Source organism: Melanotaenia boesemani, chromosome 8, assembly GCF_017639745.1.
Source record: "Melanotaenia boesemani isolate fMelBoe1 chromosome 8, fMelBoe1.pri, whole genome shotgun sequence".
NCBI lineage: Eukaryota > Metazoa > Chordata > Actinopteri > Atheriniformes > Melanotaeniidae > Melanotaenia > Melanotaenia boesemani.
Window position 1 is genome coordinate 36523986 of NC_055689.1, and position 68089 is coordinate 36592074.

At 43.4% G+C, this 68089-nt stretch overlaps 1 protein-coding gene and 1 long non-coding RNA gene across 2 annotated transcripts; one reads left to right on the forward strand and one right to left on the reverse strand.

Annotated features, from left to right (window-relative positions):
• Window positions 1–17105: 17105 nt before the first annotated feature.
• LOC121645202 lies at window positions 17106–18797 on the reverse strand. Its single transcript, XR_006011372.1, has 2 exons — window positions 18664–18797; window positions 17106–17330 (listed from the first exon to the last, which is right to left on the reverse strand). It is a non-coding gene; the product is annotated as an uncharacterized LOC121645202 (long non-coding RNA).
• A 4212-nt stretch (window positions 18798–23009) lies between these two features.
• On the forward strand, window positions 23010–58837 carry LOC121645120 (zinc finger protein 397-like). The gene is made up of 5 exons (XM_041993513.1): window positions 23010–23101; window positions 26776–27010; window positions 29458–29638; window positions 48318–48460; window positions 57292–58837. Exons 2-5 carry the CDS (start codon window positions 26839–26841, stop codon window positions 58254–58256), a joined length of 1461 nt encoding a protein of 486 aa, XP_041849447.1. The 5' UTR covers window positions 23010–23101; window positions 26776–26838; the 3' UTR covers window positions 58257–58837.
• Window positions 58838–68089: the final 9252 nt, after the last annotated feature.

The window sequence follows — 68089 nt, forward strand, 5'->3', positions numbered from 1 at the left end:
GCCATGGTCTTGGGCATGATCCTTTGGGTTTTAATGTTGAAAAACAGCAGAAACTTAAAGAATCAGTGAGCATGAATTTATTACCTGGTGAGAAACTGTGTTTCATTTTATTCAATAAATATGTGTGTAACTTATTAACACTGTCTCTGCAGACCTGTCAAACGAAACTGCCGGCAATGTGGACCAAGCTCTGACACCTGTCGTACAGGGACCAGACAGCTCATACAAGGGGGTCTGTCACTCCATACTCCCGGAGTACCCCCCACAGGAGTCCCTGGAGGACACAGTCGAACGCCTTATCCAAGTCCACAAACCACATGTAGACTGGTTAAGCAAACTCCCATGCCCCCTCCAAGACCCTGAAGAGGGTCTAGAGCTGGTCCACTGTTCCACAACCGGGACGAAAACCACACTGCTCCTCCTCAATCCAAGGTTTGACTATCCAACATACCCTCCTCTCCAGCACCCCTGAATAGACCTTATCAGGAAGGCTGAGGAGTGTGATCCCCCTGTAGTTGGAGCACACCTCCTCTTCAAAAAGGGGGACCACCACCCCAGTCTGCCAATCCAGGGGAACGCGATGCTGCATAGGCGTGTCAGCCAAGACAGCACTACAGCATCCAGAGCCTTAAGGAACTCTGGGCAAACCTCATCCACCCCCGGGGCCTTGAGATGGGGAGCTTTTTAACCACCTCAGAGACCTCAGCCCCAGAGATGGGAGAGCCAACACCAGGGTCCCCAGACTGATTCCTCATTGGAAGACGTGTTGGTGGGATTGATGAGGTCTTCGAAGTATTCCCTCTACCGCCTCACAATGTCCCAAGTCGAGGTCAGCAGCCCCCCCTCCCCACTGTACACAGTGTTGATGAAGCACCGCTTTCCCCTCCTGAGCTCCTGGACGGTGGACCAGAATCTTCTCGAAGCTGGAAGTCATTCTCCATGGCCTCTCCAAACTCCTCTCATGCCTGAGATTTTGCCTTAGCAACCGCCGAAACCGCATTCTCCTTAGCCTGCTGATACCCATTAGCTGCCTCTGGAGTCGTACATGACAAAAAGGCCCAACAGGACTCTGTCTTCAGCTTGACGGCATCCCTCACTGCTGGTGTCCACCAACGAGTTCAGGGATTACCACCACGACAGGCACTGATGACCTTACGGCCACAGCTCCGGCTGGCCGCCTCAACAATAGAAGCGCGGAACACGGCCTACCTCAGAATCAATGTCCCCCACCTCACCCGAGACATTGTTGAAGCTCTGTTGGAGATGGGAGTTGAAACTGTTTCTGACAGGGGATATTCCCAGCAGACCCTCACAACATGTTTCGATCTACCAGGCCTGGCCGGCATCCTCCCCCACCATCTGAGCCAACTCACCGCCCGTCTCTTCACCCGAGTGTCCAAGACATGCGGCTGCAAGTCCAGTGATATGACTACAAAGTCGATCATCGAACTGTGGCCTAGAGTTTCCTAGTGCCAAGTGCACATGTGGATACTTATGCCTGAAGGTGTTCATTATGGACAAGCACTGAAGTCCAATAACAAAACACCACCCGAATTCAGATCAATCACGCCCCTCCAGGTCTTACTGTCATTGCCCACGTGAGCATAGAAGTCCCCCAACAGAACGAGGGAGCCCCTGGAAGGAATGCTCTCCCCAACGTACAGGCGTCAAGTCAGGGGGCATCGGGAATGTTATCTGGTCAGCTGCCACTGCTACGCATCTTAGCAAACTTCAAATTGATCAGAACAGAGCTGCAAGATTTCGGGCCAATTTAGTTTATAAGAAACTATCAAGGTTAACTGTAAATATCAAATTAAAATATTTACTTATGAAGTTTATGCACAATGTGATTTGGAAAGGTACTCCACGTGCTTTTCAGGAGCAGATAAAATTTTTAGAGTCTTGCCACAGTCATAAAACCCAACAACTGAGCACTGGTCATTTGGTGGTTCCAAAACCACTAAGTAATGCTATGATTAAGACGGTACATTATAGGGCTTCACTGGCTTGGAATAAACTCCCTTTTAATGTTAGACACACCAAAAATAAATGATCTTTTTAAAAGTTACTTAAAAACAAATATTTTTTAATTAATTTGGTTATTGTTGCTTGAATTTTTATGTACTGTGATTTATCTGTCGATTAGTGTCATGTTGCTGGCTTCTGTTTTATTTTATAGTGTCATATTGATCTTTGTATTGGTTTATTGGTGGTTGGTTGATTTATATATACAGCGATTGAGCTGTTGATTAATGTGTGTTGTTATGCGGTTTCTGTTTTATTATTTTTGTATTGTATTGATCTAGGAATCTTTTTTATTGGTGTTGCTAGGACCCCAGAAGACTAGCAACCACTTTGTGGAAGCTAATGGGGATCCTAATAAATAAATAAATAAATGAACCATCATTAGGTTTGCAGATGACACCACAGTGGTGGGACTCATCTCGGAGGAGGGGGACGAGTCTGCTTACAGGGATGAGGTAGAACAGCTGACCGAGTGGTGTAGGGACAATAACCTGGTCCTTAACACCGCCAAGACAACGGAGCTGGTCATAGACTTCAGGAGGAAGAAAACAGACATCCAGCCATCACTCATCAGCAGGGACGATGTGGAGAGGGTCTCCACCTTCCCATTTCTGGGCGTTCAGATCGGGAGGACCTGACCTGGAGCGCTAACACCTCTGCAGTGGTTAAGAAGGCCCAGCAGAGACTTTACTACATGAGACTTCTTAGGAAGAACCAGCTGCCACAAAAGCTGCTTTTGTCTTTCTACCACTGCTCTGTAGAGTCTGTGCTGACTTACTGTCTGTGTGTTTGGTTTGCAGCTGCACAGCAGCACAGAGAAAATGGCTCCAGAAGGTCCTCACCACTGCCCAGAAAACCATGGCTGCCCTCTGCCTTCCTTGGATGAACTGTACACCTCTCGGTGCCTCAAGAAAGCGCGAGATATAATTTAGGACAAAATTCATCCAGGACATCATCTGTTTTTTAGCACTTCCAATTTCATTGTATTATATAAAATGACAATAAAGGTCTATTTATGTTACTTCAACTTTCCTAAAATAAGTTTCCACAAGTGTAGTGTTATTTTTCCTGTTTAACTTTCATGTTGTGGAATCCCTGTATGCTGGAATATTCCTGTATAGAGGTTATGTTTCACTGAATATTCATGTGTTCATAACTTTGTGCCCCGCCTACTTCATCATGTGGCTTCTAGTGGAGGAAAAAGTTCACTTCAACAGGAAGGGAAAAGTCAAAGTCAGCTTTAATTTTTAATTCTGCAGCATTTACAGGACAAATAGAGAAATTAAATTACGGTTTTCTCAAACCTGATGCATGAAATACAAGAATGTAAACCAATAAACAAACAAACAAACAAGTACTATCACTAAGTAAATAAACATGATAATAAATAGAAAAGGAAACTTACAGTCAGTGTTTATATGTTCATGGTTGATTAATAAAAACAGACTGAGTTAGCGTCTGGTCTGGTTAAACTGGTTAAACTGGTTAAACTGGTTAAAGTGGTTAAACTGGTTAAAGTGTGTTTGTTCCTGAGGGGGTAAAAAGTGATGATGGGGGGCGTCAGAGTCCAGGGTGTGTGGAAGGGGGGCCGAGCAGGGAGAGAGTTCAGCATCCTGACAGCCTGGTGGACCAAGCTGTCCATCAGTCAGCTGATCCTGGTCCTGGTCCTGGTCCTGAAGTTTCCATCCTGACGGCAGCAGGCTGAAGAAGCTGCTGCTCTCATGATGGTAGTCATGGAAACAGGAGGACGACTTCTTCAGGACAGGGATGATGGTGGTGGCTTTGAGGCACGTGGGGACGACAGCCTGGCTCAGTGACATGTTGAAGATGTCCATGAAGACATCCGTCATCCCCGACACAGTCCCTCAGCACACGACCAGGTCTGTTATCAGGACCAGAAGCTTTGCGAGCATCAATCCTGCTGAGTGTCCTCCTCACACTGTCCAGCATCAACACCTGTTTTCCAGGAGGGGGTGGAGACTTCTGTACAGGTGTGCTGTTGTGTGCCTCAAAGTGAGTGATGAAATGATTTAGATCATTTAGCAGAGAGGTGGAGTTGTCACAGGTCTGCAGGGGGGCTTGTAGTCCATGATGGTCTGTATCCCTCACCACAGGCTCTGTGTGTCTCTGCTGTCTCTGAAGTGATGAGCTTTCCTCCTGCAGTCCTGCTTCTTTACCTCTCTGATGCTGCATCACCGGTTGGTCCTCGCTGTCCTCAAACCCTCCTCATCTCCTGCTCTGAAGGCAGCGTTCCGAGCCTTCAGCAGCCTCTGGACCTCCCCTGTCAGCCTTGGCTTCTGATTGGCCCGAACAGTGATGGTCTTGAGTACTGTTACATCATCAGTACACTTGGTGATGTAGGCAGTGACGACGTTGGTGTACTCCTGGAGGTCTGTGTTGTTGTTGCAGGGGGCGTCCTGCTTAAACACACTCCGGTCTGTGGTGTTAAACAGTCCTTAAGTACCTCCAGTGACCCTTCCAGCCACACAGGTACCTCTCTGAGAACTGGTTTGGTGACTTTAACCAGTGGTCTGTATGCTGGCGTTAGCATGACAGTGATGTGGTCAGAGGCGCCGAGGTGTGGGAGGGGAAGGGCCTCGTAAGCTCCTCTCTGGGTGGTGTAAACCCAGAAGAAAACCAGCCGTCCAGCAGCGCCTCAGTGAGCTGTTCACAGCTGACACCTAAAGGAAGAGAAAACTCGTTTCCATCACAGCATTTCTGGCTGTGAATCTGGGGAAACACTGTATTGTTGTGGTATTTCAGAAATGCATGTAGATGTGTCAGATCAGATTATTACAGTAATCTGATTACTCCCAGATAGCTGATTTTGATTGTCAAGTAAATGGACTCAGTGTTTTATAAAAAAATAGTTATCTGATAAAGTCTCTAATATTCAATAACAAAAGGTGGTGTTACACAATTAGCTGTAAATTAATGGATATTGAATCAGATTTAATCCAAATTGAATAAAAACAGGTCGTTGTGAATGGAGTGGATTCAGGAAATTAGTGATGATACCAGCCCTGTTGGCTGGTAGTTTAGGTTTTCTCCGTTTTCTCTCTGCTTTCCTGCAGTTTCTTTTCAGCTTTCTAATTTCTCCACGGCGTTTTGGATTTTCCTCTGAAAGTTTTGTTTTCAGTGGAGCTGCTGAGTCAAAGCCGACTTTAGTCTGTGGTTAAAACGGTTAACGATAAAATGACATGATGCAGGTAAATCTGAGCAGGAGTTTGCTCTAAAAGATCGGACATTTAAAAGAGCCATGTTGAGCGATGCAGGAAAGTTGGGCTGGGAGATTGTTGATGTGGGTTTTGTACATTGAGCTGTATAAATGTGAAGGAGACGTGTGACAGTAGAAGTGTATGGATATGGAGAGGGAGGCTTATAATGTCTGCTGGTGATGTGCACTGGTATATGATGAGTCAGAGAGGAGGGGCTGACTGGGGAGATGTGTTCTGGCTGGACCATCAATCAGAGAGAGCTTTGCAGGAGTGGAGGGTGAGTTCAATGTTCAAGGTGAGGAGATGAGAACCTGTTTGATTTGGTGTGAGCCGTCGGCTTTGAAAAGATGGGGTCTGTTGTAGAAATAGGTGAAGTTGTCATGGTATGGAATATTGATGGCGTGACAGTAACCTTTGAACCAGATGTGAAGATGTCGGATGCGACTGATCTCAATGTCTCCAGAACGGGGTGAAGGTAGTGGACCGGAAATTATGCAGTGTTTATTTAACTGTTTGATGTTGTTGATGAGGATGATGAAATCCATCTTTAACGTCTCTGACTGTTGGAACTTGAGGTCATTTGTGTCTGCATGTATTACCATCATGGTGTCATGGTCCGCACCTCTCCTCCTTCCGCCTGACCATATTTGGAGAATGAAGCATCTCCGCCAACAGGACGGCGCAGCTGAATGGCATTGGGCTGATGACTCCTCTCGTATAAGTACCCCAGATGACTCTTCAGTCTTCGCTGGATTGTACTACTGCCTGTGGTAACCAGCCGTGAACTAAGTCTTGTCGCTATCGTATTGCTTATTGTTTACTCACCTGTATTCTCTCTCCCCAAGAACCCGACCCGGAAAACCACGGTCCACTCGAGGAATCCTGTCTGCCCGCTCCAGCCCGTCCTTCAGCCATCACATCTCCATAACCATTGTTTATCATAATAAATCATTCACTTGTTCTCTCGTCCTCGTTTCCTTGGATCCACAACACCAGCCGTGACACATGGAAGCTGAGGGGTGGTGATGAGAGAGTTGGTGGGCGGAGCTGCTAACACCTGAGTGGCAGGATGTGTGGCACCTGTTCACATGGACATGTGGGACAACTGAATCCCCCACGATGAGCACGTGAAAGCCAGCTCCAGCTGCCGACAGTCTCCAGGTAGAGGGACCTGCAGCACCAGAGGGCGAAGCGGTGGCCTCCATGATGGCAGCTGCAGCAGTGGATGCAGGAGGAGAGGGGGGAGCTCCAGCTTGAATGGAGGTGTATTCTTCACCATGACCACAACAAGTCTCGGCATGTCCCTTTACCAGGAGCTTTCAATGCCTCGCCAATGAGGAACGCTGGGATGACCGTCGGGACTCGACCACCCTGGTCAACGCCGAGCCTGCAGCCCAGGTAAACACAGAATCACAGCTGGGCATCCTCCCGTCAGACAACACCTGGAAATGGTTGGATAAAACCAGGCCAGAACCGTTGGAGACTTTCATGGGGCAGCAGACAACCTTCAGACCAAGATGGTGGATGTTGATCGTGGAGCTGGAAGAAGGCTGGGGCGAGGTAGCAGGATCCCAAGGTACGGTGTCCCGGAGAGCAGCTTTCAGTGATGCTATCGACTGCTATCGCCTGCTATCGCCACGTCCATCAGGAAGTTCAGCTGCTCATTCTTGGACCTCAGGTCCTGGGACAGCTTCCGGATGTGGTCTTTACGGTTGGTGATCTGTTTGTTTGTTAGTTCCAGGTCTGCCGAGGCAGCCGCTTCAGGCCTTCTCTGTTTTTAGGCTAAAACCTTTCTTTATTAAAACTACAGGATTAAAAACCAGGGTTAAAAATAGAGTGGACGTAGAGTTCAGCTCTAAAAAAGGCTTAAACAGGTAAAACCAATAAAACCAGTAAAACTGGTGAAACGTTTGGCAGAGCGTCCAGTACAGCATCTGTAGCACATGAATCATTAATTAGTCCGAATAAAACCGTCTCTATATTACAATGACAATTAAAATAACAAGGATAAAACTGGTAAAAAAGCAAGTAAAACCAGTTAAAAACCATAAGAAGTGTAAAATTCAGTCAGAGCGTTTTACCAGCATCATACACAAAGCATTACCCAGAAGTCCAACAAACCCAGTTTGATGCAGTAGAACTGGTTGCAGAGAAGGTTTGTGACAACACAATAGTTTCTAGTGACAAATGAAAACTTTCAGCCAAAGACATAATGAATAACTAAACGTGCGTCCTGTGGCAGCTTTCATTACCACGAGGTTCGCTGTGTTCGCTAACGAGGGCTCTTTGCAGCACACACACTGCAGATGGTCAGAGCTGTATCTGGGCTGATGATGGTCATTAATGCCCTTCAGAGAGCGATGGAAGATGGGGTAGAGGTGGTGGTGAGGGCTCTGAACGCCAGCAGACCCAGAGCACAGCAGCAACAGCCCATCCTACCAAACAGCATTCAGCAACCCCAAATGGACCAACAAAACCACATGCCCCACACCTCTGAAGAGCTTCTACACCTGGTCTGGTTGGAGGTTGTCATGAATCCAAGTTCTTAACAGTTTTGGCTCCAAACACATCTCAGAGTTTCTGGCATGTTCTGACTTCATCTGGAACAGTTTTACCTGCAACTTTGGGGACATGTTTGTGTATTTTATGCTCCAGAAATGTGGAAGAATATTGTATATTTTGGGTAAATGGTGACGTCTGTCTTACTCTACTCTCCTAACACTGCTGATTCACTCTGCATCATTGTCTATAAAACCTTATAGGTTTGAGATTTTATTTGTTTAAGTGGAAATATAAACTCTGCTTTTCAGCGCTCTGCAACCTCTGCTTGGTTTTCTTCATTTTATCTTCTCTATAACACATTTTAAAACATTTTCTATTCTTTCCAAAGCTCCATGAAGCACATTGTTGGTGAGTTTTTCTATTAGAATAATTAGTGTTTGCAGCTGGAACCACAGAGACTCTGATAAAACAGGAATGAGCAGAATCCATCTGATATGAAGCTGTGGTCTGAATACCACTTCCCTCCTCTTTGAAGAGTAGTCAGATATCTGTGTTCAGGTTTTTGTACAGCCTCTTCTACACTTTGTATCACTGTGTTTCTAGAGCACAGTAGTAGAGAGCTGTGTCTGCCAGGGTTAGCTCGCTGATGGTCAGGCTGGTTGTTGTAGACGATGTTTCTGAGGAATATCGCTGATCAGGAATGTATTCATCACCACTCGCTGATTTTGCTCCTTTCAGGAGTATAAACTGAGGAGCCTGAAGGTCAGAATGATGTTTGTACCAGTGAAGCCAAACATTGCTAAAACTTGTCTGATATCTACATGTGAGTGTGAGAGGTCGTCCTTCTCTTCCACTGACTTCATCTTGATCAGGAGAGATTGTGTCTGCAGCTTTTAGTCCTGGAAAAAGTAGAGAAAATGAAGCCATCAGACTAACATTGTCCATGAGGCTGAGAGGAGAAGACAGTGGAAAATGTCTCCTGTACAGTGTTACTCTGTGGACATTCACAACTAAATCAACTGTAGAACTCTGTCAGTTCAATTTACAAGGTGATCCAAAGATGATTTTCATTCTATCAGAGCAAAGAAAGCAGAAAAGTAGTGAAATGCAGTCTGTATATGTGGTTAATGCAGCAGCTTCAAGCAAACTTTAATCCCTGTTCTTAAACTCACCTAGAATGTGAGATAGAAGCAAAAAGAGGTAAAGCAACATGTCTTTGGAGTTCTTAAAGCCAGACACACAGCAGATGAACAATGTTCTTCCACTGCAGTAGAATGAGGAAGAAATAATGTCATTGGATGAGCTGAAGTTCAGTGGGCGGGGCCATGATGTTTTCAGTTCAGCTCAACCAATCAGATTGTTTCCTGCTTCCACAGCAGCTCTGTCTCTGTCTCTGATCTTTACTGCTTCATTTCTCTCTTGTCTTTGTCATCAGTCCAATGACTCAACAATCAGAGCTTTAACAGTGTGTGAGGCCCTCTAGTGGACGTTGTGGAGTATTGCGTTGTCTTTGCTCCAAAGGTTTTTGTACAGAGTTTTGCTGTTTCCTGTCACTGTGGGCCTCACAGCACAGTAGTACACAGCAGAGTCAGACACTGCAGCAGAGGAGATGGTCATATGTATTTCTTTATTCTCCACTTTAATCGTCAGTCCATCGACATTTCGATTTCCTTCTTTTCCCACAGCAGAGTGAGAGATCAGGAATTCTGGTGGTTTTCCTGGATATTGTCGATACCAGAAGAAATAATCACCAGTTACCAGTTTGGGATAACTGTAGGACAGAGTAACAGAGCTTCCTTCTAACCTGGACTCTTCATTCTTGACTGCAGTGAGTTCTTCACAGCTGACACCTAAAGGAAGAGAGAAGTCAAATAAGTGAAGAAGAAGCAGAAAATCCAGAAATGGATGTTTTAAAGAAGCAAACAAACCTGTTAGAATGACTAGAAACAGCAGAGTGAATCCAAATGTCTGCAAAGACAGCATGTTGAATAAAGGTGATGTTTGTGGTTTGTGTGTTGAACTGTGTTGAATGTGGAAGTTTGTGTCTCTTCTATAGTTCAGTAACAGCTCAGCTCCTCCCTGAATCTCTCCTTCTCCTCTTTCATCTGTAGTTTCTCTTCTCTCAGTTACTCTTCCTCCTGGTTAACAGTCTGGCTGCTTCATCTTCATCACTCTGATCTCAGGAGCTTAGATCTGTTATTTATGTAGAAGAAGAGTTTAAAGGAAGGATCTGTTGGAACCACCAGGTCTTCACATTTTTCATCTCCATCCTGTTGGAACCAGCTGGTGATAAATGGAAAAGTTATAATTACACAGTTTTCCCAAATTATAGGGGCAAAAAGCAAATATAAAAAGAGCTTTTAACGTAGTATGATTGGGATAAAATGTCATGGTTCATTTTCTGCCAGGCCTGAGGATAAATGAGGTTCATTCAGTCCACCTGGACTTCCCTGATTGCTCCTCACCCTCACCTGTGCTCAAGTCCACCTGTGTTTGACCATTGCCTGTTTATGGACTACGTTTCTGGATCTTGGCCTGGCGTTTTAACTGTGGAGTTGTTTTCAGTGGAATCTCCTTCTCCTGTGATCAGGCTCTCTCCCTGCAGGGTCCTCTGCTGACATCCTTTCTCAAACTCTTGGCCAATAAATCCATTCCTTTCTGTTCATAACTTTTATGGACAGAATTTGTAGGCACAGCCGAGGTGTTGAGGGGATCCTGTTTGGTGGCCTCAAGATCGGGTCTCTGCTCAATGCGGATGATGTGGTTCTGTTGGCTTCATCGGGCCTCGATCTTCAGCTCGCTGGAGCGATTCGCAGCCGGATAAACAGATTCGGTGACAAAGGGCAGCCATGGCAGAGTCCAACCCGCACTGGAAACAATTCTGATTTACTGCCAGCAATGCGGACCAAGCTCTGACATCGGTCGTAATCAATTCACATCAAACTTTATTCATAAAGGGTTTTTCTTGCCAAAGGCCACACAAAGTGTTTTACATGATGAAAAAAATGTATGCATATTAAATTAAAACACACTGTATGACATAGCAATTCAAAAACACACCCATCATTGTCTCTCTCACAGTCACACAGACGTCCACATACATGTACAAACAGAGCCGTCCCCCCTCCCTCCATTATACACAAACATAAACTCCCTCATTTCTGTTTCTTAGTACAAAATAATAAAAGTAATAAACATCTGGCTTGATGCTGCTGTGAAGAAACAATATCTTGGGGATCTGATCACACCAAGACCCAGCCCACCCATTTCCACAGAAGCCAGCACAGCAGCCACCCAGATCAGGACAGACCAGAGTCCACATCACAGCTTTAGGACTGCAGTGTAGGACCCCCAGCCACTGGGACAAGGGCGATCACCACGGCAACAACCCCCAGTCCAAGCAGGCGAAGCTCCTCCCCATGAGGAAAGGAATGGCTGTTATACATCTTGTGTTTACACAACCGAGGCAGACGCTTTTTCTTCTCCCTCCCTCTCCCACTCTGACCTGCTACTGTCCTGTCATCTCTCTGAGCCTCTCTCTGCATTTCCTTCCAAAACTTAAATCTTGAGATATGGATCTGATCAGCTGGTCCCTAAATGCAATCGACCAAATTTATTCGAACCGGAAAACAGGCGTAGGGGAGCCTGCTTGCCCTGGCGGAACGTTTTCGGCTGGATATGTGATGGATTCCTGGGGAGGGTGGAAAGTCATGTGTCTGTCGATTCTTTCTGTCGAGGACGCTGAGGACATCTATACATTCGGATTCATGATAACTGGGTTTCTGCTGTTTGGAGCGGGCGGTTTCCTGGCATATCGCAAAATTCGGACACTGTCGGCAGTCACTGGCAAGCTGCCGGATTTCTGTGCTGGTGTGTGCCGAGCTATGAACAATCAGGCTGTGGCGGTACAGGAGCTGAATCGTAAACTGGAGGCTATTCCAGTTCTGGATGGCAAACTGGTTGCGATTTCTGGGCTTGTACGTGAGGTGGTCACCAACTTGGAGAAGTTGTCAGCTCGGCTGGATGGAAATTGACCCAAAATTCGGATGATTGGAGTCGCCAGTGGGACCACTGTAGAGACTCAAGGCAGATGAAACAGCTCTGGCCTGAACCAAAACAAATGCTGTTATCAAATTTGGCTCCCTGTGCAGGCCTTGGATGGCTGGTTGAAAGCTCCCTGGAATGTTTTGTTGATGGACGCTCAGTCCCCCACCCTCCCCTCACCCTCTTCACGGGCGATGGACTTCAACCTGGATCAGCCCTCAAGGATGCCCCACTATCATCAGGTGGCAGAGACTGTGAGGGAGAACTGGGGCAAAGTTCATATGCTCACTTCTACGCACACACATACATGCACCACACTCAAGTACACCACTACAGATACATCCCCCGTGATTCACTGCCTGGGGCTGCTCCTTACCCCGCTCCTTCCACTCCCTGGCGGCGGGTCGACTGGACTGCGCTCGTGTCAGCTGCGTCCGGACTTGCTGTGATGGGAGACCCCCCCCCCGCCACGTGTTTCTGATGTTGTGATTGTCTGAGTTTTGTTCTTTATGTACTGAGGAGTGTTTTTTGTATCTCAATAATGGGCCCTTAGGCCCAGTGTGGAGATGCCTTTTTTTTATCCTCTCCAGCTACATCTTACTCCCCTAATGTTACCTTTCACCTATATCTAAGACAAGGAGCGCTGTAGAAACGGCTGCTCCGTCAGTCTGCCTGTTCCTGTTGTGTTATATGTTGTTTTGTCTAGTCTTGGATGGGTTGTACTGAAAACATGAATTTCCCTGCAAGGGATTAATAAAGTATTTCTGAAATAAAGTATTTCTGATTTCTGAAACAGTCTTTCATGATCTCACTTACGTGTGGATGCAAACTTTATTAATTACCGTGGTGCTCATTAACAAAGTATACATTTAATAGCAGTTGCTGCTTTGAGAAGGGTGCTGCTGGACAGATATTACACTAGGACATGATGTATGAGGGTGGGTGGGGGTGGGGCGGGACTACTAGACTACACCACTGATCAGAACCTTCAAATCTTAGACCATGGTCCTCAGCTGGAAAAGGGTGGAGTGTTTTCTCCGGGTTGGGAATTAGGTCCTGCCCCACGTGGAGGAGGTCACATGGGAGGCCCCAGGGAAGACCCAGGTCACGCTGGAATGGCTACATCTCTCAGTTGGCCTAGGAACGCCTCGGGATGCCCCCAGATGGCTTCCCTGCTTAGGCAGCTGTCCCCGCAACCAGACCCCGGATAAGCAGAAGAAAAAGGATGGATGGATGTTTATTCGTTCATTCCCTCCAAGGTGGTGCGGTTCTTCACTAAGAAGCTGTGGATTAAGCCTGATATTTAAGCCCTCTCGTGAAGAAGATGACAGCAGCAGCATCAGCAGCAGAACATCAGAGGGGTGTGGAGAAACCTAAAAACTATATCAGGCTTCAAAATGCTCCCCTCACAGCCTGAGGGGGACCTGAACTGGGTCAACGATCTGAATCTGCATTTCAGTAGGTTTGATCAAGCTCCCACTCCTCCCCCCACACAGCTGCACTCAAACACCTTGACACTGGGACTACCCCCCACAGTCCTTCACACTTCTGACTCATTCTGCCATCAAAGCCCTCCACATCTCCTTGGACAGAGCCCCCCTGCCCACCCCTCTCCTTTACAGCAACCCAGGAGAGAACAGAGCTGAGGAGGATCAAGGTGAAAAAGCTGCTGGACCAGACGGCATCAGCTCTGGGCTCCTTAAGTCCTGCGCACATGAACTGTGTACAGTTATGGAGCAGGTTTTCAACCTTAGCCTCAAGCTGAAGGTGGTACCACAGCTCTGGAAGACCTCCTGTGTGGTACCACAGCTCTGGAAGACCTCCTGTATGGTACCCCAGCTCTGGAAGACCTCCTGTGTGGTACCACAGCTCTGGAAGACCTTCTGTGTGGTACCATAGCTCTGGAAGACCTTCTGTGTGGTACCACAGCTCTGGAAGACCTCCTGTGTGGTACCAGTGCCAAAGACATCTCACTCCAATGAACTCAGCAGCTACAGGCCGGTAGCTATCACATCTCATCTGATGAAGACGCTGGAGAGTCTGATCCTGGAACACCTTCGGTCCACAGTAGGACCCTCCATGGAGCCCCTGCAGTTCGCCTACCGGCCTGGTATCAGAGTGGAAGACGTGGTTATCTTCCTGCTACACCGAGCTCTGGCTCACCTGGAGAAGCCTGGCAGCACTGTGAGAATCAGGTTTGTTATTTCTCCAGTAACTTCAACACCATCCAGCCGGAGCTCCTGGAAACCATCAGCTGGATGGTGAAAACCGAAGAAACGAAGACATAGAAAAGTAGAACATTTGATTTATTATAAAAGCAAACAAACATGCAAAAATATTCATGTGTTAAACTTTTTATTTAGATCAGTTCATGAGAAGCAACAACATGTTAAAATGTCTGGTAACAAACTTTCTTTCTTTCTTTCTTTCTTTCTTGTGTCATATATGTGGATGTTTATGTCATACTTGGCTCTGTAGTCTTTTGTAGGACTAACAGACTAAAAGCTTCATTTTATTCCTGTAGGAATTAGGTTTTTAAATGAATTGTTGAGATATGATGTGTTTGTTGATTTGTTTTGCCTTCAGGGGATAATAAAGATTCTTGTACCAAACTTGAACTTGAGGCCCTCTAGTGGACGTTGTGGAGTATTGCGTTGTCTTTGCTCCAAAGGTTTTTGTACAGAGTTTTGCTGTTTCCTGTCACTGTGGGCTGCAGAGCACAGTAGTACACAGCAGAGTGTGTCACTGCAGCAGAGGAGATCTCCAGATCTACATGTTTCTGTGTTTTGTTTATGTGAGCTGAGAAATCAGACCCAGGTGGATGAATAAATCCTTCCTCTGTGATGTAGAGCAGGAACTCTGGTCTGGATCTCTGCTGTTGTCGGTTGATGTTTCTTCCCTCAGCAACAACTTCTTCGCTGCTTTGCTGTTTTATGATGTTCATGGAGCCCATTGCTGCAAAATGAGGAGTTCATGTCAGTTATTCTGCAGGAGACTGAAACAAGAGACTCAACAGAAGTTCTTCACTTTCACATGTGATCAAACTGAGACTCATTTACAAAGTCAGAGCAAATCTGCTGAGTCAGAGGTTTTTCTCAGTGTTCCACCACTCACCTACGTAGTGAGAGAAAAGTAGAAGCAGGTAAAGTAACATGTTTTCACTTGTTGAAGTCAGACAGCAGATGAACAAAGTTCTTCCTCTGCAGCAGAATGAAACTAAGCAGCTTCTCTGCTGCACAGCCTTCTCCTCAACATCAAGCTGCTTTTACTGCTGCACACACAAGCCATCTCATTGGCTGAGCTCAGCAGTGGTGGGCGGAGCCAGACAACAACACATTTTAGTCTTTTCTGCATACTGTGAGTGTAGGGAAATGGGAGCAATGGGAGCAGGTTTCTTAATAGTTATGACCTCAAACAGCAGCTGTTGCTCCACTGGATGACCCGGCTGCTGTATTTTTCTCTGTTAACGTCTCCCATGTTTTCTCTTCTGGTTTTATGAGTGTGATGAAAACTATGTTGCACTCTGCTTTTATTGTCAGGAGTTAAATTAATTCAGTATTTTGTATCTGTAGGGACTTTTGGCTAAAACATCACAAGCTAGATGGACAACTGTAGTTGTTCTGTTTATAAATTATTATACCAGTTTTACTGATTTCACTCACTGCATGGAAATAAAAACACACAACACTGTTCGTACTAACTTCTTTCACAGCTGCTTCTCAAAGGCACTGAACCAGCTGAGCTGCTGATGTCCGGCTGTTCCTGTGTCGCTGGGCTTCCCTGTGCAATCACATCGCAGCCCTGCTGTTTCAGTCTGCCCACAACAGCCAGAGGGACTGACCGCTGTACCCCGACACAAAGCTGCACCCATTCTGAACAGCAGTGGCACAGAGCTCGTCCTCAGCTAAACAATCCAAGGCTTTTTACATAATGTTGTACGTCACACACACACACACACAAAGACATCATCTTTAACTTTAAAGAGCATCTTTCAGGTTGAATTTTCCACAATATGACGTTTTGAAAAAGTCCGAGAGACACTGTGGCATAAATAAAAGCTTCTTAAAATTTCATTTTTTGTAATTGCACTTAATTCAGCTCGTCTGCGATCCAGTGCTTTAAAAAACATAACTTTTCCTGTCACGTGATACGTGACGTCATGTAAGGTAAACGAGCCCATACGCCAGCGGCTATCAGCTCAGTTTATCGTAGGCATCGGCTGTGTTTTTTACTCCAGACTTCTAATAGTAAAACTAAAGATTTCTGGAACATCACCATGGTGAATACTTGTGTTTGTGCATCCTACACAAATTCAAGTCTCTCTGGACATCGTGTCCACAGTTTCCCTAACAAGAAGAGCCCCACCTTTCGCTCCTGGGTCAGGTTTGTCCAGGCTAGGCGCCAAGACTTCACTTTCAAGTCCGTTCATCCCAAAAACTCCGTCATTTGCAGCGCACACTTTGTGGAAACGGACTATATGCCTAGTGACCTAACTGCGTTTAAGATGGGGTACAAGACCATGAGGTCAGTGCGTTTAAGGTCTGATGCAGTTCCCACTGTTCATGCTACGGCTAGCATGCTAGCAGCAGCAGGTGCCCCATCACGTCTGCCTTCACCGGGGAAGCCGCGGGCCGCCCATCGGAAACGGGAGACGAGCAGAGTAAGTTTTTCTCTCTGTTTTTTAACCTGTTTATAACCTTTTCTTATAAAACGGAATTGTCCCCTTTTTACTACTTATTATTGAGGACAGTTTCAACATATTTAATCCCGTTTTTCTTGTTGGAGAAGATCGCCGATGCTAATGCTAGTGAAAGTCAATGGGAAACTGCTAGCCTGTCATTTAAATAACGATCTTATCTATTCTATAGGACACCCGAGGAAAAGCAGTTACAACACACGTCCGAGAACCTGTACCAGTCGTTGTACATTGTACAAGTCATAGAACATGGTTAACCTTGTTCTATGACTGGTACAATGTCCAGAGATATATTAGACATATTTATGATGGACAAAAGGGCATAAAAAGCACACAGCTTGTGTTAGACCTGTATATCTGCAGGGATATGGTGAGGGACTTTAAAAGCACCAAATTCACATTAATAAAAAGGAATTTTAATTATAGAGGGTTGCATCACTTTGGATATTTTCCTGTTTTTCTATCTCTATTCTCTCTTTGTAATTCCTGTATGACTGTGTAAATTAATTGAGCTTTATTTACTTCTAGCAACAAGTTTAAATAAGATGTTTTGCTTCTAATAATTAGAACTTATTAAATAAATCCAGGAAGATGATCATAACAGAAAGATGACATTGAGATGGAAGCAAAATATTTTATTTATTATTACAATTTACAGAATAGGAAGACATGTCTTGTATGTGTTACAGGTCATGCATGCAGAGAACCCAGGATGCTGTCCCACACAAGTAATGCCTTCGGGTTGTGGATGGAGGTCTTCGACGAGGCTCCAAATTGCAGGAATCTCCCTGCAGCATATGCTCTCCTCCGCACTGCTCATGGGCTGACAGTGTCCACATAAACACCTGTAATTAGATAACATGCTGTTAAAGAATTTCTGTTGTTAAATGTAGATACAGTGTTTTAAATATATGTTCAACCATGTAAAGATTTTTATTTTTTTTACTTTTACATACAGGCTTTAAAAATTAAATGTTTATATTTCATCCGTAGTCATAGCTGCTTATAACATGCTGAAACATTTCATGTAATACATAAAGCTGAGATGCCCTTTTTTCTGTTGTCACTGGCCTTGCTGAATATAGGGGGAAGAGGGATTACCAATTGTGGGTGAGAGTTGTGGGCTCTGTTGTTTGGGGGATAAAGTGTTAAGACTGCAGTGCACATGGCATCATATGTGGAATGACCATTATTCAGAAGGGTTTACAATCCAGTTTTAAAAATAGTTTTTCTGTTTTAACAATATCTTTAAACCTCAGAATCAGGCTTTATTTATCATTGGGAAAAAAGTGCAAAATTATACACATCCTGAAAAAGCTGAGACCAAGTGTTGGATTAGAAAAAAAGGTAAGTTTAGCGAAAAAACAAAACAAAACAAAAAAAAACAAGCGATGGATCTGCTCAGCCAGTGCGCAGATCCATCCTTCGTCATGGAACCAGCATCCTGGCAACAAATTTTCTTCCAGTTTTTTTTTTTTTTTTTTTTAAGCGTATTTAAATACCGCATTGAAATAGTCTGCTTCTAAGTTTAGAGAGTGCTGGTAAAACTAAGACATTACAGCACGTACATTCTATGAGGTATTTGTGAGTTTAGAACAGCGTGGGCTTTTTTTGCGCACTACACGCACATCCAGTCTGACCAACTTAAGAAAAAAGATTATAACTCTGGTATTCCTTGATCAATCAACACAATTCAGAAAGTTGTTTATAGTCTAAAATGACTGTTTTGCGCTGTTAGGCTACCTGACGTGGATTAGATGATGGAGCCTTAGCGAGGCTACTTTGGGCACTAGCCTACGTATCATCAGATGATTTGATTAGAACAGCGCTTTTCTGTCTACAACTGTGTGAACGGGGTAGCCATTGCACAGCTTTTATAGGCATTATCTGCCACAGAACTATTTTATTTAACCAATGTTTTGTCACGAATCGCTAGTGACATAGTAGCAGCTTGAAGTTGTTTTTTTTGTGGCGAAACGTGATTTTTAAAACAAACCTGTCGGGGCGGGGCAGGACAGGGATGTCTTCCTATCGGCTGCAGTAAGTAAAAGGCTTTAAAATCTATTTGCTATTGCAAACACTGTATTTTTTCACTGGTCTGCAGCATAACCAGGTATTACTTGCCCAATTCAGAAGGCTAATGTGGAAGAAAATTTACGAAACATTTGTATCACTTACCATGCTGTTTGATTAATCCTCCAGATGTTTTCAGCTGCCCATGACTGAATCTGCTGCCTGTTTCCCGTCAACGATCTCCTTTGCTGGTTGTCAGTGACTCTGTTTGTAGCTTCAGGTTCAAAACTGTATGGATCACTTCTAAAAATAAAATTATCTTCTTCTTCCTCCATAATCTCACGCCCATTCCGTTCCGTTGTGTTAGCCATAACTGTTGTGTTAGCAATAACGTACATAACAGAGTCCCTTACGTGACGTCACTTCCGGCAAAACAGATTTTTACAGTCATTTGAGCAGTTTTTAATAGTCCATAACCGATTTCTTTATTTTCTTATTCACGGACTTCAACAAAAACTAAATAGATATTAACTATAAAATATGCATAATCCAAACCATTAATCATGCTCTTAACCTGCCAGTTGCTCTTTAACGTTTGTATACAAGGCTTCAACCTGGTCCAACCAGTCAGAAGGTGGTGGTTTCAGCAAGAGCTGAAGAAAACTGATTGAAGGAATCTGGTAATACTTCACACACAGAATAGTTCTTTCATATTCCCCTTTACCTGTTTCATTCTGTCTCCTTTGTAAGCATGTGAACATAAAATATTTACCTGTACATGTCAAAAACCCGTGCTATTGCTGGCAGGTGCAGGGGCAGCTTTTATTAAGCGGATTTGGATGGTGCGACTTTGTGGTCTACGCTGAGGATGACGGTTCATTCAGAGAATTTATAGGGATGATGGAGTTTTACAAGCAATCAAAGAAAAGGCTGATCACGTTTACATTTATCTGCTTTTAGCATGAAAACTTTGTCACACTTGTACTGCTTGTAAAAAACAAAACAATTAAAATCTACTGTGTTTTTGTCCCAAACGAAGGCTGAGATCACCTTTATTTTACTGCGTTAACACTGTTTAGAACAGAAAAAACATGACATTAATGACTGTAATTATACTACAGTAATTACTTGTATTACTTGTATCAGATTTGATGGATCTACTTGGCCCAAGCTTTAACCAGGGAACGATTTTCATAATTCAGGAGGAGACATGCTACGATGTACAGCTGATTGATCTCACCAGACCTAATCAAAGAGACGACTGAATCGAACATCTTGTTTGTTTAATCTTGGAATTACACGCTCCACATGCACCCTGAGGTGTTCGACTACCTGTTCTTCCTCAACCTCGTTTTCAGGCATTCGAGGTCTTCCCGACAGAAATGCAGGTCGCTGCACCTTGCAGGGCACACAGCTGTCAATTAGGAAGCCTCTGTCCACCATGATCGTAGAGTCTGGACGGAGAAGCCTGGAAAGTCCTGATTCCACAAACAGCTGCTAGTTATTCCACTAATATGGACGTGATGATCCTGAGACCTGATCCCCTCTAATGAGGGTGTGGGTGGTCATGAAATGTGTCATGAACAACCACAGTCCACCAGTTACCGGATGAAATGAAAACTTCCTGTCCAGTTCAGCAGGTGATGAAAGAAGCAAATGATTCCAGTTCCTTGTCCTGGCAGAGCTCTCACTACATTTCCCATCAACACTATTCTATGACGTATCATCCATCCATCGGCTGCGTGACATGTGCAATGAAATTAAGGTGCTCAGACCAGTACAGTGTACAAGATATAAAACAAAACAATTTAGATACACAATAAAAATGAAAATAAAATAGTAAATAGTAGTTTACAGTAAAGTAGTAAAACAGTGTACATAGTGAACAACAAGGTACATTTACTGAGCTTATTTAACTTTAATGGAAAACACTGTCACACTATTACAGTAAAATAAATTGATACTGAGATTGATAATATCTTCCCAGGTGCATGTAGGGAGACTGAGTAGCAGTTAGAGGTGTGTGTGTGTGTGTGTGTGTGTGGTGGAACAACTGTTTGATGTTTGATGAAAATGTGCTAATTTATTTCATTATCGTAATTCAGACATGTAAAAATTTCTATTGCTGACAAATGAAGAAGTAAAATTGTTCAGGAGGCCAAACTTAAAACATCATGTTGAAATGAATACTTATTTATAACAAGCTAACAATGTGCTTCAGTAACTATAATGTCAGTCAGAGCTCCAGGAGACTTGTCTCTTGTTGGACATTTACACCCTTACAGACCACTGTCCAATGTCTCTTTTCCGTCTAAAGTTCCAATGAAAAAGTGTTTTCAACTCATATGTGTGTTCATTTTCAAAAGAAGATCTGAGGCCTTTCAGTCAGGATTCATAGCACAGAAACAGGGTTGGTGAAGGTTCCCAGTGATCTTCTCATGGCCTCAGATGACAGAATCCTGTCTCTACTTGTCTTCATTCATCTCAGTAGTAAGTCTCAACCTGACTGATACTGTTCACGTTGTACATGCTTCTATTTGGTAAAATGATGAGACATTATGGCATAAATTTCATTTCTATGCAGATGATACTCAGCTATACCTATTCATGATGCCCGATGAAACTAATCAGTTCTTCAAACTGCTTAGAAGTCTTAAGTACATAAAGGCCTGGATGGCTCAGACTTTTCTCCATCTAGAGTGACGTTGTTGTCTTTGGACATGAACACTTCAGAAAAACACTGTCTGTCTGTGGAATTACTCTGGATGAATTCATCTGGTTTCGATGTCAAGAAATCCATCCATCCATCCATCCATCATTTCTTCTCCACTTTTCCGGTTTCGGGTCATGGGGGCAGAGAAAGAGGGGAAGGGGGGGCGGGGGGTCCTAAGCAAAAAGAGGTAAAGCAACATGTCTTTGGAGTTCTTAAAGCCAGACACACAGCAGATGAACAATGTTCTTCCACTGCAGTAGAATGAGGAAGAAATAATGTCATTGGATGAGCTGAAGTTCAGTGGGCGGGGCCATGATGTTTTCAGTTCAGCTTAACCAATCAGATTGTTTCCTGCTTCCACAGCAGCTCTGTCTCTGTCTCTGATCTTTACTGCTTCATTTCTCTCTTGTCTTTGTCATCAGTCCAATGACTCAACAATCAGAGCTTTAACAGTGTGTGAGGCCCTCTAGTGGACGTTGTGGAGTATTGTACAGGTTTTTGTACAGAGTTTTGCTGTTTCCTGTCACTGTGGGTCTCACAGCACAGTAGTACACAGCAGAGTCAGACACTGCAGCAGAGGAGATCACCAGATCTACTTGTTTTCTGTCCCTCTTCAGTTCTACAGTCAGTCCAGGGTATGGAGGTTTTGCTTCCACCACAGTTGGACTTGTTGAATCAGTGATGAGGAGAAGGAACTGAGGACCTGATCCAGGATCCTGTCGATACCACTGCAGGTTCTGAGCTGCAACTGAGTAGTTACAGGACAGAGTTTCTCTTTGACCCTCTGATGAAAACACTTCAGCTCTGCTGGGAGTTATATCATCTTCCAGGCTGTTACCTGCTGATCAGACCACATGTTTTATTTCCAGCTCTGATCTAAAGTCAGATTTCACTTCAATGAGAATCCAAACTCTATCTGTAGTTTTTTAACCTGGTTGTTTTCCAGGTTGTCTTCTTACAAACATACGTACCTACGAGAGCTGAAAAGAAGCAAATCACAGCCAGTGTTTCCATGTTTCCAGAGGAGAAATGGTGGACCTGGAGTTCAGGATGAATTATCTGTGAGAGGTTTTGTGTTTGGTCTGATGTTCACAGCTGCAGTCAAACAGTAGGAGGAGACTCATGAACCTGAGCTGCTTTTCTGCTCAGCACAGTTCTAGTTTTATCTGAGTTAGTGCAGCATTTCTGTCAGCTCAAACCAGTCTGACATAAAGACTGATTACCACAGAGCTCTACAGCCTGGAGAGGAGAAAGTGTGTCATCCTGCAGGTGTCTGAAAAAAGCTGAGAGAAAACCAAAATCACTTTAAATTATTACCTCCGCCAAAGTAGAGGTCATGTTTTCAGCAGCGTTGCTTTGTCTGTTAGCAACATAACTAAAAAAATGGACAGATTTTGATTAAATTTTCTGGGAATGTCAAAAATAGAAAAGAAACAAGGGATTAGATTTTAGGGGTGATCTGGATCAGGATCCAGGATTTTCTTCTTTTTCTAGGGATAAGTTTACCATCAGATTCTGGCTCAAAGTTAATGTCTAAAATCACTGGGAACACATTACAATGGCTTGGTGAAGGTCTGTGGTCTCTGAGTGCTTTTAGGTTTTATTTATACATTCAGATTAGCTCTCAAACGTCTTGTAATTGGACAAAGATTAAATCCCTATAAAGGGTTAAACATCAGTTTCTAAGGTCATGGGTGTTATTAATTAAATTATATTTAGGTAAGTACTACGGTTAAATTATATTTAAGTAAGTACATTGAAGTAAGTAATGTTTCCAATACAAAGCGGAATAAAAGGTTGACTTCCTCTTCTGCTGCCGGAACTTCCCAGTGTGACACCAACCGGAAGTAAACAAGCCGCTAGCAGCATCGTTAGCTTTCCTCGTGTGAGGCATGGATGTATTATAGAACTGGATAACGGACTGAAAATGGCGGCCCATTCATTTCTATGGAAGTTGCTCACCCAGCGCATACGCCGAAAAAGTTCTCAGGCTTCCGGGTTACTTCCGCATATTGGGCCCATAGAGCATGCGCAGTAGTGTCACCTCCCATCATGCTTCACGTCACTGTGAACGAGCAATGCGCAGCCCAGTGACCTGATCCAGCGACGCGCGGTCACGACATTAATCTGCAGTATGAGAGCTGTACAAACTCAGATGATGATTTTCTACGGCACACGATCGGACCTCGATGTAAAGTAATGATATAATATACGTGGAAAAAGTTGTGTAGTAATTGTTAAAATGATGGTTTGTTTTAATCTGATGAATTTCTATATGGGATTCGTAATAGCCCAATATAAGTCAGTCTATATTGTATATTTGTATAATCCCGTGTCACATTTTCACGATGACTTACAATTCCTACCTTTATTCATGAATAATTTCAGGCACGTCTTTTGTAATAAATGTTAGAAGTCCTTGTTAATGCATTATTTCATTGTGCTACCCATGCATATTCTCTTTATTTTTCTGCTATTCCCTGGATGACACCAAGATTATCAATTGCGTCTCTTAAAATGTTCCTTTCTTGTGTTTTGCCGGATTCCACTTTGTTAAATGCTGCAGTTTTTTAATTGACAAAGAAAAAAAAACTTTGTTTAAACTGAGGACTATGTTAAGGAAAACTAGGCCACTTGGGTTATCACCATTCTATATTTATTATGTAGTTATGTATTTTATGTATCGTGATTTCCGTTAGGGATTGAAAATGGTTTTGTAGGCTATTTTACCTAACTTGGCGACATTGTGTCGCTGTCATGAAATGGCTCAACACTCCCAAAATATTTAACTGTATATGTATAACAAAATATCACTGACAGCGATGCGTCAAGACTGTTATTCATATTTTATTTGAACTAACGAAAATAGAATAGCAGCTCATAAGACAAAATATTTTAATTAAAAAAAATTCTATTGCCCTCTGGGTGAACAGTGTGATTAAACTACTTAACAAAAAGTGAACTAATGTGAACCAAAATATAAGAAATTAACAAATAAAAAAAAAGCCACCCTCACTTTCCCCGATCTATTCATGGGCTGAATCTCTCTTTACATAAAATAAACCAGTAAAACGCACTATCAGGTGGTTTAAACAACAACAACAAATAGCATAAAAAGAAAAAATAAGAACGAAAATAAATTCTAAATAAAAATAATTTACCGCACCTGATAGTGGGCTTTAACGACCTCCGAAATATTTTTAAAAAAAATATCATTTCCCAAAGTGGAAAAATGAACTCCGTCACGCAGGAATAGACCAGGGCTGTCAAATCTGATGTGAGGGTGACTTACCACCAGACAACCCATTTCTTGAACAAACGTTTTAATCACACTGTTCACCCATTTCCTCGCTTTGTTTAAGCGTCCTGGCCTGCCAGACTGCCACCGCCGCTGCTGACAGATCTCTGACCAGACCACCACCAGCGCAGGGAATTTCCCTTTGAGCAACTGCATGTCCCTCTTCATCTCTCCAACCAGCTCAACAGACTTGCTCTTCCCAAGGTCGTTGCTGCCACAAGCAACGACCAGGACATCCGGGACCGTCCGTCCTTGCAAGGCTTGATGGAAAAAGGGGATAAGCCGATGCCACCTCAGGCCACCCCAGCCAAACCAGTGGACTGAAGCGTCCAGCCCGAGATTGCAGCCGATGGTGTCCCTGGCTCTCTCCTCTCCCCTTCGGACATAACTGTCCCCTATGATCCATATGCTTTTTTCTGTGAAAGTATGATTTGCACCCATTTAGAGGATATTAAACCAATTCAAAAAGGTTTTAAGCTTCTCAGATTTTTTTGCTCACTTACTGGAATGCGCTGTCGTGGGTGCCATTGAGCTCGTTTCTGCCATAGTTTCTGAAAGGCCACGATAAGTTTAAGTTTCAAGATTTTGCTTATGTTTTTTTTTAGGTTTGAAACAAAATTTAAATATGACTAACATTAATGATCCGTAATTAAATAAAAGCATACCTCTCAAGATTCCCTCCAACTTATGATCAGCATCAGTAGCAGTATGGACAGTGGGGGAGGGGATCGGAGCATGATTGACAGCAAGATCAAAATTTGTGCTCCCACTCTTGGCCTGCACCTTGCCGTGGTGAGTGGGCTTTTAACTAAGACAGGCTATTTTTATGTTTTGTTTGTCTGTGGGCTGCAAAGGCATTGGTAGTACATGAAACATGACTATCTGGTACTGCCATTCATTAAAGTTTTTTTTTCACCATACTCCACAGCTGGATGCAACATCATGGATGATTAGACCAGTTCATTCTTTCTCCTGGAGTGATGTCCCCTCTCCCTCCAATCTCTGTTGAGAGAAACAACTTACTTATTCAAAATGGAACATGACAAATGTGTTGGTATTGATAACTTTTTATACTTTGATTTGTTCATGTAAAGCTTCTCGTATTAACTCATATTTAAAGTTTTATCAAGGAACTCCAGTAAAAAACATTTTTAGTCTAATTATGTTATCTGTACATATAATTGACAAAACCCCACCTAATAAATACACACACAATTATTCCACATAAAGATTCGATATCCAACGATCTACCAACTAGAGCTCTTATCTATGTGATGTGATACACCATGTGGATTCAAGGACACCAATATAATCTAGGTTCATATTTTTTTTGTTTTCATTTACTTTCAGCAACACTACGCAAGTAAACTAGTCATCATTCGATTTTATATTATTAAATACAGAGTAGTTCACCGTAAATGCAGTCATGATGACATTTGAAGGTTGAATATGGGACATTTTTATTAAAAGCTATATATTTGTAAAAGATAATACCTCCAGAAGGTATTTAGACGGATGCAGAGTGAAAGTATAGCATTTCCTTAAAAACATATATTTAGCCTTAAAAATAAATCTTATTTTGGCGGGTTTGACAAAAAGATTTCCACAGCATTCAACATACAAACAGACGTGGAGATAGCCACGTTTCTCCTGGACCAGTTAGCTAACTCGTTTGCTAAAGTAGCCGGCTACCTACCAGCTGTTATTTTTCTGCCGTCGTAACTACAACCTAGAGCTAATTAGGATTTAGGTCACAATACGTTTAAAAACAGGAACTATCATGCATGTAATATCAAACATTAAGAATACAAATGTATTAAGTTACTCGATATCAGAAAAAAGAAACTTAACTTTAACTTAACTTTTACGAACAGCTTTCCCATCATATTGAAGTCAACAGCCGTCCTCCTCGCTCCCGACACAGCATGACCGCGCTTCGGCAGTGCATGTGCACAGCCGTGACGTCACCGGAGAAATAGAGACTTTTCTGTGGCTTTTATGGCCTTTTGAAAAATAATTGACGGATTAAATGTCCATGAATTAAAAATATTGAATAGAAAGATTAGTAATTAGCTGTGTTTAAAGCTGAAGACGTCCTGTCAACAGTTTTACAGCCGTGTCTTTTACCATTGTGGCCTATGGGAAAAATGCTTTTTGGGCCCCATGGGATTTTTTGTTGCAGTACCACGAGTGGCCACTGGGAAAAATCGGCGTGCCGCCGATTTTCAGTCCGTTATCCAGTTCTATAATACATCCATGGTGTGAGGACGGAGCAGGAAGACGGTTGTGTTGTCGTCTCTCAGCTGAATATTTCAGTGTTTCAGCAACAATGTCTTCAGTTCAGCATCTGAGAGAGTTTATCAGCGAGCGACTAACTGCTGCTGCTGAAGAAATATTCACAGAGTTTGAAAAAACCATCGTCCAGTACGAAGAAGAGATCGATCGTCAGCGCAGACTGCTGGATATCACCTGGAATCCACAGATAAAGTTAATCAGAACAGGTATGAAACACTGGGATGGTCTGAATGAACTAACACATGGACTCATGGAGGATCCTGATCAGAGCTCTACGGTACATTTAGTTTAGATTTATTTGCTTTATTTGTCAGGGACCATGTAGAAAACCTGATCCACAAGGTAAAGATGCTCTGTAGCAGATTCCAGCGTTCTCACTAATTCCCATCTGTAGTCCACGTGGCAGCATTTAGTTTTAGACTGAGAGGAAAATGATGCTGCAGCTGCAGTTTCAGGCAGAAACACTAAGAGAGACGCTGAGATGCCACTGTGGGCTGGTTGCAGACGTTTCACATCTCTACCACCCCAATGCAGATATTTGCAGGGACGTAGTTAGCAGGAAATAATAGAAGCTTTTCACTGTACTTCAACACTTCTTTCTTTCTACGTTTTTACTGACATGTTTCTGTAGTTACCGTCATGTGTTGCCTGCTACTAAGAACTTCATGGGTAAATCCAGAGTAATTATGAAGCTGTTGAACAGTAGTTTCCTCGTATTTACCCATTTGAACTAGCTGCAGTTACCGGGTAAGTAAGTGAACTTCCCATGTTCTTACTGGATAAATACCTAAAACTGACTGATAATTTGGTCCTTTCAGGAAAAAAAAGCTTCATTTTCATCTTTATTTGGGGAAGATGATGTTCCCATTTAAAATGAGTGTGTTTTGTAGTGATGGGACTTATGGCTCTTTGAAACGAGTCGTTCATTCGGGAGTCGTCACTTCAAAGAGTCGTTCAAATGACTGGTTCTTTTATGTTTTGGATTATTTTAAAAGAGCAGTGTTTTTATCCTAAAATAAAACATTACATTACAATTTAAGGCATATTAAACATATTAAACTTTTCCATGCAGCAGCCCACCTGTGGAGGTCTGTTTGGTCCAGCAGGACCCACCAAAGATTTCATGCAGTAAAATAAGCCAACAAGCAGATTTCCAGCCAGATAAACACACTGATGAAGTCACAAAGTCTCCTCATCAGCTTTAACCTGGACTAAGAAAATGTTCCTCATTGGCCCAGTTTACAGCTGTTTCTGAGCTGGACCAGGACAGATGTGGACAGATGTGGACGGTAGCCTACGTGTACAGACTAGTTTAGCTGAGCAGCAGCAGTACTGAAATATCCACCTGTCACTTTAACACAGCACATAAAATGAACTGGTATTTTCTCTGTGGTAGCAGGAAATCCCATATAGACCCTGTATGTCCAAGGCTGGAATAACCAGTAGCTTTTATGTTTGGGCTGATGGGAGATGGAACAGTACAGCAACAAACCAGGTGGTTGTTTGCAGTTGCACCAAAAACCATGTGATATGATCGCTGTGACACCGTTCCAGGTCACATTATTGGTTTTCCTGCACACTTTACAAAAAGCTTCCCGATCGTTCCCCATGACCGGCTAAAGCCGGTCTTTAAATGCCGGGTCAGCGAGCCAAAGTTGTGGGACGGAACGTGGCTTGCTAGCATCAACATACTAGAGCTGTTCCGACACCACGCATGCACACAACAGGTCGGACAGCAGAACCGATCGAGGCTTTCAATGCCGGCCCAGGTCCTGCCGTCCTGCTCACACGTATATATCAGGGCTGGATGTCGTCACTAATTTCCTGAATCAATTCCATTCACAACAACCTATTTCAATTCAATTTCGATTAAATCTGATTTGATATCGATTCATTTATACCTGATTATGTAACATCACCTGTTTTTCTTCAATATTAAAGATGATCTCAGTTAACTTTTTAATATATAAAACACGGAGTGCATCTACTTGTCAATCAAAATCAGTTATCTGGCAGTAATCAGATTACTGTAATGATCTTATTTTATTTTAATAATTAAAATAAAAAAATTGGTTTGTCAAACCCAGCCCATCCATCCGTTCCTCCATCCATCCTTATCCAGGGTCGGGTTACGGGGGCAGCTGCCTCAGCAGGGAAACCCAGACTTCCCTCTCCCCGGCATATTCAACAGCTCATCCAGGGGAATCCTGAGGCGTTCCCAGGCCAGCCGAGACATGCAGTCCGTCCAGCGTGTCCTGGGTCTTCCTCGGGGCCTCTTTCCCGTGGGACGTGCCTGGAACACCTCACCAGGGAGGCGTCCAGGAGGCATCCTAACCAGATGCCTGAGCCACCTCATCTGGTTCCTCTGGATGTGGAGGAGCAGCGGCTCTACTCTGATCCCCTCCCGGACCACCGAGCTTCTCACCCTATCTCTAAGGGAGAGTCCGGCCACCCTGCGGAGAAAACTCATTTCGGCCGATTGTACTCGCGATCTTGTTCTTTCGGTCACTACCCACAGTCCCCAAACTGAGAAAAACTACCAAGAGTCTGGAACGAGTAAAAGTATAAAAAAGTTTATTTTTTAGGAACCCTAGTAATTAACCTAAACTAAAATCTTTCTTCATGTTTTTCATTTGTCCCTTTATCCCTCCAGAGGTTCCACATCAATATGTCTACAAGGTGGATGAAGCTCTTCAAGATGACCAGCAGCTGTGCAACCAGAACTCAAACCTGGACCAGGAGCAACCAGAGTCTGCTCGTATTAAAGAGGAAGAGGAGGAACTCCTCAGCAGTCAGGAGGAAGAGCAGCTTTGGCTGAAGGATGAAACTGATCAGTTTTCAATACCGGCTTCTCATGAGGAAGATGGTCACAGTGATCCAGAACCAAACAGGGACCATACTCCCTCTTACAGTCCTCCTGCAGACCAACATTCACCTTTAGAGGAAAGCATGGTTGAAGACTCAGGACCAACAACGTGTGCAGATACACAGCCAGAAAAGAGCTGTCTAACGGAGACAAATGAGAACGTAGGAGAGTCCTTTCTGTTAGAAAGTCATTGTAATGAAAGAGATGAGAAACAACATTCCTGCAAGTTCTGTGGGAAACAGTTTAAAACGAAAAGTAAGTTAACTGTTCATGTAAGAACTCACACAGGAGAGAGACCGTACTCTTGTCAAACATGTGGAAAATGTTTCGGTCGCCAGGGTGCTTTGGTGCGCCACATGAGAATTCACTCAGGAGAGAAGCCATATTCTTGTCAAACATGTGGGAAATGTTTCAGTCAAAGTACTCATTTGGTGAACCACATGACAACTCACACAGCTAAGAAGCTGTATTCTTGTCCAACATGTGAGAAATGTTTCAGTCTCAAGAGTACTTTGGTGAAACACATGAGAATTCACACAGGTGAGAAGCTGTATTCTTGTCCAACATGTGGAAAATGTTTCAGTCTCAAGAGTAATTTGGTGAAACACATGAGAATTCACACGGGTGAGAAGCCGTATTCTTGTCAAACATGTGGAAAATGTTTCAGTCTCAAGAGTACTTTGGTGAAACACATGAGAATTCACACAGGTGAGAAGCCGTATTCTTGTCCAACATGTGGAAAATGTTTCAGTCTCAAGAGTTCTTTGATGAAACACATGAGAATTCACACAGGTGAGAAGCCGTATTCTTGTCATACATGTGGAAAATGTTTCAGTTACAAGAGTACTTTGGTGAACCACATGAGAATTCACACAGCTGCGAGGCCGTATTCTTGTCCAACATGTGGAGAATGTTTCAAACAAAATGATGATTTAAAGTACCACATGATCACTAACAGAGAATGTCAAAAGCCACCTTCTATATGTGGAAAAGAGTCAATCTAAATCACGGGCTGTGAATCAATTATCTTTGGCCTGCATGATCATATCTAATCACTATTAGAGCTGGCCTGCTGATACAGCACATGTACCAAGGCAAGGCAAATTTATTTGTATAGACAATTCAAAGTGCTTTACATAAATACTACAAGTCCCACAATGCACTGCCAGTACGTTTACAATTACAGGCCCGCGAGCGAGTACCTCACCGATTCTCCAGAAACCTGACGGAGCTGCTCACCTTTGTCAACAACCCCTCTCCCCGGAAAATGGCTAAAGGAAAAGTGGACTTTGTAAACAGAGAATATGTTTGTGGATGTAAAGGACAAAGCTGTGTGTCTTCTGTGTGGAGACAGAGAGGCTGGAATGAAGGAATACAACGTAAGAAGACACCTTGAAATGAAGCACCACCACAGATAGGCAAGGCAGTTTATTTGTACAGCACATTTCATTTACAGGACATAGGTGAAGGTGGGAACGTAGATCGACTGGTAACTGCGAATTGCTCCAGTGAGAGCTGAAGATCGAGGCCCGATGAAGCCAACAGAACCACATCATCTGCAAAGAGCAGAGACCCAATCCTGAGGCCACCGAACCGGATCCCCTCAACACCACGGCTGCACCTAGAAATTCTGTCCATAAAAGTTATGAACAGAATCGGTGACAAAGGGCAGCCTTGGTGGAGTCCAACTCATACTGGAAATGATTCTGATTTACTGCCGGCAATGCGGACCAAGCTCTGACACCGGTCGTACAGGGACCGGACAGCTCGTACAAGCAGGTCCACGGTCAAAAGCCTTCTCCAAGTCCACAAAGCACATGTAGACCGGTTGGGCAAACTCCCATGACCCCTCAATATATGCCTGACTGTCAGCAGGTTGTGAAATAATAAACCAGGCTTTTGAGCCAACAGGCATATCATCTTGAGACTAGTGAGCATCACAGAGCAGCAAACTGTCCTTTAATGCAGTTTCATCTTTTACATTTTTATTATCTTGCTGTTACAGGATGTTTCATTTGTCAAACAAGTAAAATAAATATTTTTTATTTTAATTTTATTTGATTATTAATGACAATAACTTGTAGACTGTTAGTTCCAGGTGCAATATGTGCAATAAAGTCATTAAAATGAGTTTTTAATAAACATTGAACCAGGCGGCCCTCAACGTGTTCCAGTTTTTTCATTTTGGTCCACTGTGTGTTTGAGTTTGACACCCCTGATCTAAGTAATGATTTAAGGACCTCAACAGAAGTCAGACAGCTGAGAAGCTGATTCCTGTAAAACATGGAAAATGTTTCCTGTAAATTGTTATTCAAAGGGCCACATGAAAACTCACTAATAAAAGACTTGCTTCTTGTCAAATGTGGACGTTTTAAAGAAAGATTTTTGTGTGTGTGTTTAGTTTTAGAACCCATTTGCAAGAGCTGAGGATGTCATTCTTAAATAAAAGATATTTAAATATGGGCTCTGCTGTCATCGTCTTTAAGAATAACTTCTGCCATGAGGAAAAAAACATGCTTTGACTGAAGCCTGGTACACACACAACGATTTTTTTAATCTTGTGAGATTTTTTATCTGGTCGAGACCTCACACGTGAAGATGAAACATCGGTTTTGATCATACTGTGTGGCGTTCCTCAGAAATCGGCTCTGAAATATTGAACATGTTCAATATTCCCGATTGTCGGCTACGACACGTTTCGGAGCGGATTATCGGGACGTAACCTCTGACCAAATGATAACTGGACAGGGAAATCTTATGATGATCGGGCGTTTGCCTTCCGAGGTCGGGAAGAGGCCAAATCGGGACAAAAACAGCCCAAAAATCGTTATGTGTACCAGGCTTTAGAGTTTTGATGCCATTTTACTTTAAAGGTATAGTACATAAAAATGACTGACATCTAGTGGTAAAGATTCACATAATTACTTTATTTACCAGCATGTTTAACAGTTGTGTGTCCTCATAGCCTGTGTTTGAGGCCCAAAGATGAGAAAATCCTGTCTCGCCTGCTTGCTCCATGTTTTAGTGAATGTGTGCTATAAACGGGCGAGTCTGAGATCTTTCCCTTTGTGAAACAACCACTGCCCCTGGTAGTGGATACTATCACGGACCCGGCTAGCTGAGCCCACCCTTTAAAATCACTGAGCAGGCACCAGCGAAAGCCGGATCCTCGTTCAGAGAGGGGCGTGGATAGGTTCTGCTCATGAACATTTAAAGGTTCAGACACAGAAACAGCCCGTTCTCATTAGAGCCACATCTGGAACAACTGAAATGAAGGAGCAAGGCTGAATTTGGGGTAAAACACTTTAAAACAATGTTGGATCTCTAACACCCACATGAAGTTGTTGAAAACATGTATAATATGGACCTTTAATGTTAGATCATGCTCCAGTTGTTACTAAGCTTCCAGTGATATGGGATGTTAATGACAACTTTACTTTAACTGCAGGTCATATTCATTGAAACGTTTAAGCAGCGAAAATGGTAAAACATCACAAAATCAATTAAACTGGACACATTTGGACCAAATCCAGTTACAGCACTGGCAAGTATGTTGTAGTCCACATGGACCAGATGTCACTAGCTGGACTGGACTTAGGTTACGGCAAGTATGTTGTGGTCCAGATGTAGTCCAGATGTGGTCCAGACGCGGTCCTAATGTGGTCCAGATGTAGTCCTTATGTAGTCCAGATGTCACTAGCGGGACGAGAGGCATCCAACTGCAGATAAATGGTGGACGAGGACGCCGCCATGTCTTAAGTCTACTCCAGATGTCAGGTGACCTCGACAGCGACGGTTCTTTTTTGTGAGTGTTGTTGGTTATTCGGTGCTTACTGGAAGTTGAACTTTTTTTTTCTAACTTTATTGAACGTGAATATTGTAAACAGTTACAGATAAAAGACGACGCTGGACCAACGATGAAGAAAAGAACAGCAAAGAGAGCATTTAAACTGTCCTTTATTTAACAAGTGTTAGTTCTCTAAGATGTGGTTCTGTTCTAGAAATGACGTTCGGCATCTCTCGGCTCCATGGTCCGGGCTAACGTTAGCTTAGCTAAAGAAGGTGCACTTGTAATTAAAAGTTTTGGCAAAGAGGTTAATCAGTTTAATCTGCCTTTGTGGTGGGTTGTGTAAAACATCTTTGCACAAAGTCACTTCTATTAGCTAATATTTATTTCAGTTTATTTATTATGGAAAACCCCTTGAGATGTAACATCTCGTTTGCAAGGGGGACCAAAAGAAACATAAAGACATAGACATAACAATAGACAAAACAATATTACAATATACCAAACATACTGTGTAACACTATATATAAAAGAAGGACAGTACACGATACAACAAGCACTTGCTTTCACAACCCACTTCTACCAAAACTATATAGAATCATCATTCACAGAGTTTGTGTCAGTTGCAGTTTACACAATTTCAGATTAACGGATTAACACATAAGGAGCAGTGTGGAAACAGCATTACAAACACTGGCAAACTGTTTGGAGGTGAGTATTGAGTAGAATTCTGAAATGACAATAGGATGTTGTTGACCTCTAAGATGCAGGTAAATGGTTTCCGTCATTAGGGGCCAAATAGGAGAAGGACCGCCAACCTGCCTCCTTCCTCACTAATGGAACAATAAAGGAGAGATTTTCAGACTTTCTTAAAGAGTAGGAGGACGAAAAAGTGAGTTAAGAAACATTTTACATATGGAGGCAAGTCAAAATAAGCACATTTAAAAAGAAATTGAAACCAATGGCAGCGTCTTCTCCCGTCAGGCTGTAACCAATTAAGTTTCTCATATAGAGTACAATGATGAGTTCTAAGAGGACATCTTAAGATGAATCTGCAGAGAGTATTAAATAAGATATTTAATAGTTTAAGATGTATATCATATGCATTTTGATAAATTATGTCAGCATTCCACCCTCACCCTTTTCCGGCCGAGGACCATGGTCTCGGATTTGGAGGTGCTTATTCTCACCCCAGCCGCTTCACACTCGGCTGGAAATCGCTCCAGTGAGAGCAGAAGATCATGGCCCGATGAAGCCAACAGAACCACATCATCTGCAAAGAGCAGAGACCCAATTCTGAGGCCACCGAACCGGATCCCTCCAACACCTCGGCTGCGCCTAGAAATTCTGTCCATAAAGGTCATGAAAAGAAGTGACAAAGGGCAGCCTTGGCAGAGTCCAACCCGCACTGGAAATGATTCTGATTTACTGCCAGCAATGCAGATCACGCTCTGGCACCAGTTGTACAGGGACTGGACAGCTCGTAAAAGCGAGTCCAGCGCTCCATACTCCCGGAGTACCCCCACAGGAGTCCCCAGGGGACATGGTCGAATGCCCTCTCCAAGTCCACAAAGCACATGTAGATTGGTTGGGCAAACTCCCATGCCCCCTCCAAAACCCTGAAGAGGGTGTAGAGCTGGTCCACTGTTCCACGACCGGGATGAAAACCACACTGCTCCTCCTCAATCCGAGGTTCGACTATCTGACGGACCCTCCTCTCCAGCACCCCTGAATAGACCTTACCGGGGAGGCTGAGGAGTGTGATCCCCCTGTAGTTGGAGTACACCCTCCGGTCCCCCTTTATAAAGAGGGAGACCACCACCACAGTCTGCCAGTCCAGGGGAACTGTCCCCGATGTCCACGCAATGCTACAGAAGCCAAGACAGCACAACAGCATCCAGAGCCTTAAGGAACTCTGGGCGGACCTCATCCTGTTAGGGTCCCTGTCTGTCCCCCCTATGTGTGTTTATGTTTCTGGATTGCCCTAGTGTGTGTGTCTGGCTCCCTCTGTCTGTCTTGTGCGTCATGTCTGTCCCCAGCCACGACAGTGTCAGCAGCAGCAATCACCTCACCTGGGCTGATCTTCACACCAGGACCTCATTCATCCCATCAACCACTGCATACTTAAACACCGGATCTTTCCTCATTCCTCGCCGGATCGTCCAGTTACTTCCTGGTATATCGTGGCCTCGCTAGATCTCTGCTTAAAATCCCAACTCGTGTCTTCTAACGCTGTCTTGTGTTCAGGTTCCTGGTTTGTTGGATTCTGTCAGCCCTGCCTGCTACGCCTCCCTCCTGGATTGCTTTTCTGTCGCCTGGATTCCCATCCATCTCCAGCTCAAGCCAGCTCCACACAAACGCTCAGCCTGTCATCCACTCTGCCTACCGTGAACCATCGTGACTCCTGGATCCTACCTGTGGCTTATACTGCGCTTTGGATTCTGTTCAAAAAGACTCTATTAAATTCCCTGTTGTTTCTTAACCCAACCACTCTCTGCTGTTTTTGGTTGCTCAGTGTCTGCCTCTTGGGGGTCCAGAAAGCATTCCTGCCTGACACACCGTAACACATCCACCCCCAGGGCCTTGCCACCGAGGAGCTTTTTAACCACCTCAGCGACCTCAGCCCCAGAGATAGGAGAGCCAGCACCAGCTACACCAGACTCTGCTTCCTCATCGGAAGACGTGTTGGTGGGATTGAGAAGGTCTTCAAAGTATTCCCTCCACCGCCTCACAACGTCCTGAGTTGAAGTCAACAGCCCCCCATCCCCACTGTACACACTGTTGACAGAGCACTGCTTTCCCCTCCTGAGCCGCCGGACGGTGGACCAGAATCTCCTCGAAGCCGTCGGGAAGTCATTCTCCATGGCCTCTCCAAACTCCTCCCTTGCCCAAGTTTTTGCCTTAGTGACCGCCGAAGCTGCGCTCCGCTTAGCCCGCCGATACCCATCAGCTGCCTCTGGAGTCCCACAGGCCAAAAAGGCCCGATAGGACTCCTTCTTCAGCTTGACGGCATCCCTTACTGTCGAAGTCCACCAACGAGTTCGGGGGTTACCGCTGTGACAGGCACCGACAACCTTACGGCCACAGCTGCGGCTGGCCGCCTCGACAATAGAGGCATGGAACACAGCCCATTCGGACTCAATGTCCCCCGCCTCACCCGGAACATGGTTGATGGGAGTTGAAACTCTTTCTGACAGGGGACTCTGCCAGACATTACCAGCAGACCCTCACAACACGCTTGGGTCTGCCAGGCCTGACCGGCATCCTCCCCCACCATCTGAGCCAACTCACCACCAGGTGGTGATCAGTTGACAGCTCCACCCCTCTCTTCACCCGAGTGTCCAGAACATGCGGCCGCAAGACAAACGACATGACTACAAAGTTGATCATCGAACTGTGACCTAGAGTGTCCTGGTGCCAAGTGCACATGTGGACACTCTTATGTCTGAACAAGGTGTTTGTTATGGACAGTCCACGACGAGCACAGAAGACCAACTACAAAACACCACTCGGATTCAGATTAGGGGGGCGGTTCCTCCCAGTCACACCCCTCCAGGTCTCGCTGTCATTGCCCACATGAGCACTGAAGTCCCCTAGCAGAATGAGGGCGTCCCCAGAAAGAGTGCTCTCCAACACCCCCTCCAAGGACTCCAAAAAGTGTGGGTACTCTGAACTGCTATTAGGTGCATAAGCACATACAACAGTCAGGACCCATCCCCCCACCCAAGGGCGGAGGGAGGCTACCCTTTCGTCCACCGGGGTAAACCCCAACGTACAGGTCAAGTCAGGGGGCAATAAGCATGCCCACACCTGCTCGGCGCCTCTCACTGGGAGCAACTCCAGAATGGAAAAGGGCCCAACCCCTCTCAAGGACAGTGGCTCCAGAGCCCAAGCCGTGCATCAAGGTGAGTCCAACTATATCTAGCCGGAACCGCTCAACCTTGTGCACCAGCTCAGGCTCCTTCCCCAACCACAGAGGTGACATTCCACGTCCCTAGACCTAGTTTTTGCAGCCGAGGATCAGACCGCCAGGGTCCCCATCTCTGGCAGCCGCCCAGCTCACAATGCACCCGACCCCTACGGCCCCTCCTGCAGGTGGTGAGCCCACGGGAGGGGAGGCCCATGTCACCTATTTGGGCTGAGCCCAACCGGGCCCCATGAGCAACGGCCCGGCCACCAGGCGCTCGCCTCCATGCCCCACCTCCAGGCCTGGCTCCAGAGGGTGGCCCCAGTGACCCACGTCCGGGCAAGGAAAACCTTGGTCCTTGCTTTTTCATTGTTATAGGGGTAATGTGAGCCGCACTTCGTCTGGTCCCTCCCCTAGACACCTGTTTGCCATGGGTGACCCTACCAGGGGCATGAAGCACCCGACAACATAGCTGCTAGGATCGTCAGGACACACAAACTCCTCCACCACGATAAGGTGGCGGCTCAGGGAGGAGAACAGTAATTTCATTATCCATTAATGCGCCATTAAACCTAATAATTTGATCTAGCATTCCTAGTTTGTGTTTTGGAGTGATTTCTAACCTGACAGTATCTCTCCCAATCAGCTGGTTCTTTAGAGCTCCTATACTTAGTCCAAGCTTGGTCTCGTTGTTTGTAAAGGTTAATTAAATCAGAACGAACCCATGGAAGATGTCTTCCTTTAACATGAATAGTTTAGAAAGAAGCATGTTTATCAATGACTTTCACTTCAGAATGGAAGAATTCCCATGCATCTGTGACGTAGGGCATCAACTGAAATCTGGTCCAGGTAATGTTAGCAAGGTCAGTCAATATTCAAAATTATACATTTTTTATTATGTTCTTTTTTTTTTTTTTTGCTACTAGCTTCAGCCTACACCCTTTCGGTCTTTGTTTTTTTTTTTTTTTACCTTACTGTAATATGTTTTATTTACTTTCACTATGCCGAGATAAATAAATAAACATTGTGGAAAAGTTGGAGATGGAACAGAATAAAAAGTTGATCATTAAAAAAGAAGTGTGGGTTAAGTTCTTTATGCTGCCACTATGATCATGTGCTGGTGTGTTGACCTTGACTTTGCGTCAAGGGAAGATCAATACACCAGAAATGTAGAACAAGGTCCTGAATTACATCTGGCCCATAACATGTATGTATATAGAAATATATATATATTTGTATATATGTGGTTATATTTTGGGTAAATGGTGACGTCTGTCTTACTCTACTCTCCTAACACTGCTGATTCACTCTGCATCATTGTCTATAAAACCTTATAGGTTTGAGATTTGATTTGTTTAAGTGGAAATATAAACTCTGCTTTTCAGCGCTCTGCAACCTCTGCTTGGTTTTCTTCATTTTATCTTCTCTATAACACATTTTAAAACATTTTCTATTCTTTCCAAAGCTCTATGAAGCACATTGTTGGTGAGTTTTTCTATTAGAATAATTAGTGTTTGCAGCTGGAACCACAGAGACTCTGATAAAACAGGAATGAGCAGAATTCATCTGATATGAAGCTGTGGTCTGAATACTACTTCCCTCCTCTTTGAAGAGTAGTCAGATATCTGTGTTCAGGTTTTTGTACAGCCTCTTCTACACTTTGTATCACTGTGTTTCTAGAGCACAGTAGTAGAGAGCTGTGTCTGCCAGGGTTAGCTCGCTGATGGTCAGGCTGGTTGTTGTAGACGATGTTTCTGAGGAATATCGCTGATCAGGAATGTGTTCATATGTGGAGCCATGTTGTTTCCACAATATGAACTGAGGAGCCTGAAGGTCAGAATGATGTTTGAACCAGTGGAGGAGAGGATAACTAGCATCAGTCTGATATCTACATGTGAGTTTGAGAGGTCGTCCTTCTCTTCCACTGACTTCATCTTGATCAGGAGAGATTGTGTCTGCAGCTTTTAGTCCTGGAAAAAGTAGAGAAAATGAAGCCATCAGACTAACATTGTCCATGAGGCTGAGAGGAGAAGACAGTGGAAAATGTCTCCTGTACAGTGTTACTCTGTGGACATTCACAACTAAATCAACTGTAGAACTCTGTCAGTTCAATTTACAAGATGATCCAAAGATGATTTTCATTCTATCAGAGCAAAGAAAGCAGAAAAGTAGTGAAATGCAGTCTGTATATGTGGTTAATGCAGCAGCTTCAAGCAAACTTTAATCCCTGTTCTTAAACTCACCTAGAATGTGAGATAGAAGCAAAAAGAGGTAAAGCAACATGTCTTTGGAGTTCTTAAAGCCAGACACACAGCAGATGAACAATGTTCTTCCACTGCAGTAGAATGAGGAAGAAATAATGTCATTGGATGAGCTGAAGTTCAGTGGGCGGGGCCATGATGTTTTCAGTTCAGCTCAACCAATCAGATTGTTTCCTGCTTCCACAGCAGCTCTGTCTCTGTCTCTGATCTTTACTGCTTCATTTCTCTCTTGTCTTTGTCATCAGTCCAATGACTCAACAATCAGAGCTTTAACAGCGTGCGAGGCCCTCTAGTGGACGTTGTGGAGTATTGCGTTGTCTTTGCTCCAAAGGTTTTTGTACAGAGTTTTGCTGTTTCCTGTCACTGTGGGCTGCAGAGCACAGTAGTACACAGCAGAGTCAGTCACATGAAGCTTCTGGATCTTCAGAGGAACTGATGATTTGTCTCTGATCTCAGCATCAAATCTGTCTTTGCTGAACTCTTGATCATTTTCTCTTGATGTTGAGTAACGTTTCAGCATATACTTTGGGAAACTTTTTACTTCTTGTTTGTACCAGAATAATCTTTGATATGTGTCACTGGTAGTAAAAGTACAGCTGAGTGTAACATGGTCTCCTTCAGCAGCAGTAACATCTTCTCTTGGCTGGGTCACTGTGTCTTCTCCTTTACACTCTGAGGAAGAACAGAACATGCAGAGGAAGAGATGAATCAATAAAGATGATTGATTAAAGGAGAAGAATGAGCAGCTTTAAAGAGTTCTATTCCATGTAGAATAGATGTCATTTCCACTCATCATTGTCACTTTGAAGCATAGAAGGTGTTTTTACAAGGTAACAAATGGCAGCAGAAATGATGTGCTGTGATTTTCTGTAGAATGAACATTAAAAGCTCTTCATGTACAGCTCAGTAATGTGTTCAAGTGTTTGAAGAGGAAACATGTTGAGTTTCTATCTTACCAAAGAAAAGAGCAGCCAGAATAATCCACAGCCAATGTTCCATCTGTACAACAAGGTTTCAATCAGCAGGAGAAACTAGCTGATGTTCAACATTCAGTCTGACAATTGTTCTCTTCACAGCAGCTCTTCTTATTGACAGAAAGCTTGAACACAGTGCAGAAGTAGAGCCCCGCCTACTTCATCATGTGGCCTCTTGTGGAGGAAAAGGTTCACTTCAACAGGGAGGAAAAAGCCTTCCAGCAGAGCCTCAGTGAGCTGTTCACAGCTGACACCTAAAGGAAGAGAAAACTCTGGAAGTTTCTGATCTGATAGTTGTTCTCAGTCAAACTCTCTTCATGTTAAATATATGATTTAGTTTTCAAAGCTTCCTGGAGCTGAAAGAATCAGCAACAAGGAGAATCAGATTGAAAACAGCAGCTGTAAAACTGACAAAGAGCTGCAGGAGGACCTGATGGAGGAAGGAACTAAAGTGGATCAAATGTTCTGAAGTTATGCAGTTTCTGGGGTTTTAACAACTATGTTCATCTTTTAACTTCAGCTTTGCTAAAAAAATAATAATAATAAAAAAAAGTATAATAATAATAACAAAGAAGAAGAAGAACCAGCTGCCACAAAAGCTGCTTTTGTCTTTCTACCACTGCTCTGTAGAGTCTGTGCTGACGTACTGTCTGTGTGTTTGGTTTGCAGCTGCACAGCAGCACAGAGAAAATGGCTCCAGAAGGTCCTCACCACTGCCCAGAAAACCATCGCTGCCCTCTGCCTTCTTGGATGAACTGTACACCTCTCGGTGCCTCAAGAAAGCGCGAGATATAATTTAGGACAAAACTCATCCAGGACATCATCTGGTTTTTAGCACTTCCAATTTCATTATGTTTAATGACAATAAAGGTCTATTTATGTTGTTTCAACTTTCCTAAAATAAGTTTCCACAAGTGTAGTGTTATTTTTCCCTGTTTAACTCTCATGTTGTGGAATCCCTGTATGCTAGAATATTCCTGTATGGAGGTTATGTTTCACTGAATATTCATGTGTTCATAAGTTTGTACTGAAAACCTTCAGCATGTTAGATGTTCTGTAGAGATGGAGGTGACTTGATGTGACGTAACTTCCACACATTCCCAGCATCGCTGCTGCAGTCCCGTCTGATTCCAGTCTGGTGCTTCCCTTCTGGGGGTTGGTTGGCAGTGGACGTGGCTGGTCTTGCCAGGAGAATCTTGATGGCGGATCCACCGTAAGTGTCATCAGTGTTACCTGGGTTTAGCAATGGTTTCCTGTCTTTTGGGTGACAGCTGCTTAACTTTGTCTGCAGTGTGGCAGTTTACCCGCCGTGGTTGGGGCAGCCTGTATTGGCTCTGTCTTGTTAGGTGGACTGTCCCTTCCCCTCTCAGCTGCTGCAGTGTCTTGGCATCGGGCCAGGTTGCCTTTTCCCTGCATCGGGTGTCTGGCTGCGTTTCCCTTCCTCCTTCAGGCAGGGGAGGCTTCATTCACGGGTAGGACATCTAACCCAGAGTTTTATCTGGTTCTAATATGTAACTCATCTAAGTTTTTATTTGTAGACGTATAGGTTGGCTGGACGCTGTGAGCCAGATCCTGCTCCGGCGTCCTGGAATGCTCTGCTGTCCTGTCGGGGTTTATTTCTAAGCACCTGCTGTTTGGACACACTCTCCCTGCTGGACTCTGCCTGGCTGAACCAAGCGCACAGCTGGGCTCCTGCTGGATCATCCCTGCTACAGCCTGTTTTTATGGACTTGCACGGTTTGGTTTTGTTTGCATCTTTGATTGTTTTGGACTTATAATCTTTTGTTGCCATGTGTTATGTTTCCTTTGTGTACAGGTTGTTGGGTTTTGTTAATGCAGGACTTTCTCCAGCCTCCGGTGCTTAATTTTTACCTTTTTTTTGCATTTATTGAGTTTTTTATTTACATATCCACCTGTGGTCCTGGTGTTTGGAGGAGAAGGAACTGAGGACCTGATCCAGGATCCTGTCGATACCACTGCAGGTTCTCAGCTGCAACTGAGTAGTTACAGGACAGAGTTTCTCTGTGACCCTCTGATGAAAACACTTCAGCTCTGCTGGGAGTTATATCATCTTCCAGGCTGTTACCTGCTGATCAGACCACATGTTTTATTTCCAGCTCTGATCTAAAGTCAGATTTCACTTCAATGAGAATCCAAACTCTATCTGTAGTTTTTAACCTGGTTGTTTTCCAGGTTTTCTTCTTACAAACATACGTACCTACGAGAGCTGAAAAGAAGCAAATCACAGCCAGTGTTTCCATGTTTCCAGAGGAGAAATGGTGGACCTGGAGTTCAGGATGAATTATCTGTGAGAGGTTTTGTGTTTGGTCAGATGTTCACAGCTGCAGTCAAACAGTAGGAGGAGACTCATGAACCTGAGCTGCTTTTCTGCTCAGCACAGTTCTAGTTTTATCTGAGTTAGTGCAGCATTTCTGTCAGCTCAAACCAGTCTGACATAAAGACTGATTACCACAGAGCTCTACAGCCTGGAGAGGAGAAAGTGTGTCATCCTGCAGGTGTCTGAAAAAAGCTGAGAGAAAACCATAATCACTTTAAATTATTACCTCCACCAAAGTAGAGGTCATGTTTTCAGCAGTGTTGCTTTATCTGTTAGGAACATAACTAAAAAAATGGACAGATTTTGATAAAATTTCCTGGAAATCTGATAAACAGAAAAGAAACAAAGGATTAGATTTTAGGGGTGATTTGGATCAGGATCCAGGATTTTCTTTAAATGATTCCTTACTATGGAGAGGTAGGGATAATTTCACCAGATTCTGGCTCAAAACTAATGTCTAAAATCACTGGGAACACATTACAATGGCTTGGTGGAGGTCTGTGGTCTCTGAGTGCTTTTAGATTTTATTTATACATTCAGATTAGCTCTCAAACGTCTTGTAATTGGACAAAGATTAAATCCCTATAAAGGGTTAAACATTAGTTTCTGACGTCATTGGTGTATATAATTAAATTATATTTAGGTAAGTACTACGGTACATTTAGAAGTTAAATTATATTTAAGTAAGTACATTTAAGTAAGTAATATTTCAAATACAAAGCGGAATAAAAGGTTGACTTCCTCTTCTGCTGCCGGAACTTCCCAGTGTGACACCAACCGGAAGTAAACAAGCCGCTAACAGCATCGTTAGCTTTCCTCGTGTGAGGACGGAGCAGGAAGACGGTTGTGTTGTCGTCTCTCAGCTGAATATTTCAGTGTTTCAGCAACAATGTCTTCAGTTCAGCATCTGAGAGAGTTTATCAGCGAGCGACTAACTGCTGCTGCTGAAGAAATATTCACAGAGTTTGAAAAAGCCATCGTCCAGTACGAAGAAGAGATCGATCGTCAGCGCAGGCTGCTGGATATCACCTGGAATCCACAGATAAAGTTAATCAGAACAGGTATGAAACACTGGGATGGTCTGAATGAACTAACACATGGACTCATGGAGGATCCTGATCAGAGCTCTACGGTACATTTAGTTTAGATTTATTTGCTTTATTTGTCAGGGACCATGTAGAAAACCTGATCCACAAGGTAAAGATGCTCTGTAGCAGATTCCAGCGTTCTCACTAATTCCCATCTGTAGTCCACGTGGCAGCATTTAGTTTTAGACTGAGAGGAAAATGATGCTGCAGCTGCAGTTTCAGGCAGAAACACTAAGAGAGACGCTGAGATGCCACTGTGGGCTGGTTGCAGACGTTTCACATCTCTACCACCCCAATGCAGATATTTGCAGGGACGTAGTTAGCAGGAAATAATAGAAGCTTTTCACTGTACTTCAACACTTCTTTCTTTCTACGTTTTTACTGACATGTTTCTGTAGTTACCGTCATGTGTTGCTGCTACTAAGAACTTCATGGGTAAATCCAGAGTAATTATGAAGCTGTTGAACAGTAGTTTCCTCGTATTTACCCATTTGAACTAGCTGCAGTTACCGGGTAAGTAAGTGAACTTCACATGTTCTTACTGGGTAAATACCTAAAACTGACTGATAATTTGGTCCTTTCAGGAAAAAAAGCTTCATTTTCATCTTTATTTGGGGAAGATGATGTTCCCATTTAAAATGAGTGTGTTTTGTAGTGATGGGACTTATGGCTCTTTGAAACGAGTCGTTCATTCGGGAGTCGACGCTTCAAAGAGTCGTTCAAAAGACTGGTTCTTTTATGTTTTGCATTATTTTAAAAGAGCAGTGTTTTAATCCTAAAATAAAACATTACAATTTAAGGCATATTAAACATATTAAACTTTTCCATGCAGCAGCCCACCTGTGGAGGTCTGTTTGGTCCAGCAGGACCCACCAAAGATTTCATGCAGTAAAATAAGCCAACAAGCAGATTTCCAGCCAGATAAACACACTGATGAAGTCACAAAGTCTCCTCATCAGCTTTAACCTGGACTAAGAAAATGTTCCTCATTGGCCCAGTTTACAGCTGTTTCTGAGCTGGACCAGGACAGATGTGGACAGATGTGGACGGTAGCCTACGTGTACAGACTAGTTTAGCTGAGCAGCAGCAGTACTGAAATATCCACCTGTCACTTTAACACAGCACATAAAATGAACTGGTATTTTCTCTGTGGTAGCAGGAAATCCCATATAGACCCTGTATGTCCAAGGCTGGAATAACCAGTAGCTTTTATGTTTGGGCTGATGGGAGATGGAACAGTACAGCAACAAACCAGGTGGTTGTTTGCAGTTGCACCAAAAACCATGTGATATGATCGCTGTGACACCGTTCCAGGTCACATTATTGGTTTTCCTGCACACTTTACAAAAAGCTTCCCGATCGTTCCCCATGACCGGCTAAAGCCGGTCTTTAAATGCCGGGTCAGCGAGCCAAAGTTGTGGGACGGAACGTGGCTTGCTAGCATCAACATACTAGAGCTGTTCCGACACCACGCATGCACACAACAGGTCGGACAGCAGAACCGATCGAGGCTTTCAATGCCGGCCCAGGTCCTGCCGTCCTGCTCACACGTATATATCAGGACTGGATGTCGTCACTAATTTCCTGAATCAATTCCATTCACAACAACCTATTTCAATTCAATTTCGATTAAATCTGATTTGATATCGATTCATTTATACCTGATTATGTAACACCACCTGTTTTTCTTCAATATTAAAGATGATCTCAGTTAACTTTTTAATATATTAAACACTGAGTGCATCTACTTGTCAATCAGTTATCTGGGAGTAATCAGATTACTGTAATAATCTGATTTAACACATCTTCATTCGTTTCTGAACTACCAGAACAAAACAGCGTTTCCCCAGATTCACAGCCAGAAACTCTGTGATGGAAAAAAAACTCAGAGAAACAAGTGAAACTTTTTAAAAGTCCTGATGAAGCGTTTCATTCAGCGGAGTCGCTCTAATTATTCTTTAAGTTCAAATCTCACATAACGTGCTGTTAATTAAACCTACAAAGAACACTGGATCCATTTAAATCCGTAATACCATTCAGAAATTCCTACAGTGACGTAGTTTCAGCTTGATCAGCTGTGTGAGTTGCCATGACGACCGTGACACTATGGGTGTAAAACTGGAGCAGGAGAAATCCTCCATCTGCTCCTCACTGCAGCAAGATGCTTCCTTCTTCCATCATTTCTGTCTGATTTTCAGCTGGTTGACGTGTTTTCAGACACGTGCACTCTGTCCTCTGACAGAAACCTGTGTGTGTGTGTGTGTGTGTGTGTGTGTGTGTGTGTGTGTGTGTGTGTGTGTGTGTGTGTGTGTGTGTGTGTGTTTTAACTGCTGTGGACACAGAGAGCAGCTATGACATGCCGTCATGGAAACCAGATAAATAGCATCAGACTGTTTACTGTTTGATAAAAGGATGAAGTGTAAACTTGTTCTAGAGGAAATGTGACTTTAAATGACCATGTGGGATTTATTTTAAACTACGTGGGTTGTGACATCACTTCCTGTTGCTGGAAGTGACAGTGGGCGTTAGCATTAGCTGCTAATATGAGAGTCGTAGCGTTAGTTGCTAATGTGAGCAGTAATACCCTGAAAAAGACTTTACAGATGAATGTAATCCACACTGGTGAATAAAAACATCTGAATGTCACACTTAATCTCGGGAAGAGAAGCTGATTGGATGGAGGCGACGGAGGAAACCAGTTGTGTGTATATATGCTAAGATCTCGCTGAGTCTCGGTAAGTCAGGCAAAAGTCACGTTAACAGAAATGAGGACGTATGAAAAATTGATCTCAAAGTTTTATGAATCGATGTTGGATTTATTTTATTTTAATAATTAAAATAATAAAATTGGTTTGTCAAACCCAGCCCATCCATCCGTTCCTCCATCCATCCTTATCCGGGGTCGGGTCGCGGGGGCAGCTGCCTCAGCAGGGAAACCCAGACTTCCCTCTCCCCGGCACATTCATCAGCTCATCCAGGGGAATCCTGAGGCGTTCCCAGGCCAGCCGAGAGATAGTCTGTCCAGCGTGTCCTGGGTCTTCCTCGGGGCCTCTTTCCGGTGGGACGTGCCTGGAACACCTCACCAGGGAGGCGTCCAGGAAGCATCCTAACCAGATGCCCGAGCCACCTCATCTGGTTCCTCTGGATGTGGAGGAGCAGCAGCTCTACTCTGAGCCCCTCCCGGACCACCGAGCTTCTCACCCTATCTCTAAGGGAGAGTCCGGCCACCCTGCGGAGAAAACTCATTTCAGCCGCTTGTACTCGCGATCTTGTTCTTTCGGTCACTACCCACAGTCCCCAAACTGAGAAAAATTACCAAGAGTCTGGAACGAGTAAAAGTATAAAAAAGTTTATTACAGGAGAAGTTTTTAATACAGAATTACCTGCAAGTAATGAGAGTGGTTGTCCCGACCCGCGAGAAGTGGAGAGAGACTCTGGGGAGACAAGAGGAAAAACAATAGTTGTACATTTCTGTAGAAAGAATCCTCCTTCCTGAAGACCTTGGGTGGACACACAACTCCAAGAGCTGGCGTCAAACAACCTCACATAGTGTCTCCACCAGAACCAGTCTAAGGGTCTGAGGAAGGACCAGATGAAGGTCATCTTACCCTCGTAGTGAACTTTTAACAGAGCTTGTACATGAAGAGAAGAAACCTTAAAAGAGAATAAAAGCATGAAGAGTAAAAATGTACAATGTAAAAAGTGTAAATGAATATAGTAAAGGAAGTAATTATAGGTGTGATTATAATATTATATATAGAGCATAATAAGTCAAATTTCTTCCACATTGGAAAAAGGGCTTTCATGATGATTTGGAGGCAGTTACATGTGTTTGTAGATGTTCTGCTTCATTTGAGGATTTTAATTGGTTTTTCATTTACTTTAAATGTGTTTTATAAACTCAGTTTGAATGTGTGTTTGTGTGTTTGTACATTTTAACTGTGCTGTTAAACTCTTTGAAAAGAGATTTTTAGTCTCAGTGAAGCTTGTAATGGTTAAATAAGTAATAATATAAATATTAAGTCCTATTTTTTCTTTTTTAGGAACCCTAGTAATTAACCTAAACTAAAATCTTTCTTCATGTTTTTCATTTGTCCCTTTATCCCTCCAGAGGTTCCACATCAATATGTCTACAAGGTGGATGAAGCTCTTCAAGATGACCAGCAGCTGTGCAACCAGAACTCAAACCTGGACCAGGAGCAACCAGAGTCTGCTCGTATTAAAGAGGAAGAGGAGGAACTCCTCAGCAGTCAGGAGGAAGAGCAGCTTTGGCTGAAGGATGAAACTGTGAAATTTCAACAGCTCATCCAGGGGAATCCCGAGGCGTTCCCAGGCCAGCCGAGAGATGTCGTCCGTCCAGCATGTCCTGGGTCTTCCCCGCGGCCTCCTCCAGATGGGACATGCCCGAACACCTCATCAGGGAGGCGTCCTGGAGGTATCCTGACTAGCAGGGCTGCACAATTAATCAGATTTTGGCCACAATTAAATTCACCTGATCGTCAACGATATTTACATTCAAAGTGCGTCTCTGCTGCATCCCTGATCACGTACATTCTCACCCTGTAGTCTGCCAACCACCAGGAGGCAAACGCAAGGCCAAAGCTTCATTAAGCTGCCTAAATAACAAGGGCGCAGTAACACACCCCTTTAACAGCCGGCAGCTGGTTGTACTCAGTGCTGCCAACTAGGGCTGCAACGATTAGTCGACGTTGTCGACAGTAAAAATAGTCGTCAATGAATTTAGCCGTCGACTATTGTCTGCAAAAGAAAAAGAAACTACAGAGTGAGACATCGTCTTCTTTTTTTATCCCTGCTGAGAGTTGCACATGTGCAATAAAGTCCGCCAGAGGAAAAATATGGCGTGGACTAGGGAGCAAAACGGTGGCCGAGGACGTCAAAAGTCTGGAACAACTTCACGTTAAACTTATAAAATAAATTAAATACATGTGAGGTTTGTAAAGTGGACCTTGTGTACGACGCAAGTACGTCTGCAATGCTCGAATACTTAAAGAGGAGGAACGTCGGACTTACATAACAACCTCATGCAAGATTTCAAAGCTGAAAGTGAAATAAGATCCATTTATAATAATCATGAGATACATAATCCGATTGGTCGACTAGTCGTTTTAATAGTCGGTGACTAATCGACCATCAGAATAGTTATTTGTTGCAGCTCTATCGCCAACGTAGCGACTTCATCACTGTATTTAGCAAGTTTTCATTCACCTCTAACCATTTCTTAAAAAACGACTAGCGACAAATCCAGCGACTTTTTCTGGATTTTTGTAGACTGACGTGAAAGAGCGTATAGTTTACTCTTCAATGAGGAGGGGGGCTGCACCGACCCCTCCCCCGTCCAGAAGCACTCAGAAGAGGCTTGTTCCTCACGCAGTAGAGCAGCATTCAGAGCAGGAGATGATCGCCTCCGTTTCATGACCAGGCTGAATATGAAACGTACATAACTGCTGCTGGAGGATCCCGCGCTGGCTTCCTGTCAGATAGTAATGTTTATTAATGAGGAGTGTCGACATAAACATTTAAAAAGTTAAAAGTGTTGTGACATGTTGCAGACTCGTAATTAAAAAAAGAATTACGCTTAATAATATTAAAGTGGTCTAAGACTATTATTATGCCCATCAACTGTGACCTACAAAACATACCCAACACTACAATACAGTCTGGAAACATTAGATATCTAGGCATAAACGTTTCCCCCAGATTATCAGAACTAACAAAGCTAAATTATGTCCAGCTACTTAAAACAATAGAGGATGATCTCTCACGGTGGAGGCGCTTACCCATATCACTCATGGGGAGGGTTGCCACAGTTAAAATGATGGTTCTATCTAAAGTAAACTACCTGTTTTCAATGATACCCACTAAACCAGGGCTATTCAATTCGGTCCTACGAGGGCCGCAACCCAGCAGGTTTTCCATGTATCCCTGCTTCAACACACCTGACTCAAATTAATTAGTCATTGTTCAGAACTTGATTGGCTGTTAGATCCATTTAATTTGAGTCAGGTGTGTTGAAGCAGGGATACATGGAAATCCTGATGGATTGCGGCCCTCGTAGGACCGAATTGAATAGCCCTGCACTAAACCATCCTCCAGTTGGTTTTAGTCACTGGACTCACATATATCTAAATTTTTATGGAAAAACAAGCCATCACGTATCAGTCTAAAAACTTTACAACAGACTAAAGATAGAGGCGGATTGGAGCTACCCGACTTTAATCATGTTTTCTTAGCTAACAAGCTGCAGTATATCTCCAAATGGCTTAAACCTAGCAGTCTGGATGAATCATGGTTAGATGTAGAGCAAGCATTGTGTGAGGATGTGTTTATCTCTGACCTGCCATTCATCAGCTCAACCTGCAAAACAAAAAGCTTATCAATTTTACTCAATGGAAAAATAAAGGAATAAAACAGTTAGAACATATAATAGAAAATGGAAACTTCTTATCATTTAATATTCTCACTTCACAATATGGAATCAGTAGCAAAACATTTTTAGAATATCAGCAGCTTAAATCGATTATATGTAAAAAATATACCATTAATCAATTAAACTTACAGCTACCTAATAGGGTGGCAGAATTCATGAATCTCAATGCCCCAAAGCTATTATCAAAACATATAGACTATTATCTAAACTAGAAGACTCAATCTGTCTTCCAACTTCAAAATGGGAGGGTGACTTATCCAGTAACTTTAATAAAGATAAATGGTCACAAATATGTTTAAACACCTTTAAAATGACTAAAAATTCAAATATGCAACTAATACAAATCAAAATTCTGCATAGAACTCATTATACAGGACAAAGGATGTTAATTTTATTTTATTTAACCTTTATTTAACCAGGTAAAAAAATGTTTGAGAACCAGTTCTCATTTACAAACATGACCTGGCCAAGAGGCCCCAGCAGGAATAAATAACGTACATACATACAAACATACAACTGTGCATACACAGGACCACAATGCAACAATACAATACAAATTAAAAAAGCGCAGAGTAAGTACAAATATATAAAAATGAAAGGGGGAAAGGGAGTAGAACACAGTATATAAGACGGATCTATGTGAGAGAAAAAGTAGTGGAGAAATGTTTGTATCTAAGGGAGAGTCAGCATCGTCAGCAGGAACAAGTATCTACAATAATCTGTTGAAGTCTCTGTCTAAACAGAGAAACAGATATCAGAGCTGGAAGTTTGAGAGTGTTCTGCAGTGTATTCCAGTCATTTGCAGCGGCAAAGTGGAAGGCGTTACGGCCAAAAACAGTGGCGGTTTTGGGAATGATGAGCTTAATAAATTCGGTTGACCTGGTGTGATAAGTGCTGTGAGCGAGGTGGAGAAGAGATGAGAGATAGAAAGGTGTCTTGTGTAAAATTGGCTTGTAAATAAAAAGAAACCAATGATGGAGTCGCCAAGTGTGAAGGGAGGGCCAGCCCACCAATTTATAGAGATCACAGTGGTGGGTGTGGAAAGGGGTGTTTGTGGCAAAGCGTATGGCTGAGTGGTAGAGAGTGTCTAATTTTTTAAGGGCTGCGCTTGATGCCATATTATAAATGATGTCGCCATAGTCAAAAATTGGGAGTAAAGTCAATTTGACTAAAGTGCATTTGGTTGCGTGAGTGAAAGAGGCTTTATTACGGAAAAGAAACGCTAGTCTGGCTTTTATTTTGGCTTGGAGATTATTTATGTGGGTGACGAATGACAGAGATGAATCCAGCCAGATGCCCAGGTACTTATAGGAATTGACATAATCCAAAGCCGTGCCGTCTAGGCAGGTGAGTATTGGTAGGGTGTCAGCGCCAGTTTTCCGACTAAAAAGGATGCACTTTGTTTTACTGGAGTTGAGGCGAAGGTGGAGGTTGTGGAAGGACTGCTCTACTGAAGTGAGACTGAGTTGATGAACAGCTGCAGCAGTTTGTGGGGAGGGGCCGACTCAATACAGAATGGTGTCATCGGCATACAGGTGGATCCGAGAGCTGCCAGCAGCTTTATCTATGTCATTGATGTAAATGGAGAAAAGGGTGGGGCCCAAAATAGACCCTTGAGGCACACCTTTGGAAGTAATGAGTGGTTCTGACATGATATTTTCTGCTTTCACCAACTGGGCACGGTTAGAAAGGAAGCTGGAGAACCAGTCACAACAGGAGATGGACAGACCAATATTGGAGAGCCTTTGTAGAAGGATCTTATGGTCAACTGAATCAAATGCCTTGGCAAGGTCAATAAAGGTGGCTAAGCAGACCTGCTTGGAGTCTAGTGCTGTCTGGCCTGTGTTGTTTTGTTCCTGAGTTGCCGAAAGGCAAGCCAGTCCGCCGGGGATTGTGTGGAGCGGGCTTTCCGCCAAAGGGTGTTCTTATGATGGATAAGTTCAGCCAGATCATGGGAAAACCAGGGGCTATAACGATTCTTAATTCTGCATTTTCTCAAAGGAGCATGTTTATTGACAATTAGACTGAATGTATTTTTGAAAAAACACCATGCCTCATCCAGGGAGGGAGCAGAGCCAACTCTATCCCAGGTCACCGCCTCAACATCCTGAAGAAAGGCTTGCATGTTAAGATTCTTGAGAGAGCGCTTGGTTACAATGACTGGGGGTCTTTTGACTGAACAGCCAATGCGTACACAGGCAATAGCACAGTGATCGCTTATTTGGCTGAAAACACCAGACTGATAGTTAGATGGGGTGTTGGTGAGAATGAGGTCAATCAGCGTGGAAGATGAGGGAGATTTTAGATTTGGTCTGGTGGGCTCAGATATTAATTGAGTAAGATTTAGAGCATCAAATTGCTGCAAAACTATGTCAGGAGGGTTAACCATATCCCAGTTTAGATCACCCAAAAGAACAAACTCAGAGGTTGTGAATGGTACAAGGAGCTGACTAATGGCTGAGAGTGCAGAAGCTGGTGCGGAAGGTGCTCTGTAGCAGACAGCAACAGTGAGAACAAAACTGGCTGAAAGTCTAAGCTTTAATATCAGCAACTCAAACTGTTTGGGGACAGACTTAGATAGAACAACAGCACATTGCAAATGATCTTTAATATACATGGCTACACCACCGCCCCTAGTGGCTCTGTCTTTACGAAATACATTATATCCTGGTATAAATATGTCCTGATCAGTGACACTTTTTTTTAACCAGGACTCGGAAACAGCTAAAACATCAGGATTAGCAGTATGTAACAGTGTTTTTAAATGATCAAAATGCTTTGGATTTAGCAGGCTGCAGATATTTACATGTAAAAACCCCAAGGATTTGCGGTTACAGAAGTCTCTGAATAACAGTTGTGAAGTAGCAGTAGGACTATCTATACCAGGACCAGGATTTGGGTGAACATTCCCAGAGATAAAAAGCATGAGAATAATTAACAAGCGCCAGATGTTAGCACCGAGGGAAAGTCGTTGTTTAACCTTTACTGAAGGCATAACCGCGAACAGAGAGTTAGAGTCAGAGATCTGCTGCAGCAACATGGATAAAAAGGTCGGAATAAGATAAAATTCCTGAGTGGTAGGAAGTCCGAGAGATATCGTGGTCCAGAAGGATGAGACATCTGTAGGCTGTAGGGTAAAGTCCATTGTACTCCCATAGCGCAGCACTATAGCAGGTCCAGGTGGGGGCTTGCAGGCAGGTCTGACAGCCTCTGGCTGTGTGTGCAGGACAAATCCGAGTAGCATAGTCCAGAAGGACAATGTAGTTAGTACGGAGAAACGCATGTTACAACGAGTAAAAGCACATAGACTCAAGACAGAATTCGGTCCTACGAGGGCCGCAATCCATCAGGTTTTCCATGTATCCCTGCTTCAACACACCTGACTCAAATGAAATGGATCTAACAGCCAATCAAGTTCTGAACAATGACTAATTAATTTTAGATTATTTCTTAACTAGCAGCTCGCTGATGAATGACATGTCAGAAATCAGAATCCATCCTATTAGCATTAGTGATCACTCACCAGTATCATTCACTCTGAGAAGTAAGAGCAATAAACCAGCAACTAGAAACTGGAGATTTAATACGTCATTACTTAGATCCTGAGTTTATCAGCTACTTTAAAAGAGAATGGTCCTTATATCTAGAAAATAACGACTTGCCAGAAACTTCAGCAAGTGTTCTTTGGGAAGCAGGAAAAGCAGTAATGAGAGGGAAAATTATTTCCTTTTCTTCTCATAAGAAAAAGAAGGAAACTTTGAGAATTTCAGAGTTAGAACTCAGAATTAAATCCTTAGAGGAGCTTACCATGTCTCCCCAGAAGAACACACACTAAATGCTATAAGAAAAGCTAAACTTGAATTTAATGAAATAATAGATAAAAAGACGCAGTTCTTGGTGCAAAGACTTCACTTGGAGAATTTTGAGCATGGCAACAAATCTGGAAGGTTCCTGGCTAATCAGTTAAAAACAAATAAGGAGAAAACAACCATCTCCTCTGTCAGAGATCCAGAAGGAAACATCAGCCACCACCCTGACAAGATAAATAACACTTTCAAAGAATTCTATAAAACATTATATACATCACAACTAACTACAACAGATGACAATATTTTCTTAAATTTCTTAGTAACATCAATCTTCCACAATTAAAACATGAAAATAAAATGGTCTTGGATTCCCCCCTTTCAGTCGGCGAACTCCATGAAGCTCTCCAGCATATGTCCAACAATAAAGCTCCAGGTCCAGATGGTTACCCAGCAGAATTCTACAAAGAATTCTGGACAACGTTGGCACCCACTTTCTACAATATGATATTAGAAATAAAGGAAAAACAAAAAATACCTTCAAATATGAACCTAGCCAATATTACTCTACTATTAAAACCAGGTAAAGACCCGACACTTCCATCCAGTTACCGTCCAATTTTATTAATAAATGTAGATCTCAAAATAATTAGCAAAGCTTTGGCCAGAAGAATAGAAAAAATAACCCCTCTAATAATACATCCTGACCAAACAGGCTTTATTAGAGGTAGACTTTCCTCTACTAACATGCGTAGATTAATTAACATCATAGATTATTCTACTCTACATAATCTGGAATCCACAGTCATTTCTTTAGACGCAGAAAAAGCATTTGACCGAGTAAACTGGAAATTTTTATTTGCAACGTTAAACAAATTTGGGTTTGGGTCATCTTTCATAGATTGGATAAAAATATTATATAACAACCCAAATGCATGTGTGAAGACCAATGATCAAACTTCTCCAAGCTTCTGTTTGCAGAGAGGCACCAGACAGGGCTGCCCGCTTTCTCCATCACTCTTTGCTATTTTTATTGAACCCCTAGCTGCTGCCATAAGACAAAATAAAGAGATAAAAGGAATCCATGCCAAAAATATAGAACATAAGATAAGTCTTTATGCTGATGATGTATTACTTTTTCTCCAGAACTCACCGACGTCTCTCCCCCAGACAATCACACTTATTAACACATTCTCATCAATATCTGAATACTCTATTAACTGGTCTAAGACTATTATTATGCCCATCAACTGTGACCTACAAAACATACCCAACACTACAATACAGTCTGGAAACATTAGATATCTAGGCATAAACATTTCCCCCAGGTTATCAGAACTAACAAAGCTAAATTGTGTCCAGCTACTTAAAGCAATAGAGGATGATCTCTCACGGTGGAGGCGCTTACCCATATCACTCATGGGGAGGGTTGCCACAGTTAAAATGATGGTTCTATCTAAAAGTAAACTACCTGTTTTCAATGATACCCACTAAACCAGGGCTATTCAATTCGGTCCTAATCTAGAATAGGAATGGTGAACTGAAGAGAAGAAGGTGTATTCTCTTAGTGTGGGATGGTGAGAGCGCCAAGCATCACAGAGACCAAAATCCTTCATGTACTGTTTTACAGTTTCTGAGGATTTCCAGACTCGGTGAGCTCCTGTGGTACTTTGTTTGTCCAGTATAATGTTAAAATCACCTCCTATAATTAGTGTGTTATCTGAGTGACCATAGAGGTGAAGAGGGAGTGAAAGAAGGAGGATCATCTACATTTGGACCAGATATATTTGCGATACATAACTTAACATTTTTAATAGATAATGTAACTATTATAAATCTGCCTTCTGGATCTATGATTGTATTATCTATGTCAAAATTTAACCTTCTATTAATAAGAGTTGCTACTCCTCTCTGCCTAGAATTATAACAAGCTGAATACACGTGTGGAAACTGGGTTGTTGAGAGAAGATCTATTGTTGAGTTTGATAAATGAGTCTCTTGGAGTAATATTATATCTGCTTTCATTTCTTGCAAACGATTAAAAATATTTAACCTCTTTTCCCTTGTGCCAGCTCCACGCACATTCCAAGTGACAAATGTGAGTTCGTTCATGAACCAACCACAGACATGAGGCTATATGCATATTACTGAAGTGTGTGTGCGTGCATCCCACTGCTTCTCTGCGTACATGTGTGTCTGCCAGCTGGTTGTGACAGGGATGTATGTGCGCTTGTGCTGTTCTGTGTGTGTTCCTGTGAATCATGAAAAGTGCTGATGTGTATATAATATAATGACAAGTGTTACCGTTAACCGTTAAAGGGTCGGAGAGAAGAAGTGTAAAGAGTGAAAAGAGAGACAGTGCCAAAGGAAAAAAGTAATTTAAAAAACGCATCTGTGCTGAGAGCAGTGTAGTGGAGTCGGGCAGTGGATTTACTGTTAACTAAATTATCTTTTATGGCAGTTTTAAGGATATAACATGATCAAGTGAGAAAAGAGGAAAATTAAAGCACATACCAAGTCAGTAGAGCCACGGAGTGATGTCCGGGTCGCGGTACAGCTGTCCATTAATAAATAATTTATCCACCGCGATGACAGCGCGAGCGCCTTCAGTGATGGATTTCTTCCTGATGGGAAACAGGACTCTCCGTCGGTCCAGAATCTCTCTGGGATATCGTTCATTTACTCCGAAGTTGGTTCCCTAAATAGTTTGTCTACAATTAAATAAAAACACCTGTTTTTCCAAACACGGTGAATAATCGTGATTAATAATCGTGATTACAATATTGATCAAAATAATCGTGATTATTATTTTGGTCATAATCGTCCAGCCATACTGACCAGATGCCCGAGCCACTCTTGGAAAAGAGATTTTTAGTCTCAGTGAAGCTTGTAATGGTTAAATAAGTAATAATATAAATATTAAGTCCTATTTTTTCTTTTTTAGGAACCCTAGTAATTAACCTAAACTAAAATCTTTCTTCATGTTTTTCATTTGTCCCTTTATCCCTCCAGAGGTTCCACATCAATATGTCTACAAGGTGGATGAAGCTCTTCAAGATGACCAGCAGCTGTGCAACCAGAACTCAAACCTGGACCAGGAGCAACCAGAGTCTGCTCGTATTAAAGAGGAAGAGGAGGAACTCCTCAGCAGTCATGAGGAAGAGCAGCTTTGGCTGAAGGATGAAACTGATCAGTTTTCAATACCGGCTGCTCATGAGGAAGATGGTCACAGTGATCCAGAACCAAACAGGGACCATATTCCCTCTTACAGTCCTCCTGCAGACCAACATTCACCTTTAGAGGAAAGCACGGTTGAAGACTCAGGAACAAAAACGTGTGCAGATACACAGCCAGAAAAGCGCTGTCTAACGGAGACAAATGAGAACATAGGAGAGTCCTTTCTGTTAGAAAGTCATTGTAATGAAAGAGATGAGAAACAACATTCCTGCAAGTTCTGTGGGAAACAGTTTAACACGAAAAGTAAGTTAACTGTTCATGTAAGAACTCACACAGAAGAGAGACCGTACTCTTGTCAAACATGTGGGAAATGTTTCAGTCAAAATCATTATTTGTTACGCCACATGAAAATTCACACAGATGAGAAGCCGTATTCTTGTCAAACATGTGGAAAATGTTTCAATCAACCTCAATATTTAGTGCGCCACATGAAAATTCACACAGCCGAGAAGCCGTATTCTTGTCAAACATGTGGAAAATGTTTCAATCAAGCTCAATATTTAGTGCGCCACATGAGAATTCACACAGCTGAGAAGCCATATTCATGTCAAACATGTGGAAAATGTTTCAGGCACAAGAGTACTTTGGTGAACCACATGAGAATTCACACAGCTTCGAGGCCGTATTCTTGTCCAACATGTGGAGAATGTTTCAAACAAAATGATGATTTAAAGTTCCACATGATCACTAACAGAGAATGTCAACAGCCACCTTCTATATGTGGAAAAGATTCAATCTAAATCACGGGCTGTGAATGAACTATCTTTGGCCTGCATGATCATATCTACTCACTATTAGAGCTGGCCTGCTGATACAGCACCTGTACCACCATAATACTACAAGTCCCACAATGCACTGCCAGTACGCTTACAATCAAGGCCCGTGAGCGCGTACCTCACCGATTCTCCAGAAACCTGACGGAGCTGCTCACCTTTGGCAACAACCCCTCTCCCCAGAAAATGGATAAAGGAAAAGTGGACTTTGTAAACAGAGAATATGTTTGTGGATGTAAAGGACAAAGCTGTGTGTCTTCTGTGTGGAGACAGAGAGGCTGGAATGAAGGAATACAACGTAAGAAGACACCTTGAAATGAAGCACCACCACAAATACAAGCATCTGGAAACAAAGACTCCAGAAGTAGAAGAGGTATTAACCCTTTAGGCTCCAGAGTTTTTAGAAGTTTTTCAGGAAAACTGAGAAGAAATGTTTTTGAGTTTGAGTAGTAGCAGTAAAATTACTCATCTAGTTTCATATTGGTTGTCGTATTAGACACTTTGGCTATCACACACACAAATGTTCGAGCATTGCAGACGTACTTCCATGGTACTCAAGGTCCTCTTTAGAAATGTAAAAAAGTCATTAAAATGAGTTTTAAATTTTGAATCGGGCGGCCCTCAACTTGTTCCTTTTTTCTTAATTTTGGCCCACTGTGTGTTTGAGTTTGACACCCCTGATCTAAATGATGATTTAAGGGCCTCAACAGAAGTCAGACAGCTGAGAAGCTGGTTCCTGTAAAATGTGGAAAATGTTTCCTGTAAATTGTGATTCAAAGGGCCACATGAAAACTCACTAAGAAAAGACTTGCTTCTTGTCAAATGTGGACGTTTTAAAGAAAGTTTTTTGTGTGTGTGTTTAGCAACCATTTGCGAGCAACCACCAAAAAACGAAGAAAGTGAAACATAGCAACAACCAGCAAAAAACGAAGAAGAAACATAGGCTGTGTCCGAATGTCCACCCTACTCCCTAATCCCTCGTCTACTACATAGGGCTGCACTATATAGCACACTACATAGTGCAGCTACTCATTCTCTTGGCGATTTGGACACGAAGCTGCCTACTTTTTTGTCGCCGCAAACTACCGCCATCACCACGGCAACCACAACCCGCGTCAAGATGTCATTCCAAATCCAATCCAAAGTTGTGTGTAAATATTTTTATTTTTGTTCCTTATGTTGTATTTTATTCTTTGTTTGTGTGCTTATAGGTAATTTCGGGCAGCTCAATTTTTTCGCCTCCTTGCGCCATGTTGAGCTTCTGCCCGCAATGTAGTCTATATTGACCCGTCTAGTGACCATCGATGCTCACTACTTTTCAAGATGCATTGTGGATAATTTTGAGCTTTTTCAGCCAACACCTTTGGCTCTACTGGCTCAGTTACAGCACTGGCAAGTATGTTGTGTTCCACATGGACCAGATGTCACTAGCTGGACTGGACTCAGGTTACGGCAAGTATGTTGAGGTCCAGATTTAGTCCAGATGTGGTCCAAACACGGTCCAGATGTGGCCCAGATGCGGTCCAGAGATGGTTCAGCTACGGACCGGATGCAGTCCAGATGTGGTCCAGATGTCACTAGTGGAAGGAGAGGCATCCAGCTGCAGATAAATGGAGGACGAGGACGCTGCCATGTCTTAAGTCTACTCCAGATGTAAGGTGACCGCGACAGCGACGGTTCTTTTTTGTGAGTGTTGTTGATTATTCAGTGCTTAACGGAAGTTGAACTTTTTTTTCTAACTTTATTGAACATGAATATTGTAAACAGTTACAGATAAAGATGAAGTTGGACCAACGATGAAGAAAAGAACAGCAAACAAAGCATTTAAACTGTTCTTTATTTTACAAGTGTTAGTTCTCTAAGATGTGGTTCTGTACTAGAAATGACGAGAGTTGTTGGTTCTCCGCTCGGCTCATCTCTCAGCCCCATTGTCCGGGCTAACGTTAGCTTAGCTAAAGAAGGTGCACTTAAAAGTTTGGGCAAAGAGGTTTATCAGTTTAATCTGCCTTTGTGGTGGGTTGTGTAAAACATCTTTGCACACAGTCACTTCTTTTAGCTGATATTAATTTCAGTTTATTTATTGTTGAAAACCCCTTGAGATGTAGCATCTCGTTTGCAAGGGGGACCAAAAGAAACAAAGACATAGACAAAACAATATTACAATATACCAAACATACTGTGTAACACTATATATAAAAGAAGGACAGTACACGATACAACAACTAGCACTTGCTTTTTTTAAGGTTAAGTTTTAGCAAATTTACTTTTAGCCAGTTTTGAATTATTAGTTATAAATTAGGTATATTTGAGCCTGACAGATAGATGACAGTGTCATCAGCATACAAATGAGTTTGACAGTCGATACAGACTTAAGGAAGGTCATTAATAAAAATAGAAAATAATAGGGGACCGATGTAAAGCTTTGTGGAGCACCTTTTTTAATAATACAGTGACCAGACTGATGATCATTAAAAACAACAAATTGACGTCTGTTATGTAAATAAGCACTGAACCGTAAAAGAGCATTCCTGCTGAGTCCAACTGAATAGAGTTTATTTAGTAGTAAGTAGTGGTCTAATAGATCAAAAGCTTTAGAGAGATCAAGAAATATGGCACCTGTATTTTGATCTGAGGAAGAGAGCACATCATTTGTAAATTTAAGTAGAGCAGTAGTTGTTGAATAGCCAGGACGAAAGCCTGATTAATTGGGTGATAAGATTTCAAAATGATTAAGATAATTGGTTAGTTGATAGAAGATCAATTTCTCAAATAATTTGGTGATGGCACATAAAATAGAAATAGGTCAGTAATTACATCAGTGTGATCACCACCTTTTAATAGGAGTGTTATCCTTGCAGTTTTCCAGATAAGAGGAATCCATCTATCCATTTTCTTCCTCTTATCTGGAGTCGGGTCGCGGGGGCAGCTGCCTAAGCAGGGAAACCCAGACTTCCCTCTACCCGGCCACATTCACCAGCTCATCCGGAGGGATCCCGAGGCGTTCCCAGGCCAGCCGATAGATGTAGTCTGTCCAGCGTGTCCTAGGACTTTCCGGTGGGACGTGCCCGGAACACCTCATCAGGGAGGCGTCCAGGAAGCATCCTAACCAGATGCCCGAGCCACCTCATCTGGCTCCTCTCGATGTGAAGGAGCAGCGGCTCTACTCTGAGCCCCTCCCGGATCACCGAGCTTCTCACCCTATCTCTAAGGGAGAGCCCGACCACCCTGCGGAGAAAACTCATTTTGGCCACTTATATTCGCGATCTCGTTTTTTTGGTCATTACCCACAGCTCATGACCATAGGCAAGGGTAGGAACGTAGATCGACCGGTAAATCGAGAGCTTTGAGTTTTGGCTCATTTCCCTCTTCGCCACGAAAGACCGATGCAGAGTCCACATCACTGCAGACGCCACACCGATCCGCCTGTCGATCTCTCATCCTTCCCTCACTCGTGAACAAAATTCCGAGATACGTAAACTCCTCCACTTGGGGCAGGACCCTATCGCAGACCCGGAGAGAGCACTCCACCCTTTTTCTGGCTGAGGACCATGGTCTCGGACTTGCAGGTGCTGATTCTCATCCCAGCCGCTTCACACTCGGCAGCGAATCGCTCCAGTGAAAGCTGATGATCACTGCCCGATGAAGCCAACAGAACTACGTCATCCGCAAAGAACAGAGACCCAATCCTGAGGCCACCGAACCTGATCCCCTCGACACCTCGACTGCACCTAGAAATTCTGTCCATAAAAGTTATGAATAGAATCGGTGACAGAGGGCAGCCTCGGCGGAGTCCAACCCGCACTGGAAACGATTCTGATTTACTTCCGGCAATGCGGACCAAGCTCTGACACCGGTCGTACAGGGACCGGACAGCTCGTACAAGCGAGTCCGTCACTCCGACGGACCCTCCTCTCAAGTACCCCTGAATAGACCTTACCGGAGAGGCTGAGGAGTGTGATCCCCCAGTAGTTGGAGCACACCCCCTGTCCCCCTTTTTGAAAAGGGGGACCACCACCCCAGTCTGCCAGTCCAGGGGGACTGTCCCCAATGTCCACGCGATGCTGCAGAGGCGTGTCAGCCATGACAGCCCTACAGCATCCAGGGTCTTAAGGAACTCTGGGCGGACCTCATCCACCCCTGGGGCCTTGCCACCGAGGAGCTTTTTAACCACCTCAGCGACCTCAGCCCCCGAGATAGGAGAGCTAGCACCAGCTACCCCAGACTCTGCTTCCTTCCCAGCTACTCCTCTATCTGGCTTCATCATCATCATCATCAATAATCATCACCATCATCATCATCATCATCAGGAGGTTTATAATCTTCACATAAAACCTGACACAGGTGAGAAGCTTTATTGTGTTAAAATGAGAAGGAATCAGCTTTTAAAAGGTACAAACCATTAAGGTGTGAAACAGCCGTCCTGTAAAACATCTGCTGCTCATTTCATTTTAGTTTAATAATCCAGATGTAAAAATTTACAGTTCCCACAATTTCCAGGTAGATCAATGAGGTCGAGTTTAAGGAATAAATTAAACTGCAAACATTGGTCTAACAAGCTACAACGTGGTGAATCCACTGCTGCATAACATCCTCCTGCTGTGTAAAGCACATGGAGGTGAGTTTCTATCACCTGCACAAATACTCTGATTACACTTTTCTAATTTCCCTCTGAAATGAATGGAAGTGTTTTTCATGTCAGAATGTCCATCTAATCGAGTGATAAGAAGCGAATGAAGTAACTGGTGAGAAGCTGGTCAGCTAGAGAAGGAAGCAGATGCTGGTTCATGTGTCCAGCCTGAGCTGCAAGAGGAGACGTGGAGGAGAAAAGATTCCTTTAAGATCCTGTGTTGGTCTGAAGAACAGCAGCCATCAAGCAGACAGCGAATGGTCAGTCTGTAAAAGCAGAAGAGAACGGATCTAAGTTATTAACGTCACTCAGCACCACTCTGGAAAACACCAGTCATCCGCTTCACTGGATCCAGTCAGTCAGATCAACCTGGAAACAGGATCCAGCATCTGAGACTCAACCTGCTGGATCTATTTGCCAACAAAGTCTTTCCAGAGAGTTTAGAGTTCCCCTCTCAGACGGGAAAATGGATCATATGGGTCCAGTCCTGAGGTCTCTGCACTGACTTCCTGACTGTCAACGTGTTCATTAGAAAAGCTGTTTTTCCTTCATAAAGCTCTGAATGGTTGAAGGTTTAAACGTTGTTGTTTACGTCCCTCCCTCCGCTAAGGAGGAAGCTGCGCTGGACGTCCTTCACAACATGATCAGTAAGCAAGAAAACAGACGTCCTGACGGTGTTTTTATTCTTGTTGGTGATTTTAACCATTTTAACCTGCAGAGAAAGCTGCCAACATGTTATCAGTATGTGACTTTCCCACCAGAGGAAAATACACTGATCACTGTTACTGTAACCTAAACATGCTTATATAGCTGAGCCCAAACCCCATTTGGGTAAATCAGATCACCTAGCTATCCTGCTGAAGCCCACCTACATCAAACAGCTGAAAGCCGACCCGGTCACAGTCAGAGCTGTTCATACCTGGACTGACGGAGCAATGGCCAAACTAGACAGAGAGAATAAAAAACGACTGTAATGACGGTAGATTGAGAAATATACATTATTCTCAGGGTGAGAGAGTTCTTGTTGTTTATATTTTATGTGTTATTCACTGTTCTTTTTACTGCTTTGGTCATGGTTGCAGAGCAGCAATCAAGCTCATCTCCTCCACCTGCTCCCCACCTACTTAAACACTCTCCAGTCTCTGCTTCCCTGCCAGATGGTCAGCAATACTAACCTTGTTGAGATGCAGTGATTTTCTTGTGTTTCAGCCCTCCTGTTATCAGTCCTATCATGTCCTTGGATTTCTCTTCCTGACCCACGCTGGATTTGTTCTTGTAAAGTGCCTATCTGGATATGGACCCATGTTTGGACCACCGAGATTTGTCTGCCCCCCTTGATAAGTAGCCTGATTCTGCCTTTTTGTGTGTGAACATTGCCTGCCCTTGGCTACGCCTTTTGGATTAGTGGACCCATAATTAATGTCTGGAGTGGTTTCAGGATTCTTCAACACGCAGCCTCTCGGGATCGCCCCGCCACTCCTAACGGACTACATCTGGTTTCTCCCCACCATTCTCCCAGTTTCAATAAACCTTACTCTGTTCAAACGTTTACCCTCTGTGTGTGGCTGAACTTCCGGGTCTTCAGGAGCTAATCATTACAGCTTTATTGTCTGTTCTTCTGTCTGCACTTGCTTTAATGTGTTTTTATCTTATAGTTTGAATTCTGAGCGTGTCTTCGCACAAAAATGTCCATTTACAAACGTGTACAAATATCAAACTATCTGATCTTATCTGTTCATCTTCTGGTACGTCGTTACGTTTTAGGTCATATGGATCAATTTGACTTTATATTTAATATTTATATCTTTTCTAAACCGGATATGTGGAGTAACCGGATACCCAGAAGCCCTGGATGACCAGAGAGGTGGAGACACTGCTGAGAGAGGAACACGGCTTTCAGGTCTGGTGATGTTACACAATACAGTGCAGCCAGAGCCAACCCGAGGAGAGGCATCGCAGAGGCTAAGACAGCATTTAGAGGAAGATGGAGGACCACTTCAGCAGTAACAACACCAGGCAGGTGGTGCAGGGGATCCAACACGTCACCAATTACAAGCCCGGAAACCTCTCAGTGGCTGAGGGTGACGCCTCGCTGGCCGAGGAGCTTAATGTCTACTTCACCCGCTTCGAGGTGGAGCCACCGGAGGCTGCATCCCTCCCCTCAGCCCACGGAGACCACATCCTCAGGCTGGAGGAGCTGGAGGTGCAGCACACACTGAGAGGGGTGGACCAGGGAAAGCTGCTGGACCGGATGGTGTACCTGGACCAGTTCTGAAGACCTGTGCAGACCAGCTGGCTGGTGTCTTTACCAGGATTTTTAACCAGTCCTTGTCCCACCCTGCCTGAAGTCCTCGGTGATTGTCCCCCTGCCAAAAAAGACGACCATCAGTAGTCTGAATGACCACCGTCCAGGGACACTCACACCTATTTCCATGAAGTGTTTTCAGAAACTGGTGCAGGGTCACTTCAGGTGAACATCACCGCTAACAGATCCACAGAGGACGCTGTCGCCACAGCTCTCCACACTGCTCTAAGACATCTGGAGCAGCTGACCGGGTGGTGTAGGGACAATAACCTGGTTCTTAACACCACCAAGACAACGGAGTTGGTCATAGACTTCAGGAGGGAGAAAACAGACATCCAGCCATCATTCGTCAGCAGGGACGATGTGGAGAGGGTCTCCACCTTCCCATTTCTGGGCGTTCAGATCAGGAGGACCTGACCTGGAGCGCTAACACCTCTGCAGTGGTTACGAAGGCCCAGCAGAGACTTTACTACATGAGACTTCTCAGGAAGAACCAGCTGCCACAAAAGCTGTTCTTTCTACCACTGCTCTGTAGAGTCTGTGCTGACGTACTGTCTGTGTGTTTGGTTTGCAGCTGCACAGCAGCACAGAGAAAATGGCTCCAGAAGGTCCTCACCACGGCCCAGAAAACCATCGCTGCCCTCTGCCTTCTTGGATGAACTGTACACCTCTCGGTGCCTCAAGAAAGCACGAGATATAATTTAGGACAAAACTCATTCAGTCTAAATTCCTTCCTGCTTCTACAGCTGGTGTTTTAGAGTAAGTGTAGGACAGAGTAACAGAGCTTCCTTCTAAACTGGACTCTTCATTCTTGACTGCAGTGAGTTCTTCACAGCTGACACCTAAACTGTTCATGGCGTTTAACTCTCTTCTATCTCCACCACCTGCTCAGCCTCCCACTGTGCTGACTGCAGAAATGTTTGCTTCCTACTTCACTGAAAAGGTCGCTACCATCAGTAACCAATTCACTGAGCCTGACCAACTCAGCCTTACCAAACCAGCTACTGGTGCCTCACTCTGCTCTTTCCGCTGTCTAAATGAGGGCGAAGTCTCTAAACTTCTAGTCAGCTCAAAACCCACAACCTGTCCTCTTGATCCTGTTCCCTCTGACATGCTGCAGAGCATTTTACCTACAGTCAAATCTGCAGTAACTCATATTATCACCTCCTCTCTTAAATCCGGTGTCTTTCCTTCTGCCTTCAAGCAAGCTCGGGTTACCCACTGCTGAAGAAACCCACACTCAACCCAGCCCAGGTTGGAAACTACCGGCCGGTCTCATTGCTTCCATTCATGTCTAAATTACTAGAGCGTGCCGTCTTCAGTCAGGTCTCACAGTTCCTTCAAGACCGCAACCTGTTAGATCCATATCAGTCTGGCTATAGGCAAGGCCGCTCTACTGAAACTAATCTCCTGTCAGTTACTGATTCCCTATCACTGCTATGCAGATGACACTCAGCTTTCTCTTTCTTTCCCACCTGACGACACAACCGTCTCAATGCAAATACCAGCATGTTGCTGATATCTCCACATGGATGAAGGATCGCCACCTTCAGCTAAATCTGTTCAAGACCGAGCTTATTGTCTTTCCAGCCAATCCTTCTTTACCGCCACAGATAAGCATGCAGCTTGACTCAATCATGCTTGTGCCTACGTCTTCTACCAGGAATCTTGGTGTCATGGTAGACAGCCAGCTGACCTTTAAGGACCATGTTGCCTCGGTTTCCCGGTTTGGCCGATTTGCTCTCTACAACATCAGGAGGATCAGACCCTACCTGACTGAACACACGACCCAGCTCCTGGTCCAGGCTCTGGTCATTTCACGCATTGACTACTGCATCTTCTTACTGGCTGGCCTGCCTGCATGCTCAGTTAAACCTCTGCAGATGATCCAGAACGCAGCAGCACGTCTGGTCTTCAACCAGCCCAAAAGAGCTCATGTCGCTCCGCTGCTAATCACTCTCCACTGGCTTCCAGTTGCAGAGCATCAAATTCAAAGCTCTGCTTCTGGCTTACAAAACAATAACCCAAACGGCTCCGGTCTACCTTCACTCCTTAATCCAGAGCTACACTCCCTCTCCACAGTTACGCTCTGCCAGTGAAAGACGCCTAGTGCTCCCACCACAAGGTGGCGCCACATCAGTAGCTAGACTCTTCTCCTCTGTTGTTCCCCGGTGGTGGAACCATCTACCAAACTCCGTCCAATCCGCAGAGTCCTTATCCACTTTTAAAAGCAAGCTAAAGACTCAGTTGTTTAAGGAGCATTTCCACACTTAGCTTAACTCTTCTACTCAGAATGAGTTAGAAAGATTTGTCCTCAACCAAGTACCGAAGAAGCTGTGTGCACTTATGTCCAAGTTGATATTGTGTGATGAAATTGTATTGTATTTAAACAAAATGACTTAAAAAAAAAAAAAAATTATATGCACTGCCTCTTGCACTACATGACAGCACCTGGTCCAACTGGACTCAAAGCAGTCTGACTATCTCTTAATTATGATGTCCCATTTTGTTTGAATTCATGCTTGTGTTGTTCTTACTCTCAAATGTAAGTCGCTTTGGATAAAAGCGTCTGCTAAATGACTGTAGAATAGATTAGAACAGAATAGAATAGAAAAGTAAAGCATTTGATTTATTATAAAAGCAAACAAACATGCAAAAATATTCATGTGTTGCACTTTTTATTTAGATCTGTTTATGAGAAGCAACAACATGTTAAAATGTCTGGTAATAAACTTTCTTTCTTTCTTTCTTTCTTTCTTTCTTTCTTTCTTTCTTTCTTGTGTCATATAAGTGGAGGTTTATGTCATATTTGGCTCTGTAGTCCATTGTAGGACTAACAGACTAAAAGCTTCATTTTATTCCTGCAGC

What these genes read in the sequence shown, in the direction of transcription:
- LOC121645120 (XM_041993513.1), top strand. Translation starts at nt 26,839, where the DNA reads ATGTCTTCAGTTCAGCATCTGAGAGAGTTTATCAGCGAGCGACTAACT. An exon ending in CTGAAGGATGAAACTGATCA is followed by an intron (nt 29,639 to 48,317) that starts GTTTTCAATACC and finishes TGAAACTGTGAA; the next exon opens with ATTTCAACAGCTCATCCAGG. An exon ending in ATCAGGGAGGCGTCCTGGAG is followed by an intron (nt 48,461 to 57,291) that starts GTATCCTGACTA and finishes TTATCCCTCCAG; the next exon opens with AGGTTCCACATCAATATGTC.